A 72,089-nucleotide genomic window follows, 5' to 3' on the forward strand; every position below is an offset into this window, starting at 1 on the left:
AGTAGGGTTTTAAAGGAATTTCACAGAAATTTCTATTTTTAGTAACCATGGCAACACCGTTCATCGAAATCAAAAATCGATGCACTAAATTATGTATTTTAGTGTAGTCTACTTGTGTGACAAGTTATATTGAATCAGACCAAAACTGTAGGAGAAGTAGGGTTTTAAAGGAATTTCACAGAAATTTCTATTTTTAGTAACCATGGCAACACCGTTCATCGAAATCAAACACCGATGCACTAAATTATGTATCTTAGTGTAGTCAACTTGTGTACCAAGTTATATTGAAATCAGACCAAAACTGTAGGAGGAGTAGCATTTTGAAAAATTGTTTACGGACGGACGGACGCCGAACACCTTACTATCGCATAAGCTCTTCTGGTCTCTGACAAGTAGAGCTAAAAATGTGACTATTGGGTGCATAACACCTGCACTGGATACTCATTCAAAACAAAGGAAATCCTTAAACCAGTTTCGTTTTTGTCCTAAACTCAATACATGAAGAAGAATTGCATTATTATATATTTTACTTTTATTTTATTACCTTTTCTAATCCATCTAGATTGGAGCATGTCTGTTTCCAGTGTTTTTCCTTCGGAGACCGGGAGGAAGCCATCTCTTAATCATTCTTAAATTCTAGAATAAAATCCCACCCTCCTTCTTCACTTGGGCGGCCTCACTGGCTTGACTCTGTAATTAAGAACGTGGTCGTGTATGACATGTACACAGACACATTAATTATAATTTATATAATATACGCTGATTTCTTCTATTAGTATAAAACATGGTCACGTATGGAAATTTCACTTACGAGAAAGTGATTCATTGTTTTGTAAGAAACATTTTACTTCCTCTGGCGCACTGAAACGCATGATGAGGTCATACATCTCCTGAGATAGTTTTTAAACCATAAAACATGGGAGAGAACTTAAGGCGTCCACAAAAGATGGCATCAGAGTTGTTTCGCCTTATTCCACATCGGAAATATAAGTAAATATTACTTCTTGAAGAAACTTGCAGTAAAATATGCATTATTTAATAGTAAATTAGCATTTATTTTTACCAGAGAAATTTTATTGAAAAATTTATTTCATGTTTTAAATAACTTGATTATTGACAAACAAGTTGATGAAACAAGAATATCAGCTGTCTCGTTTAAAGTCATCATTTCGTAAGTTCTATGGTCGGTACAATGACCTTGTCAGCATATACAATTTATCATTGAGTCAAATGCTGACTGACGTTTTTCATACTAATTGTTAGGCCATTATTTACACACTGAATTGTCGACGGATTTTTCCGTTATTTACCGATCATGACAAGGAGCACACGGCGGGTGTGACCGGTCGGCAGGGGATGCTTACTTCTCCATGGCACCTGATCCCACCTGTAATGTTCGGAGGTCCGTGTTTTCTCTGCTCCTTATTTTGTATTGGACTTTTGAGCTTGAATACTGTTAGTTATCTCCATATATTTCATTGTAGTTGCAATCTGTCGCACACGATGCTCATTTAAAATAATCCCTGGCAGATGACTCCGTTTCGTTCTTGAAACATTCTATGATATATAGATACATCAATAGATATCAACTCTTCAGCTGTATAAACACAGAAAAATTAAAATGTATTGGTTTAATATAGTTTCTATAAAGGTAAGAAAGTTTATAAATTGAAGTAAATTGTTTGAAGAGGAATTGTAATCATTAGCTTTTTAAATGAAAATATGGATTTTATGTAACCTGTTCCAAACAGAAGAATTTCACAAAATTCTAGTGATGGGATATCGGGATTTTTTTCCATAATCGATTATCGGAATAGTCGGATGCGCTATAATCGATTAAAAATCGATCAATTTCAAATATTATATTTGTTCATTTTTGAATAAAGAGTAAATTGATTAGAAATTCTGGAGTGATTTCTAGAATACATTTTTTAAATATTTTGTATCATTGGGTTTATTTATTACATTATTATTTAGGATTTAGTTAAATTCAGAGAAGAATGGATCAAAAATCAAAGGAATAATTTGATTTTAACTCATATTTTGAGTAATCGATTATCAAAATTATAATCGATTATCTATAATTGGGGACCATTTCGATTAGATAATTGATTAATCGGTACAACACTACAAAATTCGTCGATTTTTTATTTATTCTCAGCATATGACTGTGTCAACAAAGATTGTTCTGCATAATTTGCACACCCAGTACACGAAGTGATTGCTCACACAAATAATCTGCTGCCTGTAGTGCTTCCAGGACACATTTTTATACATTTCACTCGATATTTTGTAAACTTTGTTCATTTTTAGTAATTTCATTGTGTTTTTTACAGCTACACACTGGTAGCATTTTCTTCAATAAAAGTAGGTAATTTGTGGTATGTCTTATTATTATTAATTTTTTTCTTCAACTCGGCATTTTTAAATAGGTGTTTCTTATCACAATTACATTATGTCGAAATATACAACCAATTTAATAATAATTTTAAGACTTATTGTTCCTGACTGAGGAGTTGCCACCCTTTTTATGACAACTGTTTTTTTAAATGTAGTTATACTATGTAAATTTTCAACTGGAAGGTGCTCCCACCTCTTTTTTGTGTACGGATGAACACAGACAAATTGCAGGATCTGAAACAAAAAATACAGAAAAGAGAGTTGCCCCCCCCCCCCCCTTCAGAAAATCAAAAAGGTTGCTACCGACCTGGAATGCAAATCACAAAACTTCGTATATTGTATCAATCATAACACTGTATGACATAAATCACTTGATTTGCATAATAATGCAACATTATATACGCCCTAATGTATTAATGATTTTTATTTCTATTCATCTTATAAGAATATACATCATGATTCTAAAATTATCCATACTTCAGTAACGTTTTTATCTACTCATTTCAATTGTTAGTATATTGCACTAACGTTCCGCCGTACATATCATCCAAAGACGGGTATCTCTATTTTTATTGCGTCTGCCTCATTAACGCTACTTACCGCAATCTACTTCCGAGCTGCACAACAACGTTCCCTATGGTCCAAACTCAGAATCTCCACAAATTTATCTTCATTATTACCATAAACAACACATAACACTCAAAGAATCACCATGTAGGTGCTTGTTATTCCCGAAGTTAGCTTACTTTACTCTCAACTGAATGACAACGCATTGTTATTTTCGTGAATTCACTACATTTTCCTGCCAGCATTGACAACAAGTTTTCTTTGTGAGATTATTTTATTTTGATTTTTATGTGAACTAATGACACTTGGTAGGTAAATCAAGTTATGTTCTTATTCGTTTCACTCAAACGAACATAAAACATTTATGAAATAAACACAAACTCGTGAGGTAGGATGTGAGGCGCTCTGAAAGTGCAGTTAAATTATCAACACACATAACATTCAATTTTTCTTTTTCTACACTATGTCCGCATGCATGCATCTCCAAATTCTACAAAATAGAGAATAAAAAATTTACTACAAAGTATAAATCTACAATATTCAAAACGTAGCAATGGGCGGGTGGGTGGGGCTTATAAGACTGCACGAAACAGAGCCTTCGAATGGCTTTCTCTATACAAAATTTCTTTCATGGTCACTAATAGCCTGTGCTATGAATATTTATGTCACCTGACTAGGTGACAATATTAACAGCCAATAGATGACGAGAATAAACAAACACAAACACGTGTTTGAGTAACATTAATAAATACGTCTATTTTTGGTAGGTTTGAATACCTATGTATGTATTTTTAGCTACGTATCTAAATATAGTGATTGCACTGGACCTGTATAGTACAAATGCATTTATTTCTTCGAAAATCTTTGCCTCTGCTTCTGGGTATAAGGCAAACAAAGGGCGTAGTTATGGCGAGCAGTAGTTTCTCTTAAAATTGTAAATAACATGGCTCTTGCGTCAAGGCTTCTGGTATTAGGGCGGGGCTATACTGAATTACAGAGTTAAAATGCATCAAATCTTTAAAATCTTCTCTTCTTCCGGATATTTAGCAGATAAACTAAGTGCAGGATTATGATGAGCAAGGATGCGCCTTCCACAACCTTAAAGTTTCTTGGCCCTAGATCTGGCATTAGAGCGTGAATTTATGGACCAGATGGTGATAGTGCATGAATTCTTTCACTTTCTTTTCTGTTTAGAGAACAAAATAACTGCATGGTTATGATGAGCATCGATGCCTTATTCTAAAACATGAAATTCATAGCCTCTAGGTCAGGGATTTTGGTGCAAGGGCGGGGCTCCGTTAAATGTATAGTGCAAATTTATTTTGAAAATCTTCTCTTCTCCTGTGTATGAAGCAAACAAACTTTGTGCATCATCATGATAAAACTTTTATATTTGGAATTTTAAAATTGACTAAGTCTCTGGATCCTTTCTGACTCTTAAATTGGTTTTGAAGAACTGGGGATGGAAATTTAAAAACAAAAACATATTACATGTATTTCGTTGTAAAATAGGTTAAATATTAATGTTTTTAAAAATTTTAGTAGACACCAGAACGTGTTAATTTGCATAGTTCACAAAATTCTTCAAAACAGAGTTGGCCATCAGAATGAACAAACATCGGATATATTTTTACACCTTTATCGGCCCATTTTTCTTAAATACAGTATGTATACAATATGTATACAATTATAAGCGACTTTAATACAACCCGATTGACATACATAAAAAACAACGGCCCATGGGCCTTAACTATCACCTGAATATCATAGGTTTTTCAGGCTGTGATCACTTTGGCTTAGACATATTTTGTACATTTTACAGTTTGATGAGAACTCTTTAATCGTCAACAAATTCCTGCCGCTTGTTCCCAATAAATTTGTGAATAAATGAAATATGAAACAATGTATAATAAATTCAACATATGATCCCCCTTCGCGAAGAATTGTTTTGATTTTTTCCTAATCCAACATAAAAATTTAACCAAAAATTGTGACCCAACCCTCCTCCAAGACCATGACTAGAACAGACTTGAAACTGCATAAGGAGTTTTAGATTTCCATGTAAAACTTTGATCGCCCATTGTGGCCCCATCCTGAACCTGGAGGTCATGGTTGAACAAAGATAAACCTACACTACTTCAGAATTCTATATTAATATTACTGTTCATGGCTTTGCTGTTCTTGAAAAAGAGATTTTTAAAGATTTTAATTTTTGGAGTTTAAAAACGGCGCCGATCGGGTGGGACGCATAGTGAGCTTGGTCGTGTTTGGGGCCTTAAACGAGTTATATTTATCGCCATATGGACGTCTAGTGCGACCTTCCCTGTCTTCTGTATCTGAAATGTGTGACTTTTGATGTTTTTTTGGAGATATAGGAGGTATAGGACACACGATATATTTGACATTGACTTTATCGTGAGTAGTGGTTACTTTCTATTTATAGAATACGTAACAGAACACCTCAAGTGAAACACGAGATCGTGAATGTTCTTGTGTGTCCAGTGTGTGTTTATTTGTGTGTTTTTGTTTAGTTGTTAACCATTTTGCTGCCATTATGTCGGAAAGAGCCACTTGGGCATCTGCCTCTACGAAAACTGAGTCTAGTCCCCAAAGTTTGCAGACTTCAAATAAAGCTATCGTGGAAGAGATACGCCGTTTAAAGACAGAAATTGTTACTAAAAAAGACCTAGAAAGTATCGTTACAAAAATGTTTGAAGAGAAGACAAGTTCTATACTTGAATCCATTAAAGATAATTCGCATGCCCTGCAAACATTACATCAGAAAGTGGACGAACAAAATCAAACTATTGAAAATTTGAAAAAAGAGAGTGGTGGAGTTATAGGCGGATCTAGAGGACGCAAAACGACTCGCAACGACTGCATATGTGGCGGCAAATAGAAACGAGCAATATTCAAGAAAAAATACCTTTAAGATAAACGGAATAAAACAAGACACAAAAGAAAATATAACAGAGGTTGCCAAGAAGTTCCTTTAAATGGAGGGAGGAGTCAAACTAGATGAAAACATCATCGCTATCCACCGAATTCCTGGAAAAGTCGGAGAGCCGAAACCTATTTTAGTCAAAATGAAAAACGTCGCAAAAGCTACCATAATGCGAAAAAGGTCTATCATCAAGAAAAACCCCAATGGACATTGTTTTTTGACAGATGATGTTACCAAACTGAATGCCCTTCTGTTAAAACGACTTATGGATCATCCGGAAATTGAAAATGCCTGGTACTTTAACGACAGTTTATATGGCGAAAAAGATGGTACAAGAATGAAGTTCGAACTCTTTGACAATATTGATGAAAAGATCGAGAAGATTGAAAAAGGTGATTAACAATCCGGAATTTTCTGTATTGTACATTCCACATTCGGAAGTTAGCGTTTACTAACGATTTCCGATGATGCACCCGGCGAAATTGCAGGTGTCGTAACAGTATTTCACTTGAGGTTCACGTCAAATCATGGCTGACGCAAAATAATTCCTGAATCTTCCCTTCCGATTCGGGCATTTTAACACGAGACTGGAGCTGAATTTTTTTATGAGATGAAAAACAATATGTAAACTTCCTATATTGACTAGATTCATTAAAATTTAGGGCGTGCTGAATTTTCTATATACTGTATTTGAGTGGGGAGTGATTAGGTCCTGGACTTGATTTTCAAGCACCTGCTCGACTTCGAGCGAGACAAACTTGCGTGCCTTGCTGGATGGCTATGTATTTTTTGGTACTAAAATCTTTATAAAGAATTGTTTTACAAGATCTGAAAAGGAAACTTCTCAAAAGTTTGTTTTCATTTAATACCATCTACTCAAAGTTGCGCATTTTTGGTAAGAATATATAGCAAAATTTAATACTGTTGTGCAACCAGTAACCAATCTCCTTTGCAGAGTTGTCGTTCGTTTCTCTCTCGGACACCTCTGCGATGGGCTCACGTCAAGACTTTTGACATAACGTAATAAAACATGATATTACAAGGATTATTTCAAATTAAACTAATAGTTTTAGATATACATAGTAAATATCTACCTTAAAAGAGGAACTTTAGTGCAGGCATTTAATTATAATGAATTTAAACTAACGCACTATTTCTCGTGCTTATCACTGTGATATACGCGAGCCAACGACAGAGGTGAATGTATGAGCCGATGGTAGAGAGTGATGAGTAACAAGGTTAGCTTTTTTTTAAAAAAAAAAGCTCACAGTCAACCACTCGAATACAGAAAGTTTCTTTCTTGGTTTGTGATGGTATATGATTTGTTTTATCCATCATGTTGTGTTCATTAAAAGTCATTGTCGTCTAAGTTAAAATTCGCCCAGTCGTTTTCTTATTTGTAACATAATGCTGTACATAATAGATAATATTTACATTTCCAATGTCTTTGTCCGAGATAAAATTACAAATTGTAAAAATACTTTATTTCTACATAAATCTACTGGTTCATCGATAGGCGCGGTTAAAAAAAAATCACGTGCGGGGCGTGACAAATAGAGACAGAAGCGGGACTATTAGCACGGGAATTTGCAGAATCAGGAGCATGTAAACATAAGTAATAACTGTCAGATTTTTGGATTCATGACGATGATCAATCGATTGGCTTGCGTGATAATTTTATGCATAAACGCCTTCGGCGTTTATGCAAATTATCACGCAAGCCACTCGATTGATCACATCATGAATCCAAAAAAATTAGACGGTTATTCCTTAAATAAAGCATAGAATAAATTTTAGTTAGACTACATTGTGATCTTTATGATGACCTCCAATTAATTTCTCTTGGACGCGGACATCAGATACAGGCCCGTAGGAAGCAATTTCAGTTGGGGGGGGGGGGGGACAACCATACATTTTCAGTTGGAGGGGCACTATTAACTACCAAAAATTCCTAGACAAGCAAAAAAATAAATAAAAAATAAATAAATAATAATAAAAAAAGAGTCATCAGACGTTTTTATTGAGGGGGCACAAGCATATAGTAGCTATGTTTTCTATAGTAGTCTATATATCGGAACAATTATTGGGGGGAGGGGGCACGCGCCCCCCCCCCCCCCCCCGTGCCCCCCTCCCCGGTTCCTACGGCCATGAGATAAAGTTCGTCTCAGAAATGAACAAAGCCACTATAATGATCCCAATCATTGAACGTTGAAGAATGTATACATTTTCAATTTTACTGTTAAATTCTATAAATGATATAGATTATTATGCTTAAAAGGAAGGTAGACCTTGGGTTAGATTGTGTTAATTATTATTAGATAAAAGTTTTTAATCGTGCAGGTTCGAGGCAATGCATGATAGGGGAAGGGGGAGGGGTGCATACTGTATGTATATTTAATTCAATTTCTAAATTTAAGCATTCATTTTAGTGTTATTAGGAAAGAAAAGAATTACTTCCAAAATAAAGTAATAAACTGGAAATTCAAAATATTTTATACATACAGTACGTATACCCTAAAATGATACTGGATTTCATCTCGCTCACTCTCTCTAATTGGGGGGGGGGGGGGGCTGTCTATAAATCCGCGCAGTTTCTCTCAACTCTCAAGTTCTACTGTGGTCAGTTTCTCACCTGTGGGTGCGGTTCAAGTGCACAAGCGGCACTTATGTCTACCATCGTGTAAATTATAAGACTTTACACATCTTAATTGATCTTCTGACGTTTTCATAACTTTCATGATTAAAGTGAAAAGAGATTCTTTTTTTCACTGTTTTGGGACCTTTGTGCAAGTGGAATATTGTGTGAATTCCGACCCGTACATGTCTTATGCAAGGTATTGATCGAGGGAGTCTTGCATCAATCATTCAGAGGAATACACACAAATCCGTGAACTTGCAACGGCGATTGAGGGTATATATATCAAGTGTTAAATGTACTCTGCATATAAACTTCTCATCTTCTATAAGAAGCACTGAAATATTTTCATAGTATCATATTTCCCACTTAGAACAATCTCTTCTTTAATTTTTCGCCGAGAACGACGAAGAACAATGCAGTCTATAAATAGATCGAGGTCGCTTCTTTGTTCAGAGGGTGTTTGTGAAGAATCACGCCCTTTCGTGGAGTAAATAGAACGAGTTTCTTTAGAACAAGTCGTGTACATCTTTTTCCCAGAATTCCAAATTACGCAAGCGCACTTGCAGTTTCATCCCACCGTAACTAGTCAGCCCGCTGGCTGACAAAACATTGGCCTCGGACAGCAATTCGAACAAAGACGCTCGCATATTTTTGAACTGTTTTGTTGTATGCCTTTTATTTCTTTTTCTACGCTTTTTTCTTCTGTCTTTCTATCCCTTTCTTTGCTTTCTCCTCTCTTTTCCATCTTTGGTTCAATTTCTACAGAGAGAAGAATTTATTTATTTGAATCAGTTTCTCTCTCTCTTTCCCTCTCTCTCATGTTTTTCTTTGTAAAACAATGAAAAATACAATAAATTATTTCTAAAAAAAGACTTTAATTTTTCTATATATTCCTATGTACAACTTTGATCTCCCATTGTGGCTCCACCCTTCCCCTGGGAGTCATGATATGAACAAACTTTAATCTAGACTATCTGAGGATCATTTCATATTAATATGACCAATCATGGCTTTTCTGTTCTTAAAAGAATATTTTACAAAATCTGTTCCTATATATTTCCATGTAAAATTTGATCGTCTTGTGTCCGCACCTTACATTTTAACAAGCTTGAATCTATACTATATTTGGAATATCTTAAAAGTTTCATTTCCTCTGGCCCAGTGGTTATTGAGAAGATTTTTAAATGCCCCATCCTATGTTCGTCTTTTCTTGATAACCCCTTTGAAGGGGGCACTGCCATTCATTTGAAAACCCGAATCCCCTTCACCCAGGGATACTTTGTGGCAAGTTTGATTGAAATTGGTCCAGTGATTCTTGAGAAGTTGAAAATGTGAAAAGTTTACACATGACGCACATGGCACAACGATGGACAAAAACAGATAACAATAGATCACCTGAGTGACTCCAGTGACCAAATGAAGGTGTGGAACTACCCAGTTCGGGTACAAACGTTTGTCGATGTCAGAAATACTAATGAACTACAAGTAAATAATGAAATTTGAAAATTATAAAGAAAAGTAATCTTGCTCAAAAGTCCAAAAAATACTACAAATTGTGAGCAGAGAAAACACGGACCTCTGACAACAGAGGTGAGATCAGGTATCATGGTAGAGTGAGCATTCCCTGTCGACCAGTCACAGCCACCGTGTGCTCTGTCATTATCGGGTAATCGAAGAAATCAGCAGAAAATTCAGTGTGAAAATAACAGCCTAATAATTTGTATGAAAGACGTCAGACAACATTTGACTTAACGATAGATATTTTTATGCCCCTGCCATGAAATGGCCGGGGCATATAGTATTACCCTGTTCCGTCATCATTCACTTTCCGTTCATTATCTCTGCAACAATTGCACACATTCAACTCAAATTTGACTTATGGATACGTCATAGGAATATGCAAGTCAAGTTCGAATTTGGTCACAGTCCAACTATTTAGGTCTCAATCAGAACCCCTTGTATCAATATCGTTTGCTGAATCATCGAGTACGTTTAATTTTGAGTCAGTTTCGCAAGCTGTAGGTCAAGGTTGGCGCCAACATCGAAATGTTGCATCATTTACACATTAATCGGAGTCTACCTCCACCTGCTAACGTATCTGACTTCAATCGATTTACATGATCGATGAAACAACTCAGACACGTGACTAGGTGCTAAATTCACACATTTGCTCAATCTTGCAAGAAGGTAACAATGGATGAGTTTGAAATTAATCAAAAAATTATTACGAGTGATGCATGTTTGTAATTAATATATATGTATCTGATTAAGGTTGCACCTATATTTGTTGCATTTCTTTATGCATAAGATCCCTGGAAAGCAGAGCGGACAAAAAACCTTGACTTGATTTGGAAAGATTTCTGATAAACATCCCAGATGATGTATTATCCAATCCTCGCAAGAAAGTTTATAAATTTGTATAGTTAAAAAGATTTTTTAAGATCTTCAGTGTTCGTAATCTTCGCCTTTTTATTTTAATAGGTTGAATACATATGTTGACTTCTTCTGGGGTAGATCAGGCTTGAACTGTGCTTAAAAAACAGCCAAAATAACACAAAGTCGCCGTATAAAAACCATTATACCGATAAGTAAAATTCAAATATAGCTACTAGATCCTCTAGACATGGGAATTTTCAAGTTTAACAACTATCTCTAAAGAATGTAAAACGGGTTTAATGTCGGAAAATTAATCCGCAAAAGGATGAGTGTTTGCTACACAGGGCACCGCTTGACTTGAAGAGACCGTATGGATTACTCCCCAAATGTCTACCATGGCTACGTGTCCGAGTGAATAACATCCAATCTGGGTTCAAGCGTAAGTGAAAATGACTTTAATACCGTACAATATTTCATTCAGTCCAAGAAATTCCGGAATGAATTTTTAAAAATCGTTTCCTAGATGTTTTTAAATAGTTTCGAGTCGGGCCTTTTAAATTATTGTATTGTGGATTATTGTATATTATGTTTAGTGTTGTTATGTAAAACAATAATTTTTGTAGTTTCAAAGGACGGGAAGAACCCCCCCCCCCCCGTCACATATGAGGGCGTTGTTGATTCCGCAGAAAGATGCTCGTTAAGAAAGAAGCTTTAGTTTATTATATTCTATTAATACCTTTTTCATAGTTCAGAATAGTTTACATTCTGAAATTTTCTAAAATTTGATTTGTACCAGACTTAAAGTAAACACTGAGAAAACAATGAACTTATAAACCACCTACATGACGATCGAAGATAGGATACTCTCGTTAATTTCTTTTTTAAAATGAACTACAGTTTATACATTTTGTAATCCATTTGTATATATAGTGTTCATTTTTTCGTGATTTTCTACATTACGTCATCGAAAATGCGTTGGTGTAATAGAAAAAAACCACAAAATTGCAAAGTTAATAAGTTTATTGACATCTAGTACTTCCGGTACTGCTGACCGGAGAGTATAACTGATGGTGACAATTCATAGCTAAGAGCAAAGATTTACGAAAATTTTTACTACAGCATGCAAACAATATGAATTTGATAGAAAAGTTTGTGTAGTAAACAAATTGTAAAACAGCATGAATTAAAACGATTTGCTCTGAAACCTTCAGAGAATCTGGTCCAAATGAGATGTATGTTCGCAGAGCATGACTAGGCACACTTAAAATCACGAAGGTCAGAGAGAGAATATACAGCATTTTGGCCACACGTACTTGCGGTATAGACTTGGCTCTGTTATTGTTAGTATTTTTCTGATTAAGACTTCGTTTCTTTTTCAGTTGTACAGACTTGATGACGGAGAGAGAAATAGCTATGAGCATGAACATGATTAAAACCAAGGGTATTATAAATGTTATGGCAGTATCTGCATTGACAAAAAGGACCACTAGTTTGGTGAACTTGCTGCCAATTTCACACATTTTGACCAATCTCGCACCAAAATTGTGAACATTGACGGTCGTTGTCACAATAAATACGGAATAGAAACTCAAAGCAAAGCCAAGCAATGACACTGTTGTAATCACAGCACGCCGAACTGTGCACATCGAAGTAATCCGGGTTGGATGGCAAATAGTGATGTAGTTTTCGACCGTTATGCAAACCACAAACCAGATTGACAAAAAGGTACAAATGTAACTCCAATAAACTTGAAACTGACACATCCCTTCCTCGTGATTGAATCGAAAACCAAGAACCTCCAGCCAGACAAACAAAAGAGAAATCAAAACTCCATTATCGGCTGTGAGGACGGCAATTACGTAAACTGTTGACGATATACGTCGAAGTTCTTTGACGAGAAATGCACATGCTGACAAAGTGTTCCCGATAAGACCGGAGAAAACGATCACAGGGAGAATATAGACTTGGAGAAAGCGATAAATAGACTGAGTATCGTTCATGGTCCCTCTAAGGAAGCAGTTGGAGGAATTGCAGCTCGGCCCCGTTTCATTCTCTAAAAATGTGTAATTGTCCATTGCTGTGTTCCACTCCATCTGAAAAAAAATGGGTTAAATAATATTTAAGTTTCATGTCTGTTAATATTCTTTAATCAAGATAAGGTCTTTACGTGTAATACAAAAAACAAATCGACAAAGAATGTAAGAATGAGAAGAAGCCGGTGTATTAAAACAACAATATGTACGTCGTTTCGACGAGCTGTGATCGCTGCCACGTCACCTAACATCAGAACAGCTTACTAATTGAAGTTGATCCCGGATATTATATCGTGGAACCGATATTTATCTTTGATTTTAATCAGGTTTTCATGCATATATATTTCTCGAACTGATTACTTAATCCCACAACTGTTTTTTAATGTTTGTGACATGATTGATTAAAATAAGTATGCAAGCTGGTACTTGCTTATTAAGAGTTTTATCTGTTTTTAAACAAGCGGATTTTTTAGCACACTTTTCCCCCTTGAAGTTAAATTCAAAGTATAATGTCACAAAGTGTTAGCTCTGCAGCGGAACGCAGTAACTTAACAAGAAAGATTTTTTCAACATCATATTATACCAGTATTTTACTTAAAGAAGCTAGAAACTCGTATGTTTCTAACAATTTATTTTTTATTTAATTTAGAGTCTTTTTTTCGTACACGTATTAAAGTAGTCAAAGTGAAGATGTTTATTGATAAATAGAAAATATGTCTGGAAAACACTCGGACAGCTTTTTTTTTTACTTGTATAAATTATGTCTCCTATTAAAATATAATGCACAAAAATTCTTTTATCAACCCCTTTACATGTATTACTTTTAAAGATAAACGCATAATATCATATTTTATTACAATTAATATCATGGTAGCCCCCATATATCAACATAATACTTCAGATTAAAACAACAGTATCAAAAACCAGGAGAAACATCTTTACACAACAGACGCAAAAAAAAAAAAATGAAAATAAGAAGTATGTTTTTATGTCTACGTGTTTTTTCTTCTATGAACAACACGTCTTGTGTTAGGCAATCTTATAAACAATAGATTACATGATTTGATATATTGATTGCATTTAGAAATAAGAATACAATTTATTTAATAAATGTTAGTCAATGTATCTCGACTGCTTTGTAACTCGTATTATTAGAGATCTGATAAAAACTTGAGATATTAGTATTTAAGACTATATGATTTCCTATATGTATCCAAGAAAAATAAATTAAAAATGAATATGAAATAGGCAAAGATAACGAAAAGTGATCAATCTCAAACAAAAAAAATACAAACAACACAAATCTGTGAACAGTTCGCAAAACAAATGAATATTTATAGTCTAAAGTTTCTACCAATATTTTCTTCCAAAAAAAAAAAACTATCTTTCAAACCTTCAAATGAAGAAATAAATCTCCGAGTATTGAATTATATATTATTTATAAAATCAACTTCAGATTTTTTGCTTTTTTAAAAAGGCAAATAACTTAATGCATACGTAGGAACAAGATATTATTTATAATGTTACAAAATTAAATTTGAAAATAAAATAGAGTACGTAGTAACTAGATGATAGGCTTATTTATATATATATATATTAAAAAATACATTAAAAAATGATTATAGTTATCATATCTTGCAAGACCAAGAAATAATTGAAGAACAAGGACCTACCATCAGCTCAGATCGCAGACATACCTCGGAATGAGTATGAGTGGGGATCGATCGATTTATATATTCCGTGAAATTAACAGCTGTACACTGATTAGTTATTATCACTGCAATAACGAACTGCTAATGTAGACCTCGCTCAGTTACCTCAAATATGCCAAGGGTCACATCATTGGTCCTACATATTAAGATATAAATAGATATATCGGTTACATTTTTAGTTTTTATTTAAGTGTAAAATAGACAAAATATATATTTTTATGTACGTATATTCATAACCAAGGAAAACTTATCTTCAATCTAAGTAAAGTCTGTGATAAACCTTCTACAAAAGCAATGTTGAGTTGGAACTTAATTTTGCATGGCTGTTTACATTAAATATATTCAAGAGAACTATATTTTGTGTAGCTGGGCTCATTGTAGAGCAATAACGGAAACTGGCCAGCTTTTAAAACCGAATGTTGACTGCAGGGCCGTCAAATGAAATTCAGGTTCTGAGACATGCATCACACATTTTTTAAATCGGGCTATAACTGCGGATGTGATGAACTCTCGCAAAGATTTTGGCTCAAATCAGATACTGACTTTCTTATTTACATTTCTTACATGAACTAACAAATGTAGTTATATTAAATTGATTCAGCAATGGCTGCTGGAGGAGAGATCTGTTTTATTTAACCTTGTGTTCGTGTAAAAGTGTTAGGTTGTTGATCATAAATAAATAATCATCTCCTAAGGAAGTTAACGATCTATTTTGTCTGAAGTTGAACGTGATAAAAATAAGTTTAAGCACCATTACTAACGGGTTGTCAGATTAATTAGGACAATATTTAATTTGAACCTTGATAACAACAACTTTTATATTTTGTTTATACTTTTTTTTACATTGAATATGTTAAGAATTTTTTTTCATTCTAGATGCCACTGAAGCCTTTTATTTTTATTATTTTGTTTGATGACACTGTCTTGCAAAACTGTCAATTTGTACGAGTACTTTGCTTGATTTATCTAATAAAGAAGACAGCCAACTTTTTTATCTGTTGGTTATGGCTTTCTTTCTGCAATCAACTATAAGGTAAAAATGAGCCTTAATATGCTATTTCATATATGTACATGTGTGGAGGATACTTGCCCAGTAAGTTGATCGTTTTAGTAAAACATTTAGGAGCTTGGTGACCATTTATTTACATGTACATATGTATGTCTTTATTAGTCCTTTCCGCAGTGGATATGGGTCATATCCACGGTTGTGACGTCACAATGGTTTTTGCGTAGAATTGATCAAGTAATATATTGTGGATATATATATATATATATATATATATATATATATATATATATATATATATATATATATATATATATATATATATATTGCATGTAGTTGAGTGTAACATTGGAAATTTTCACTCCAAGAAAACCATTGTCAACCGAGGCGTAGCCGAGGTTGACAGTGGTTTTCGAGGGGTGAAAATTTTCAATGTTACACTCACTACATGCAATATTTATTATATTATACTGAATGTTTTATACAAATACATATAACAGTGAACTTTGCGCGCATAAATATGCGCAGTCACTATTTTTTGGAATATCACCCGTCGTCAAGCAATGTTGACTGTTGCTACGCTTGAGGGCGTGGCTTTATCATTTAGCAGGTACATGTAATAGTGTTTTTAACAAATGTTTCTCGACGAATCAGATTCAACAAATTTACATGAAAGTATAATATATATATATACTGTACAGGGGATTAATTTCACGGGTTGTAATTTTCACGTTTTTCTCTCCTCGGACACGATCGCGGTTTGTTGAATTCACGGAATCGGTATATAATAAAAGTTACCTCCCGTCTTTATCCGTGTAATCCATGGTATAGCTAGAAATGACATTTTATCAGCGTTATGTATTCACTTCACGATCAACAAGGTAGGTTTATATAAAGTGATAAGATTTAGTAGTTAATTAATTAATTAATACTTAATCAAAACAAGTGCCGTTATTAATTTTTTTTACTATAAACGTCAAAAGACTTTCCTATATGCTTAAATTACGATGAGTCATGTGTACACATCTTTCCGAATGTATAACGCATCGCAGCGAGAGAAAAAAACTGGACGCTAATAAATATATTAATGTAGGTAGACGTAATAATATCCTTCCATATCTTCAGCAAGTTCGATAGTTATTCGAATGATATTTTTTTAATCCAAAATTTCCTTTAAAACTTGTACGCATAATGCTAATGCAGGTAACAAACACGTGTGGTAACGTTACGCACGGGTAATCAAAACTCATGACCCAAGTGTTTTGATTGATGAAACAAGTATCTATTAAAACAGTTTTTTTTAATTATAAGCACAAGTTAATAGTTGCTTATTTGAATTAAAGTAAAGGGTGATAATTAAGATAATTGACAACTACTACTCATAATTACTGAAGACCATGTATTGTACCAGGTACATAATTATATATACCAATCATAGTCTATTCTCAAGTAAAACATTGAGGTTTAATATTTAAATCTTATTCATTGTTTCTTGAATTCACGGATTTATTAACACCGTGAATATAGCGAATATTAACACCGAAAGTTATTTTCCCCCTATACAGTATATATATATATATATATATATATATATATATATATATATATATATATATATATATATATATATATATATATATATATATCAGTTAACCTCGTGGCAAATATTTGAGGGTGTGTTGCAGCATTTAAAACATAGTTGCTATAGCAAAATTATTCCGATAGCCCTTTTTGTAAGGCATATTTTTGTAATTGTGGAAACTGTGCATTTAACGTTACGGTAATTAATGTAAACCTCTGAAATTTTGTGTTCAAGAGGGTTGTCACATTCAATACATTGAAGTGACACTCCTGAAATATGAATTCTTTTAAATAAAATTAATACTGAAATTTTTTTTTTTACTTTTTATATTGCGGACTGTATGTTTGTTAGTCTTAAGTATGTGAATCTGAGATTTGTGTAGTTTATTTCGGTGGCTCAGTCGCTAGAGTGCTCGCTCCGTGATTTGAATCTATGGTTAACATATTTTTCGTCATTTTGGAATTTTGTCATTTCTGGATTTGAGGTCTGGAGGAAAAGAGTTAAGAACTATCTAATGTATTAATGTACTATAAAGGAATTTTAATTTGGGAGGTCTATATTTTCGCTTTAACAAGTTTTTGGATTTGCGAAAATATTAAATAGTATTCAATCTCTCTATAATAAATAACAACATATAGATTATTCATTGAGTGTGCGATTATTGAGAGTGCAAATACACCAATTATTAACATCAGGGGTTATTTTCCGCCTTGTTAATTTTCAACAATTTTTTTTTCTCAGGACCAAAGAAAACGGACTTGCTAACAACATTCTAGAAGCACACAGTTGTAAAGATTAAAATGACATTGTTATTCAGATGTGACAAGTAATATATATTACAAAAAAGTCGATTCATCACACAAGAAAATCTAATTGATTAAATAACATTTCATTTTTGCTCGTAAAAGGTTGCAATAAATTGGAAACAAATTCAATATCAAACCCTTCAATTCAGAAAAATTCAAATGTGTATCCCTTTACTCCGGGGAAATCATGATAAATTGGAAGTGGTATAATCATAAAATTATATACATAACAAAGCATCCACCTCTGTTTAAAAATGATGATACATAAAGTCCGACTAATGGCATTACACGAGCTAAGATCTTGTCGTGTATGGAATTATCCTTATTATGTAGATTAGTAGTGATTGTAGAGATAACCGGTCTTGTCCCTCACCAAACACTTACTTGAGCTTGTATATGCACGATGTAATGTATAGAAAGGAGCAATCTTATCTAGACTTTAACCAAAGTCAGCAGAAAAAAGTTATGATCAACAAACAAACAAATAGATAAATAAAAATTAACGTGTTTCGGACTAACTTTATAAACGTTATTAGATACATTTTCCTATTTAAAACTTATTCACTCGTAAACTTTTCCTGATGCATGTAAAAGCCAACACTAATGATACTCATTTCATGGAAATTTCATAATTTGAACAATTTACAATCGTTAAGGAGGATGCAATTACAGAAAGACCATGTTACACGCCTTTTTGTCAATAGCAAGATGAAAAAATATAAATAAATAAATCATAGGAAAATCAACAAAAAATATTGTGTTCCGATTGAACCATTTGCAAAGGGAAACGGCACGTTTATAACAAGATCCATCGCGCAATAAACCTTCACACAATACGCCGTCGCAATAACGCATCTTTAAACAATACGCCTTCACGCTAATGCAATTTTACACAACACCACGTCGCGCTAACACAATAAGCTAGTTGCGTTAGCATGACGGCGTGTTTTGTGTAAGCACGACTATAAGTTTTGTTTAAAGTTGCGTCAGCAGAATGCTGTGCACAGTTGCCTTTGTGTGATGACTGTTGTGTAAAGTTGCGTTTGCATGAAGGCGGGTTGTGAGCATCACGCCGTCGTCGCCTTGTTGCGCAAATGCAATTTTTTAATTTCATATTTCCAGTGCTGCTATATGTTTCACAACTCCATCACAACTATTAGTCTCCTACAGTGAAACCGGAGGAGGCTACATGTACAGATTTCACGTCTGTCAATTAATGTATCGGTTTTCCTGACTTCTTAAATAGACGCTTGCAATTAAGTTTATCTTAAGGATTTTCAGATCTACTTAGCATTTCATTTCGCTTCCATAAATTCTTCACGAAATTACGCCCATATCGATAGTGGCTCAGTATTGCTTAGGCAATACTGTGAATACTGTAAAAATGATTTTTCTATAATTTCTGAGGGAACCCCCTGTCACTCATTTGATTGCTATGATCAACGCAGTATTTTATATTTTGTTTGTTTAACGTCCCTCTTGAGAATTTTTCACTCGTGGAGACGCCACCACTTGCCGGTGGAGAGCTGCAAATTTTGACATACACTAGGCACTTAGGGCCATTGAGCAGTGAGGGATCTGTTTCGTGCTAACATCTACTGCAACACGAGACGTTCTCATCCGAAGGACCGGTCTCCACGTCCCCACAGTAGGATTCGAACCCGCGACGTAAGGATTAACTCCTTACTCCGCGACTCTAGGGCAGACGCTCTTCCACTGTGCCACGCAGGCGACTTTTATATTTTGTCTTCGCAAAGTAATGAATAAAGAACTTTAACTTTGAAGAAAACAGTTTTTGCAACACAAGAAGGTTTCAATATGTGATCTTTAACTTTCTTCTTCACTTTTACTTTCGTTCCTTATTTTTTATTATCTTTTGACAATTGAATAAGTAAAGAAACTCGAATTGAAGAAAGAACAAGAGGAACAAGTGTATTTCTTTGCTAACAAACATACATCAAAAGTAATTAATTAATTGGGAAAAACTTCTAGATAAAAGCAGCCTTCGTAAACCATACCTACAGTAAACTATAAATAAATGAACATAACGTGTTACAATTCCGAGATCATTTTGCCGATCTTAGAAACTACATTATTCATGATTATTCAATAGGTGGCTGATTGGAAGTATATGTATCTCTCTTTCTCGTTTAGTATAAATCAACACACGTAGTCGTAGATCAAAAAAACAAAAAACACAACACCGAAATAAACTCTAACGGTTTCATTTTCAATCTTCAGTTTCCTCTCTCTCTCTCTCTCTCTATAACGGTATAATGGAAATTAGCTTTCGCTGGTAACAAAGTTGCCCTTCAGCCAGTACAATGGAATTCTCTTCATACCAAGGTTTTATTCCCAAACATCTGCTACGGTGAGTACAAATGAGTTTTAAAATAAATTAATCAACCAAGAGCAAAGTGTGACATACATTCAGCACTTGTTCTGACATGATTTCAGTGTCATCGTTAGAGCGTGGGTGACTACTAGTTTTACTGGCCTATAGTCGAGCGTCATTTGAAACATAAATTTGAGTAGGTTTAGTCGACAATAAAAAATTAATGTGTGGCTTTAGGGCCGGTACACACAATAAGGCTTGTCTTATAGGTCAAAACTTAAGTTTTGCAATCCATATGGCTCTCGTGTACACACAAGGCAAGCCTCGCAAGATTATAACAAATATTACCATAAAGTCCACGTGTTTTTATTCCAAGGCAATGTATTCGGTTCTCAACATGGAAGACGAAGTAACTAGAACAGATACTTTCCTCTTTCTTCCACTAACTAATGAGTTTCTCTACTGATTCTTTTGTTTAGACGGCAATTACCTCTTTCGAATTCTCCAATCTACACAAATAGGTTGACATTTGGGTGATAAATTTTCATTGTCTAAAAAGAAAAGGCTGGCTAAGTTCCCTACTAAGAAAGAGAGCAGTGCTCTATTCGTAAGTTAGACTTATAAGATTCGGAAAAAAAAAACGTGTATTTAAAAAAGGCAAGCCTCATCATATGTACCGGCCCTTAATATAAGGTTTATTCTTTGGTAAAAATAAAATTGTAAGAAATGGATACTTTTTTACGGACTTAAGTCTGCCCACAGTTAATGCCAGACATTGGCCCTTGTTTGGTGGATAATTCTGCCTTTCAAAGCTTTTTTGTTTCAAAGAAATTAATAATACTGAGTGTTACTAAAATGCTTAATATCAAAACTATTGTTTCAATTAATTATAAGTGTGTTATAATAATGACGTATAACTAAGTGTAGTTTCATACCCATAGATCCAGAGTCAATATTTCTCATAGTTATATATGGTCAGCAAAAGAAATGCAGTGCAGTTGAACTACTGGACAATAATTTGTGCATATACATAGTTTCAGTTTATGTATCGTCTCATATTACACTACGTAGAATGTTACTCTTTTTGTGACAGCACCCTACCCACAGGGGCCATGATTTATTTAAATTAGAATCTACATTACCTCAGAAAGTTTTCTTAGTAGTCTCATTTCTTCTGCACAAGTGGTTCTTCAGAAAAAAGATTTTAGTTTTTTAAAATATATATGTTTCATTGAAAAACTTTGATCTTCTATAATTGTGGTCCCACCCTCTTCCCGGGGGGAAGGGGGGCATGAATTAAACAATTTAGAATCTACATTACCTCAGAAAACTTTCGTGTAAGTTTTATCTCTTCTAGCCCAGTTGTTCTTCAGAAGATTTTTAACGATTTTTTTCAAATGTATTTCAACGTAAAAATATTTTGGCCCACCCTGCCCCGGGGGTCATGATGTGTATAATTTATAATTAAAAGTACCTTAGGAAGTTTGCATTTAAGTTTCACCTTTTTGGTCCAGTGGTTCTTAAGATTTTTAAAGAATGTGTCCTACATATTTCAGTGCAAAACTTTGATCCCCTATTGTGGCTCCACCTAAACCCCCATGGGTCATGATTTGAACAATTTAGAATCTACACTATTTAAGGAAGCGTCTTTATGTTTCACCTCTTCTGATTCAGTAGTTCTTGAGAAGAAAACTTTTAAAAGAATTTTTCCTACATATATCAATGTAAAACTTTGATCCTTTTGATTTATTTAAAATTTACACTACCTCTGGAAGCTTTTATTTATATTTCATCTCTTCTGGCCCAGTGGTTCTTGAGAAGAAGATTTTTAAAGACTTTTTCTCATATATTTCAATGTACAAATTGATCCCCTGTTGTCCCCCCCCCCCCCAAAGGTCATGATTTGAACAATTTAGAATCTACACTACCTCATGAAACATTCACTCTCTTTGGCCCAGTCGTTCTTGAGAAGATTTTTTAAAGATTTTTTCCCCCTATTTATTTCAATATAAAACTCTGATCCCCTGTCGTGGTCCCATCCGATTAGGAGCATGATTTGAATAATTTTGTGTTTACACTACCCCAGGGAGCGTTTATGTATGTCTCATCTCTTCTGGCCCCGTATTCACACGTTTCACCTCTTTTGGCCCTGTGGTTCTTGAGGAGATTTTCGAAGTTTTTTTTCTTGTATATTTCAATGTAAAACTTTCATCCCCTATTGTGCCCCACCCAACCCGCGGGGCCATGATTTGAACAATTTAGAATCTTCGTTTACCTCATAAAGCTTTCACTCAGGTTTCAACTCTTCTGACCGAGTGGTTCTTGAGAAATTTTAATGTCCCCAACATGTTGCCTTTTCTTGATTATCTCTTCTTGGAATAGGACTTAGCTCTTCATTTGAACAATTCAGAATTCCCTTAACTCAAGAATGCTTTCTGTCAGCTTTGATTAAATTTGGCCCAGTGGTTTTTGAGAAGAAGTCGAAAATGTGGAAAAATTAAACGGACATACAGACAGACGGGCGGGTGCCGGAAAACGGTTGATCAGAAAAGCTCACTTGATATTTCAGTTCAGGTGAGCTAATAAAAGTATGGCCCAACCGGAGTTCGTATTTGCATGCAAGATTATTACAGGTAAAGGAATGTCCCTGCCCCGATAAAAGTCAAATTTTGAAGAAAAAAAAAGAATATTTGTGCACAATTGTATACTACTAGTATATTTTATAAAATATATCTGAATTAATAAAACACATTATTTATTGAGAAAAAAGGACATTTTTGTCTCTTTGACAACACAAAGTATTGCGATTCCCCCTTTTAAAAGAGAATGCATAAATTTTGACTTTAGTTTTTATAGAGCGCAAACTTGCTCAGGATTTATTACCACAAATTTCATTGATACCATTCTACACATTATTTCAAAAGATGGAGTCTAAGCAGACCTGCACTCGGTATTTACCAGTCAAATAATCGATTTCTTTTTAAATCATTCAAATGTTGAATCAATGTCATTCTCTGACGTCATATCTAACTTAGACCTCAACTAATGAAAGGTTTAATGCTTTGTAGTCTTCATACATGTATATCCTCCTGGCTTGCTTTAAGATTTCCTCATCAGTTTAAATTTTTCTGGCAGATATTGGCCATTACCAAATTCGGTCCTTTGCGAAATACAGGCTTTAAACGAAATGATTGAAAACCCTTTAAAATCAACGTATTTTTTAGTAGCTTGCTTCTATTTAAAAATTGATCGTATTCAGAAGATGCTCTTATATATCGAATCAGTTTGGAGATATTAAAACCACATGAAGGTGATTGTGAAATACTTTTACAAATATAGGGAAAGTTGAAGATTATTTCATTTTGTTACAAAGTTTTGTTGTTAGTCGGCCAATGACATTTATAGTCAGTAAGATGTCCAAGTATGAAGCAGATGTGGCAGAGTCTGTGAAGTCGGTCATTTCGAGTTCACGGGAATATAGCGAGTTGACAAAAGAAAGAAAATATCAATTCTTAATTGATGAAACGTCGTCGATATTTCGTATATTGAATTGTTGAATTAAATGCCAAAACAAGAGAATTCTACTCAAGTAGAAGTTCTTGAATAAATACCCCAAAATATAAGAGTATGTCCGCTACTAAAAAGCCCATCGTATTAAATCAACAGTCTCGTTTGAAGTCATCATTTCGCCTGTTTTAAGATCGATATAATGACCTTGTTCATACTAATTGTTAGGCCATTATTAATACACTGAACTGTCTACGGATTTTTCTGGGTTTTTTTTCCGATCAAGACAAGGAGCACACGGCGGGTGTGACTTTTCGGCAGGGAATGCTCACTCCTCCATGGCACCTGATTCCACCTCTAAATTTTGAGGTCCGTGTTTGCTCTGTTCCAAATTTGTATTGTTTCATTGAATTTTCGAGATTAATTACTGTTCGTTATCTTCATATTCATTCCAAATTTTTGAAACATCTGTTCTACATAAAAATTGTCAATGTGGAACTCCAGCATCTTTTTATTATCAACTTTAGAGTACTTGTGTAGAATCAGACAGAATTAAAAAAAACAGAAGTCCCTGACGAGACTGTAGCTCTACTTATTGTACTTATAAAGTAGCACTTAGACGTGAAACTTTGCAACAGCAATAAATAGAATAATGATCCTTGGTTCAGTCTCTTTTTGTGGCAAGATTGCAATCAGACTAAAACTGTAGGAGGAGTAGCCTTTTAAAACAATTTTACAGAAACTTCAATTTAAGTAACCATAGCAACATCATTCAACAAAATCAAAAAACAAAAATAACAATTATGTATCTCAGTGCAATCTCCTTGTCTACTTATATGCCGAGTTATACTGAAATCAGACGAAAAGTGTAGCAGGAGTAGCGTTTTGAGAGTATTTCAAGACAATTTCTATTTTTGGTAACCATGGCAACACTGTTCATTGAAATCCAAAAGTGGTTGAGAGAATTATGTATCTTAGTGTAGTCTACTTGTGTGCCATGTTATACTGAAATCAGACGAAAACTGTAGGAGGAGTTGCATTTTCAAAGTATTTCAAGGAAATTTCTATTTTTAGTACTATAGCAACATCGTTCATCAAAATCAAAAACCCATTAAAAGAAATATGTAGTCTACTTGTGTGCCAAGTTATATTGAAATCAGACCAAAAGTGTAGGAGAAGTAGCGTTTTGAAAGTATCTCACAGAAATTTCTACTTTAGAAATCATGGCAACACCATTGAAATCAACGATACACAGAATTATGTATCATAGTATAGTCTACTTGTGTGCCAAGATATATTGAAATCAGATCAAAGCTGTAGGAGGAGTAGCGTTTTGAAAGTTTTTCACAGAAATTTGAATTTTTAGTAACCATGGCAACATCGTTTATTGAAATCAAAAACCGATACACAGAATTATGTATCTTAGTGTAGACTACTTATATGCCAAGTTATATTGAAATCAGACCAAAACTGTAGGTGGAGTAGCGTTTTGAAAAATTGTTTACAGACGGACAAACAGACAGACAGACACCTTACTATCGCATAAGCTCTTCTGGTCTCTGACAAATTTTTAATTTTGAGGAATGGTTGTATAAAGCGTTGAAAAAGCATGTGCTTTGAATCTATTGATTTTTGAAATGTTTTGCGGTGTAAATTTTTTTCCAAAAATTCTGGGGAGTTTTTAAGTATCCACATTTGGTGTACTCCGCTTAAAGAGCATATTTTTACGGATAATTTTCCGTTGTTTAAAACATCTCAATACTTAATCTTTAATTTCAAAATAAAAAAAAGATTTTTACGGTCATTATGTTAATGGTAATCTAACATCAAAGCTTTATGATAAACGTGATGACTAACTTCTCAACCGTCAACTTCCCTTACTTATGCAGCAGTATACTCTTATCACCTGCATAAGTAAGGGGTTTATATCACTCAATTGATTCGATATGCAAGAGCATGCTCTACCTATGATCAATTTCTAAAACGAGGTAAGTTATTGACAAACAAGTTGATGAAACAAGAATATCAACAGTCTCGTTTAAAGTCATCATTTCGCAAGTTCTATGGTCGATACAATGACGCTGTCAGCAAATAAAATCTATCATTAAGTCATATGCTGACTGACGTTTTTCATACTGATTGTTATGCCATTATTTTCACACTGAATTGTCGACGGATTTTTCCGTTATACTACTAATTCAGAAACGCACTGACATTCCCATCTTTTACTGACAAACTTAGACAATTACTGACAATGTGCTGACAATCACTGACCATTTTACTGCTGGTGCTGATTAACTTAGAAAAGTGCTGACAATCTTGGTCGGTGCCGATAAAGTTAACAATTACTGACCCCTTTTAATGTCCCTGCTGAAAAACGTAGATAAGTACTGACATTTACTGATAAGTACTGTCGATATTGTTCTCACTCTCGGGGAGACCGCAGAGGTGTGAAAGTGTTTTTGTTTTATTCAAAGGAAGGTCTAATTTAATATTTACCGATCATGACAAGGAGCACACGGCGGGTGTGACCGGCCGGCAGGGGATGCTTACTCCTCCATGGCACCTGATCCCACCTTTTGGAGGTCCGTGTTTGCTCTGCTCCCAATTTGTATTGTTTTAATGGACTTTGAGCTTGAATATTGTTCGTTATCTCCATATTTTAGCATATTAAATACATACATGTATCTTTTTTTTCTCAGCTAAATGTAGAAAACATGTTACAATGTATGGCTATTTAAACCGATTCAAAATTCAACAAAGTTCACAATTAATTGAGATACGTGTCTTTTAAGCCGCATTGTCAATATTTTTTTTACATCCATAAAGTTTTCATCTTTCAACATAATTATGTTCTCTATTCCCCCGTTCAATTCGATGAAAAACAAATTAAAGCTTATATATGAAAACATTGAGCGCCATTAATTCTACAAGTGAATCTTAGTTATTAATTGTCAGATATCAACAGTTTTTATCTTTTTAAAGAAGATTCCCTCAAAAGCGCCCAGTTGCTGCAAAATAATTTAGATGTTATTCATCATTAGAAAAAAAAAAAACATTCAAGAAAATCTCATGTCAAAAACAGACAAGAGGTAATGGAGAGCCGAAAAGAAATGCCTTCATGATTGAGATCGGTCACTGTTCGTTATCTTCAACTTTTTCATAAGCAATGTCATTTATATATTATTTACTTCGTAGGATAAAAGTATATTATATGCTAAAAATCTGTAAAATTGTAATCGTTTAAACGCGTCTAATATACAGATACATGTATTGATAGATACATGTATAAATAAATAAATTCTTAAAACTTTTTTCTTTAATATATCTTTTTCATTCATAAATTTTCATGAATTTCGATTAAAAACATAATTATCTTCTTTAAAGTGTCTATCGGTATTTTTTTTTGTCAGACGAGTGTGGGATGGGATGATATTTATTAATAAATTTAACACAGCCTGGCAATAAATACCTACATGTAAAGATGAATTTTATATTGAGTGTCCTCCAACAGAGAAGCCTGGCAATAAATACCTTAGTGTAAAGATGAATTTTATATTGAGTGTCCTCCAACAAAGAAGCCTGGCAATAAATACTTTCTTGTACAGATGAATTTTATATTTAGTGTCCTCCAACAAAGCATCATCTCCAGCCACGGTTCAGAGTCCGCATGGGAAAGGATCGTAGGTTTTCGCCGTGGTTTGCGACGAAGCCAACAAAGAAGCTTGCAATAAATATGATTGATTGATTGATTGATTGTATGTTGTTAACGCCCATTCGAGAATTTTTAACTCATATAGAGACGCCACCATATACTGGTGAAGGGCTTCAAATTTTGACCTTTACTCGGCACTCTGGGCCATTGAGCAGTGAGGGATCTTTATCGTGCCAACGCCTACCGTGACACGGGGCTTCGGTTTTTAAGGTCTCATCCGAAGGACCCGCAACTTTCACTTCAAAGTGCCGAGCTCAAGGCGAAGGAACAGTTGCTACCCATTTTTTATCGACTTAGGTCAGTTGCGGCCGATATTCGAACTCACACGACCTCCCGATCACAGAGCGAGCGCTCTACCGACTGAGCTACCGTAAACGGTTTGCAATAAATACCTACTTGTAAAGGTGAATTTTATATGTAGTGTCCTCCAACAGAAAGCCTGGCAATAAATACCTACGTTGTAAAGATGATTGATTGTATGTTGTTTTACGTCCCGTTCGAGAATTTTTCACTCATATAAAAACGTCACCATATCCCGGTGAAGGGCTTCAAATTTAGACCTTTACTCGACACTCAGGGCCACTGAGCAGTGAGGGTTCCTAATCGTGCCAACGCCTACCGTGACACGGAGCCTCGGTTTTTACGGTCTCATCCGAAGGACCCGCAACTCTCACTTCAAAATACCGAGCGCTTGGCGAAAGAACAGTTACTACCTAATTTTTTTTATCGACTTAGGTCAGTCGCGGCCGTGATTCGAACACACGACCTTCCGATCACGGAACGAGCGCTCTACTGACTGAGCTACCGTGACGGCTACTGACAAAGAAATTGATGATACAGGGATTTTAATAACTTCATTTAAAGTCAACATTTTGCAAATTCTATGGTCAATATAATGGCATTGTTTGCAAATTCATCTTATTTTTTTTAAATTGTTGATTGACGTGTTTCATGCATTGTTACGCACTTATCACACTGGACTGTCTATATATTTTCCCGTTTTTGCGATCATGAAAAGGGGCACATGGCGGGTGTGTCCGGTGGTGGTGACACCGGACCCAAACTGATTTTAGAGGTTCATGTTGCTCCGCTCATAATTTGTATTGTTTAATTGGACTTTTTAGCATGAAAATTGTTCTTTATCTTCACATTATCTTACTTTTTAAGTAGAAATTATTGTATTTTTACCAGATTAAGTACATGGCAAAAATGATATTTGATGAAAAATTGTATTTGTAGTCAATAAATAGGAATTTTTATATAAAATGCTTTACTGGAAGGACTATCGATTTATTTTCTCCAAATATAATGCATGTAAAAGACACGTGAATAGGGATATTCAAGTATCTGAACTTTAATGTTTGTTATTCATATACATGTACTAGTACAATAATCATGTGTATTTGATTTGCTGAATTTTGTATCAGGCAGTTGCTGACTAACAGTATTCAAAGAACACTTGTTGACCATGATAAAATGAAGATAACATCTGTAAAAACTAGAACTGTCGAAAAGGGACAAATACCCACCGCTGGGTTTTTCAGAGAAGGTACCAAATCACTAATGTTTTCTAGATGTGAGAGGTGTTCACAATTTGCTTAAACATTTAGAGTGAAAATTTAATTACTCATTATATTTTTTTAATGAATGAAACTAAGGTGCAGCCTAATACATGTAAAACATCAATACTAGTAATTACAGTGTTTTTTATTACATTGAAAAAATAGTTTGCAACTATCTGTCATCTTTGTGAGACATGACACTCTGCAAATTGATTGTTGAAAAAAAAATCATAATTAATTATACAAAATCAAATTGATCTTAATACCTTTATATCAAACTCATTTTAAAAATAAAAGGCTGGTTCCAGTAACTATGTATTTTGACAGACATAAATTACAATTAAGAGACTTAGACAACAGAGATCTTTATTTCCCTGGAGATATAGATAAGACCTGCTTGATCAGAGTTGCCCTAACAGCTTCCCACACTGAACTCATGAATTAATCTTTAACTGGATGCATGTCCACTCATTACTCCCAAGGGACAAATGGATTTACACTATCTGCTGTGTAATGTAAAAACTGTTTTTAATACTTTGTGATCTTTTTTTTAGTTCTAATGAGAGTTTTAAGCTGTAGTTCACATTTTTGTACAGATGTTGTAGATTCTATGTCTCAAACCTTAGACATGAACCTGAAATGAGCAAGTCAATAAAAATGAAAAAAAACCTGTAAAATGCAGAAAAATTATCAAATAATGTTGAAAATATCAGGTGCACATCTTCATACAGTAAATAATAAGTGTACAAATTTTCATACAAATCTATGCAATAGTCTCTGGGAATAGATCCGGACAAAACCACATAATAAAAATTAAAAAACACACCTGTAAAATGCAAAAAAATTATCCAATCATGATGAAAATACCAGGTGCACACCTTCATATGGCGAAGAATAAGTGTACAAATTTTCAGACAAATCCTTGCAACAGTTTCCAAGAAATGGTCCGGACAAAATCTCGTCTACAGACAGACGGACAGACAGACGGACAAGCTGATTCCAATACCCCCCCCCCAAACTTCGTTTTAGGGGGTATAATAATTGATCTCTATAAATTGAGAAGTATAAACACTACAAATCTCTGCATGTCTTTTCCAAGTTAAGAGGAAGGCATTACTCTTATAAAATCATATTTTTTAATTCGTTCACTTATATTTGAACTCAAAGGATATAACATTACAGAAGAAAATTTGTAGGAATTGGAATTGCATTTTTGTGATTTCCATCTGCGAATTGATTTTTTAACACATATACATGCATTTTCTGAGAAGAATTTAGAAATGCAATTTTATCCTCCCTGTAAAGACGACCTTCTCATTTGACTGTTATAGCCACCGTGGCCAGAAAACAGTTGAAAGAGCATCTATTTAGAGTTTCGACTCTTGGACTGGTCCGTCGCATTTTCTTGTTGTTTTAATCAGATATGATCAATATTTCAGACCTTAATACCTATTTGTGCAATTTGCTTTGGAGGAACGTGTTACTGTATTCCTACTTTATACTTGGTCAAACTTGTCAATACCGAGAACAATCGGATCCACCAATAGCTGTTCGATTTATAATGATTAAAAGTCTACAGTGTATTTACTAAAAGAAAGTGTGGAATGAAAGTACATAACTTAGATACTTAGCTTACATCCTCTGTATTCTATTCTTCTATAAATGCGTGCAGAACAAATTATTTTTTTAATTAAATATTTAATGTTTTAAGTGCATGTTTTGAAATCTTAGAAACCTAAAACGTGTTATTTTAAGATAATTAGAAGATATTTAATGTTTTGTATTTTGGATATTAAATCTATTTCTGGGACCGGATTTTAAAAAAAAAAAAAATAAAATAAAATATATTTTCACGAAAGCGAAGCGCGAGTGAAAAAAAGAAAGAAAAATATTCTGTCTCCTGAGTGAAATAAATTCCATATTCAACTGCAGAAAACATTGAATTTCTGTTTCTTTAATTTTCTTTGAATTTTTCGTTTCCTTTGTCCTTTCGTAATGTTCAGAGTGTCATACTGAGACTGTGACGTCATAGTTGAGCGGTTGTGATTGTGTATTCATGGATTTCAACAACTTTTGCACTTAATCTCTTTTAGGATGGCTTATTTACTCTCTCCATTTTATAACATCTAAGGGAGTTTTTTTCCCTGGAAAATCGGGTTTTGCCACCTTTCCGATATTCTAAATCACTTTTATTCAATAAATAAATTACGGTTTTTCACTGTTAAAAATGTAAATAAATTAATTAAAAATTATATTATCTATGGAGCTATTCTATTTTAAATCTGAATGCCATCTTTCTCTGAACGGAGCTTTAGTATAAAAAAAAAAGATTAGCAATTTCTCTTTCACTTACGCTTCTATTAGAGCAATATTGTCAGAAGTGCGTGTTATTAGCAGTTTGTAATAATTTTGCTTTGCATCATAATTATTTTCATTATCTCCCCATTGTCACTGTTCATACATAATATGTTATTTCGTTCCTCATTCCAAATGGAAGACTTCTCAATAGAAGAACACTGAATCATCTGAAATAATCTATTTCAAAACGGTGTATCATGTGGATAATTGAAATTTAAAAAAATTACTCCAATGATTGCTTTCAAGAAATGTAGTAAGTATAGATTTTCAAAAATGGTGTATCGTGTGGATTATTGAAATTAAAAACAAAATTCATTCATTTGATAGCTTTCATTTGACAACCTTGTTTTTAATTTCATTAAATCAAATTAGGATAGATTTTCAAACAAGATGTATCTTGTGGATAATATGATTGAAAAAATAAATGTTTAATAGCTTTCATTTTAATTTATTCACTTTAATACATATAATTTTATGAATGAAAAGATCAATACTATAAGAAGAAAATACTTAATATACAGATATACATGTAGCAGGTTATCGTAAACAATTTGTGCCTTTAGAACTAATTTCTGACTAAAATACATGTGCAATTTTTAATTCATTTCCACTCTGATGTACGGTAATTTATCCAATGAATCAAACTGATACTTTTGCAAGTGTCTATTTCGCAGTTTGTTAAAAAAAGTAAAAGTGTGAAATAAGTTTGCGGCAAAACTCCCCATCTTCCGTCCCTTCCAAAAAGTGCTTAAAAAATATCCCCTGTTCATTGCAGTGAAATAAATCATCCTGACATTGATTGGTAATCTGGGATACTGAGATTCACCGAATTGTTTTGTTAAAATCCACTTTAAACTTCATGATGGTAAAACTCACAGCCACTTTTCTAATAGCTCAAAGCTCACGTCTCTGCCTTGTAAAGACACGGCTTTAAAAGGTGATAGAGGCAAATAAAAAAAATATAATATACATGTGAATATATAATTTTTTACATTTTCAACAGTGAAATGCTGTAATTCATTTACTGAATAAAAGTGATATTCTGACACAGTGTGAAAGGGTATCGCGTGGCGCAGTGGTTAGAGCGTTCGCTCTAGAGTGGCGGAGTAAGGATTTGATCCTTACGTCACGGGTTCGAATCCCACTGTGGGTCGTGGAGACCAGTCCTTCGGATGAGACAGTATAAACCGAGGTCCCGTGTCGCAGTAGGTGCTGGCACGAAAAAGATCCCTCAATGGCCCTGAGTGCCGAAAATTTGTAGCTCTCCACCGGCAAGTGGTGGCGTCTCCATATGAGTGAAAAATTCTCGAGAGGGACGTTAAACAATAAACAATCAAACAAAAAGGTGTGAAAGGGTATTAAAATGGTATTCTCACAGTGTGAGAATATCAGAAGAGCAGCAAAACTTACGATTTTCCGTCCCTTCACGAAGAGTGTTTTTTACAAAAAAATCAATGGCCTGTTATAAGATAATAAGCCATCCTGACAAGATTAATAGTCATACTGCGTTAAAATCCATGTTTACAACTTTTTTCAATCTTGCAATCGCTTATAGCTATGACGTCTCAACCGCTGAGCTATGACGTCACAGCCTATGACAGTGCGTTACAAACTCTAAGAAAATATAATTAACAGAAAATTCAATGTTTTGTAGATGAATATGGAATTTAATTAACTCGTGGGACAGGATTTTTGATATTTTTACTCGTGTTGCGCACTCGTGAAAATATCAAAAAAATCCTGTCCCACTCGTGAAATAAATTCCTTATTAATCTACAAAACATTGAATATCCTCTATTTACTTCACTCTTGAAACACCCGTTTGAATAGTTATAATAATTGTTCTATAAAATATTTTACAGACAAATGAGACAATATTGACATCTAAAACATCAGGAAAAATATGCATGCATTGTGACGTTACTTTTTGTGACGCACTTGTTTAATGACATAAAATGACGTCATTATATCGCGTGTTCAGTATGATGACCCTACTATTAATTCATCGAAGAAGAGGATGGTTAACTATAAATGCTAAGAGCACATAATTATACCGGTGTTATAATTCCAGGACACTCCATTGTACTAAGCCAGTTATATTCTGATTGTTTCGTGCGCTTTGATGGAACGCCATTAATAGATCTTGAGAGATCGTCGACCAATATCACAGGAATAAAAATTATCAATGACAACTAAATTTTCCGGCCATAAATTTGTGTTTTGCTAACCAACCACTACAAGGAATCTGAAACTGCTTTTTACCACATCATGCGAATTTACCTAGGTCTATGCAAATGTTTGATGAAAAGTCTTTAGAAGGTTTTTTTTCAACCCTAATACCGAAGTCATGTGATCAAACTATTCTCATTCGATGTTATTTCATGGTCAGTATACTGAACAGATGGTATTATGACGTTTTGGGAACAAAATACATTTCAAAATATATTATGACGTCACATTAGTTGATTACACTTCAGAAATAAGGTATCATTTTTAAACATCTATCGGGATATAAATATGAGTTGGTCACGAGATCAAATTCCATATAGCCCGAAGGGCTTTATGGTAAATTTGATCTCGTACCAACCCGTTTTAATATCCCGATAGATGTTTTAAAATGGTACCTTATTACTTATATTCACATTTTTGACTTGTTCATATTTCATATTTTCCTGATTATAATATTTGACACGTGAAATGTTTTATTTTTCAAACTCAACGGCACGTTTTTGATCTGTTGATTGCGCGTCAACCCTTTATGACGTCACTGAGAAATAACGTCGAACATTTATGACGTTAGGAACCCGTTGCTTTCAACGTTACATAAAAGAAAACATTTGCATATATATATATATATATATATATATATATATATATATATATATATATATATATATATATATATATATATATATATATATTTAAGAAATAAGGTATCATTTTAAAACATCTATCGGGATATAAATACGGGTTGGTCACAAGATCAAATTCCATAAAGCCCGAAGGGCTTTATGGTAATTTTTATTTCGTACCAACCCGTATTTATAGCCCGATGGATGTTTTAAAATGATACTTTATTACTTATATTTACATTTGTGACCTATCTATATTTTATACTTGCCTGTTTATAATCTTTAACGTGTGGAATGTTTTTATTTTTCAAACTGAACGGCGCGTTTTTAATCCATTGATTGCGCGTCGACCCTTTATGACGTCACTGAGAAATTACGTCGTGCGTTTATGACGCGAGGAACCTGTATTTATACGGATATAGATACGCATTGCCTTTAGTAGTGTTATTTAAAGGAAAACATTTGCAGATGTATATATATATATATATATATATATATATATATATATATATATATATATATATATATATATATATATATATATAAGGGATCTCAATTTTACTCGGACAGCATAGTCGAATAGTCGGAGGCTTTAGTCGAACGATAGTCGAGTACTCGTTGAAATTTAAATTAATTTTTCATGTCGTATTTCCTTATTGTCTTTAACAGACTGTTAGCATGTACAATATTTAATTTACGCTATCACCATTATACAACAAATTATTGAACCGTTAACATTTTCGTAGTAATAAATATATGTATCCAATGTATTTGATTTCAAATATAATATTTACTGCACATTTTATCTATATACAGAAAATCAAGCTCTCACATTTATCCCTTGTTTTCATGCTGCTAGTACATGTACCCGTTGTTGATTTGTTACCTGAAGCCATTTGAATGTGTCTTGACAGTGAACCGTGATTGTTAAACAATTAAAGCGTAACTCTTATAAAAACAAAGAGAGCTTGCGATAAATTATAAGTACGAGATTTTTTGCAAACAATCAATACAATTTTGAAATGATAGATATTAATATCAGAGAAAGACACGCCCCCCCCCCCCCCCAATTTGCTTGTTTACAAATATGTAACAGCTGTTTAATTATTATTCATTAATTGACAGTTGCATTATAGGAGATCATACAGAATTGCAGGTTGAAATTTTACAATTTGGATCTGACAGTTTTTAAAGTATGCCAATGCATGTTTGCCAAACAAAAAAATCCTTTGAACATTAACAAAGACCAGTTAAGCCTTTCTCTGAGGTTTATTCACGAAAGCACTGAGCAATGAAACTTTAATAAATGAAATGAGCAAATCCAATTTTTTTACCTTGAACTTAAGATTTCTATTAAGTAGCAAATTTTTAACGAATAACCGACTAAAAAAATTTTAGTCGATAGTCGGTATGATCGAACGATAGTCGAGTACTCGAATATTCGTTGACATCCCTAAATTATATATATATATATATATATATATATATATATATATATATATATATATATATATATATATATATATATATATATATATATATATATATAAACAACTGACAAACAGACGCATCCAGATTCTTTGACTTTTGACCTGAATAAATTTGAAGGGGGAATTTAATAGTATGTATGTATGACAAATTTGAAATGTTTTCTTACTAGAAAAAAGGGATAAAGAACAAAAAGAATAATCTATAATGGCTAACTTAAGAAATAATGTGTGTAAACATACATTACTTTGTGAATTCAGAGATATTTTTGTGAGCACTTTCAATTAACTTCTGACCATATGAACCTCAGGATCGGACTATCTTAAATGTCAAAATTATGCTTAATATCGGCACTATAAACTGTCTTAAAAAGGTCAAGTTCAAAGGTAACAAGGTCGGTGACCAAGGTATTTTGCAAAAGCCATATTACCAAGCAATATAAGTGCAAAATCCATACCTCTTTCAGTTCTGAAGATATAAGATGTGACAGACGGAAGACAGACGCCAGATAAAGTGATCCCTAAGTGTGGCTCTGCTAGCGACACAATATTTTAATTTCCAGACAGTTTGGAAATATTAAGGAAGATAAAGTACAGTTTTTTTCACTCAAGGCTAAGACTAAATTGTTTTTAAAAAAGAGAAAACTGATTTGAGGTTTATTTCAAAGGTTATAAATTACTAATCATAAAAAAACTTTGAAGTGTTCTCTCACTTTCATAAAATGCAGTTATATAAAAATATTCAAAAATCAATATTACATGCAGGCTCTATAGGAAGGTACTTGTATACTACTTTTATGATTTGCTAATTTACTTAGTGTTACTTTTTGTTTCATACAGCTTTATAGAGGAAAAATATGAATTTTCTATCTACATGTGCATTACTGTTGTACACTCTATTTGAATACCCTAACAGGTATACCTGTCCCATCATATCTTAACAAGTACCTGTTCCATCATTCTTTGTAATTGTCATACCTGGTCCCTAAAAATTCAGAAACGCAACAAGCATATGATGATCTGAAACCAAACAAGTTAGTTATCAAAACCTTTTTATAATTGTTTATGTTTCCCTAATGTGATATAGCGTTCATATTTATTTTTGTCTTAAGCTGACAGGAAAACAAGACAGACGTTTTCAATAAACGTCAAAATTATAAGAAATACAATCATTTCTTTTTATTAAGCATTAAGATAAAGATGTTGATAAAATGTTAAATGATGTTATTTATATATATTTTACAGAGTCCTAGGTATTTCTGCAATTGCAATCATCTGTTTACGAGATAATGATTCAAGATTAGAAATTGCAAAACAAACAGTGTACCTTTCAGTATATATGTAAGAACAAATAGAATCCCCATTGCAGATTTTTTTCTTTTGCATATTTGAAATACCTGAAATCACTGCATTATGTACAAATAATTTAATCCTGTTTGTAAAATTATAAGAAAAAAAAAATGGTCGAAGAAGGCGTTGTAATGCCTGTTGCTTCAAGTATATAAAAATCAAATTCTATTTGTGAACTACGTTTAGTTAGAAGAAAGTTCTTCTTGAGAGACACGAAAGTACGACGAATGAAATTACCTTCTCGCGAAAAATTCCTTCTGCAAATAGTATTCTATGGCAAAAACATTGCAGTTTTCTTCGGATCTCAATAAAAGCGATAAAAATCCTAAATATTTTTTCTAAGAGAAAACCCAACTCACAACTGGCCTTGCATTTTTTCTTATATGACCTTTGAATAATTGGACTTCATCAGATTTAACAAAAATTACGAATGTTGTGTCATTAAAGTGTATTTTTAAGGTTTAGTGGGTCCTAGCTGCATATTTTTTTTGTCAACCGAAAATTGTATATTTTTACGCATACTTTTGACGTAATAGAACGATCGAAGACCCACTAGTATGGAAAATAGGCATAGCAGGAAGAAATGATCATTTTTGCCATCTTTTGATTTAAGCATGCTATTTCATAGGCGACTTTATTCCACATTTGTGCGAGTGAGAGATTTAACCTACGAGTACATTATACTGGTCGAATCATGGTCATTTTCCTCGGACTACTTCTTTGAAAAAAAAGTTTGGCCAGTTTTAGCCAGTCGGTCGAGAGAGGGCAACCTTTTTTTTTCAACAATGGCCTTGTTTATACTTTTTATGAGAATGATCACTGTTCGCTATCATCACCCTTTCTCATTGCATAATCTGTTGTTGTTCGCGTCAAAATTGAACAAATCCTCGTTAACTTCCCAAACCCAGGTTTTACAGTTTAAATCTGGTAGCTTTTAAATTCAATCCTTAAATCTTCATTTGAAACTGAGTAAATTAGATTTTCAAAAACAAGTAAATAAATAAATAAATAACACCTCCTATACAGCTGAGAATAGTCCATCCTCAACATCTCTCTTATAAGATATTTTCGATTTTGAATACTTGTTACATGTATCAACATGGATTTATTTTGCCTCCTAACAGAAAAGTGTTGACAAAAATTTAACAAAAGTATTTTTTTAGAAATAGAAAAAAATGTACAATATTTCGGCTATAAATGTGTTCAGCTACAAATATGTTCTAATCAACAGTCTGTCTTTTTCGTATTTCCTAGTGTTTCACTTTCATTTGACTCTTTACGCTGGAAAATAAATTCCTCCCTTGATTAAAAAAAACACATTATGTTAAGAATATCTATATTCCAATCATTCAAGCAACCTTAAGCTCTACTCACAAGTCTTTCAAGTGTATTTTTTCTCGGGTTCGATATTCATTTTATTTCACGAGACGAGTTCATCAAATGTTTTATTAATTAAGGTAGTATGGGATACCTCCACGTTATGACGTATTTCCGTTTGAAGTATTGTTTTGATTTGCATGAGTGCTTATTATCGGGTCAAAATTTGTAGATACACCGTTGAAAAGAACACTCTGAAGCCTATTTCAATGCAAGTTCTCACAAGTCGGCATTTTAAGTAAAAACAGACAAAAAAATCGCAAGTATATAAATTTACTTATAATTGTACAACGGACATTTAAAAAAGCAAACCCCTGTAAAAGGTAGTTTCAACATTGCTGCTTTTGAACACTTTTAAGCAAAAGCAATTCTTTGAGTAACTGTACAGCACCTTGTGTGCGGTGAGGCATGGATAAGTGCGATTACTTCACATTGTGCTGAATTATCACCAATCAATTATCACGTTAACCAGAGCTGGACTTTTTTGTTATTTAATTCAAGAAGTAACTGTTTGGTCACAAATCAGCTGGCTGTTGTATATAGTCCCAAAACGTTCAGATGAATGCAATTGCTCTGAACAAGACACGTCCTGGAAAGCGATTGTCCATGCATTGTTTTCAAAACCGCTCAAAGTTGAAAACTACAAAGTGCGATTTTTTATGGTTGGGAAAAAATGCTCATCATTTCTAAAATAGCACCCAGGTTTTTTCAACCCTTGGAAAATAAAGAAGGAAAACTCTTCCGCTCGGATCTTTTAATTCAAAAATTTTAAATGCATTTTATATTTTCCATATATATATTTTTTTTCAATTTGTTTATTTCACTTTGCTAACATATTAAGATACATTCTTATTGTAGACTTTCATGAAATGTTATCCGTCTGTTTTCAAGAAATAAAGTTTTCCCAGTTTTTTACGCTTATTTTTTGTTGAAAATTAAAAAAATACTAAGACATATTTCTTGTCATTTTTGTTTTTATAAACACTTTATATTAGCAAACGCCTGTCTATAATATTAAGCTTATGAAAAAAGAATTATGCAAGAAAAAATATTGTTTTTGTATTTCTCATTAAAATAATAAAAAAATTATTAAAATTACACTTTAATATACTGAAAGATGGGGGTATTTCAAATCCTTCTAATTTGGGTACATAAATATGTAGGAGAAGTTTCGTTTGGTATCCCATACCACCTTAATTAAATGGACATGTATCTGAGGTTTACTTTCCTGATCACCAATATCTCTATTAGGGGATCCATTTCTTCAGTAATGAAATACCTGAGTCATTTTATGAAAAATGTATATCTGTGTTTGGTGAAATCAATACAAATATTGGATATTTGAAAACAGTTAATCTGCAGAAAAGGGTAGGTAATTATTGAGATTTTCATTAATCTAGGTTTATCCTGTGATTGTTTGTAAAAAATTTTATCATTATTTGGGTTGGCACCTGTAAAAATACTCTGGCCCTCAATCTAAAAAAACAAACAATAAATGACATGTATTATATCTACCTATAGTAAACTATAGAAAACTATTAAAAGTAAATTTTTGTTAAGGTGGGGCCAGGAGTTCTTGTGGTAGGACAGGGCTCTTTTACCTTAGAATGATTATTGATTTACTCTTTGAAAATCCTTCTCTGCTCCTGGATTTATAGCGGAATATTGAGCAAGTTTATTTTAACCAGATTTGTGAAATTTTTAACCGTTTGAGCCAGGGTTATGGTGTTGGGTTTCTATTAATCATTAATTGTTTCTACTAATCATGTAGGAAAATTTAGAATCGATTTTGAGAGAAGTTATTTCCCGCCTTTTTTTACTCACTTATGATAATCACTGTACATAATGTAGTCGATAAGTCAATCAAATAAAAGAATCAAACGAGAATTTTTAATGTAAAATATAAGGAGTACGTATACCTGTGTGTGTGTGTGTGGTTTTTTTTTTTTGGGGGGGGGGGGGGTTTGGTTTTTTTTTTTTTTTGGTTTTGTTTTTTGGGTCAGGTAGATTTGTAAATAATAGCTAAATAAAAATGAGACAAAAAAATCCCTATCTAACATAATACATTTATTGACTGGGTTCAATGGCAACATGCGTTTTTTTTTCTTTTTTATTTGTAAATTACAGTGAAACTTGTCTAATGCGGACTTATATTAGCATTCTGGATTAGACATTTAAATCAATTGAATTTACTGAATGGTACTTTAATATCTTCTGTATATGGCATGGAAATATTAAAACATCCGAATTAAACAATTTTTACGGCGCTAGGTCTAATTATACATGTAACCTAATTTTAGCCAATGAGGATGAACTCAGAATTAAATTAGATATTTCTTGCTTCGCAATGAAGTTGATCCTTAAAGCACAGCTACGTGGCACCTATCATCAAGGAACGTTGACAACATGGTAATTTCTGAAACAAAAGTTTCAATTCAGTGTTCAGATCTATTAAATTTACTAAACAGTGCTTAGATACATTGTGTTCTCGTTTTTCCTCGTATTTCAACTATACTTTTGCTGGAAACAATAACGGATGATGTAAATATTCTTTTTCGATATATTTGAAGAAAATGTAATAGTTCCAGCTGACAAACGTGTAAGAACGAAGCTTTTGTAAGACTCATTATTACAACTGCAATTCATTAGAACATGGCTGTAATTCCAGACTCGTATACATGTAATCTAACTAATAAACAAAATTATATATATTTTAAACGCTATAACCGCAAAATCACGTTACAGTTTTCAATACATTTTTGTATCCCTGTCAACTGATATGAATTTTAGTTATCGTACCTATACTCGTCATTACTAATTAAAAAATTTCCCACAAAATCCTTAAAAACAATTATACATTGCAGGATCGAGTAAGTATTCTACCAATGCAAACCCCCTATATATCTTTATCCCGTACAAAAATATTAACAGCTGTCAAGGAGACATGCACTTCAGACGCACTGTGCTACAACATACTTAAAAAATTCAATCAAAAGTAGATTCTCAAAAAATTCCAAAGAACTTTTAAGTAATTTGAAGTCACTCTTTTTTTTGAATCAACAGTATCTTTTCAACACTCGATGCAACCATTCCTAACAATCAATTAAAGACCAGGTATATTGACAATGCTACATAGACAACGCTCCGTCCTCAAAATGAAACTCTGACACTTCTATTTTTTGTGTGTTTGGTCATCTACAGAATTACCTTCTTTAAAATCATTCTGGTTCTAAGTACACGTAATATGAAGTTTAGCTGACAAATTAGTGCTTATAATGAATTCTAAAAGATTGATAGAAGACCTGGACTACAAAAGACGTGTAAACAAAGAATTTATAAAGGAAGAAATCATGTATCTCTAAAACATCCAACTTCAGATTACATAAGTACTCGTAGTTGGGAGACTTAAATACCATATGCGGGTAATAACGATATTCCATTCGACTTTAAGATATATCAACTAAAATAAATGTCGACGCGCTACATGCATATCCCATAGAACGCGATATTCTTGAAGAAACCGCAACATCCACGTTTACACCGAGACTTTAAAGGCAAACTAACAACTAAGCTACATGTAAAACGGAATGACCCCAGCTTTTTCCCTGTCAGTCCGGCCAATTAATGAAGTGACATTCCATTATCACCTGCATATGGTGTTTATGTCCCCCAGAGGAATCGGTACGCAAAAGAGCGTGGTGTGTGTACAACGAAGCAGGTTATTTACAAATGCTATAGGGCTTTCAACAGTCTCGTCTTAAGTAAGCATTTAGGAAATCTATGGTCGTTATATCGACATTGTTTGCAAAACCAAACTATCTTCATAATAATTTTGACAACAGATTACTCCGTTACCTGATCAATACATAGGGCGACAGGGAATGAGGCACCTGATCAAAATCTCGTGTTTTCTGAAGATTCCCCCCCCCCTTTTTTGGTGATATCTCTTGCTTGAAAATGGGGCGTATATAGTGTTAATGAGACGTTCAAATAATGTCGCCTTTCCTAAATTCCTTGACAAGAAAAAAAAAATTATCAGAGGTTATTATTGAGGGGGGGAGGGGGGGGACAAGCATATAGTAGCTATACTTTCTATAGTATACTATATATCGGCAAAATTATATTGCCCCCCCCCCCGGTTCCTACGGCCAAGTAAGCGAGTATGAAAGATGGCTTCCAAAAATAAAACTACTCATGGGAATTGAACATGTTTACAAGGAAAAGGGGGGGGGTCTAGTGATAACACGTTAGCGTGCTTTTAGATAGAAATCAATAAGATATTTGATAGATTGTATCTTGTTTTACGTCCCGTTCGAGAATTTTTCACTCGTATAGAGACGCCACCATGTACCGGTGAAGGGCTTCAAATTTAGACTTTACTCGGCACTCAGTGCCATTGAGCAGTGAGAGTTCTTTATCGTGCGAACGCCTACCGTGACACGGGGTCTCCCCAAGGACCCGCAATTTTCACTTCAAAGTGCCGAGCAGATATTTGAAAGAAATACAACACCAAACATAAGAAATGATTTCAAAAGCATTTGAATAACGAGGCTCATGAGCTACTCATCCTCATCACCTGATTAACTTTAGTAACATTAACTCTACCGTTTCTTATTCGGATTTTCACACACACCCCTTGATATTCCTATGAAAAAAATGTGTCAGCATAAATTAATATGGCAATATCTTAAATCTGAGGGGTCTCTAAACATGGTGGTGCTTTAAAATCAAAATGATTAACAATGCCTTGCAGTTATGAAGTATTTTTTTCTGTTCACATAAATTCAACCTTAATCCCAGTTGTAGCCAATTCTAACCTAGGATCCTTTATTTGAAAAACAAACTGAGTCCACACAACTTCGAAATGTTTGCATACTAATGGTTCTATTGTAGTAAGTTTAGTGAAAACAAAAGTAAATCATTTGGAAGTAAGTATGAATGGGTTTAAAATTGACTAACATGCTGATACAGCTCATCCCCATTTCTTAAAATAAAATTTATATCCCCTTGGGCTCAAATCTTTAACTTCCTTTACATTGATATTCTTGTACAAAGCACTAATGAGAGCATTTGATACACAATGCCTTCCTCTTCTACCTTCTTAATTTGTAAAATTGGCGCAAACTACCAAACAGGCACTTTTTAATTTCTGTGTTTTCATCACCAGACCCATTTTTCAACTTCAGTGTTATACGCGTGCATGACCCACTGAAACCTGAAATTTAATCAAGAAAAACATTAAAACCCCTAGTTTCATCTGAAATCATCCTTTTGCTTCTTTCTTAAATAAATCATCTCTGCAGAGTTGTCAAAAACACTCAGTCCTGTAGGCAAGGTCAGTAAAAAGCTCTCTGGACCGATATCTTACAAGAAAACATCAGTCCAACAAACCGTTTGAAAAGTTGAGCTTGTTGCAAGTTTTAAAAAAAATCGGGAAAAGTTGTACCAAGGTGAAGGTCACAAAAACAAACAGTAGTAAGCTTAGTAAAAACAAAAGTAAATCATTTGGAAGTAAATATGAATGGGTTCAAAATTGACTAACATGCTGATACAGTTCATCCCCATTTCTTAAAAATTATATCCCCTGGGCTCAAATCTTTAACTTCCTTTACATTGATATTCTTGTACAAAGTACTAATGAGAGCATTTGATACACAATACCTTCCTCTTCTCCCTTCTTAAATTGTAAAATTGGCGCAAACTACCAAACACCCACTTTTAATTTCTGTGTTACAAGGTGTTTCGACGAACATGTCCCGACTTTGCAGTTTTATAAAAAAAAAAAAAAAAAGTTATGTAGCATTTATGAAAGGAAAGTTTTCGGAAAAATAAAGAACAAAGTTATACAATTTAATCAATTCAAGAGTTTTAAACAAGATGGATCATTTATTTTAAAGACAGACATTTTAAGAAGATGGTCACTACAGGCAGGTTTTGATCTGACGTCATTTTATAACGTGTTCCAAATGTCCACCGTTTTTTTCCATCACCAATTTCATTCTGTCTCTAAAGTTTCTGATAACATTTCTGCAAGAGTCCAAGGATATGCGTCTAACTTCTCTTCTGATAGCCATTTTCAGAGCACTTGTATCTTGTGAGGGTGGTGAATAAACACGATCATTTAAATATCCCCATAAAAATAATCTAAAGGGTTAAGATCGGGTGAATGTGGTGGCCACTCAATGTTTGAGTGAAGGGATATAAACTTTCTCCAAACCTGTGAGAAAGCCATTCAAGCACAATATTTGCGGTGTGAGGAGTAGCACCATCTTGCTGAAACCATACTTCGTTAATTTCTTTTCCTCTTCTCATTAGCTCAGGCAGAAATTTGGTTCTCAGAATAATCAGGTAGCGTTGAGATGTTACCGTTGTGGTTTCACCATCCTCTTCATAGAAAAAAGGGCCTATGATACCGGTACTGCTCATTGCCGCCCAGACTGTTACCTTCTGGCTATGTAGTGGTCTCTCTTCATAGAAGTCAGGCTTTGCAGTTCCCCAAAACGCATGTTTTGCTTGTTTACATGTCCATCAAGTGTAAAATGTGCTTCATCTGAGAACCATATGACGTCGGTTAAAAAATGTTTTTCAACATCCACTTAGCAAAACAAAGACGGGAGGAAATATCGGTATCTTTCAGATGGTGCATTATTGAAATTTTATAAGGTGATAATTTTAAGTCGTATTTGCATATCGGCCATATTGGAGCTGTAATGGCGGCCGATTCCATAAAGGTTTATATAGAGGAAATACAAAAAATCGCAATTTTTATATATTAACTATTTCGGATAAAGTTCTTCCGCCGAATGTTTGATTCTTCTTAATATCGTCTACCGGAAATGACAAGATTGTTGATACCAAAGTGAAAGTTGCGACCGCCTTTTCGATTTGAAAATTCGAAGCGAGAGTATATTGTTTTATTGAAGGAAAGAGCACAGAAGTGGTGTTTTTATCATTTTTGATTATGATATGTAAGTGTTTATTGCAAGTTGACAGAGTTCTTCCGCCGATTAATAGGTGCAGGAGAGTGCCTATTTTTACAAAATACAGATCATTTACCATTTCATGAAGAGTTACGACCGCCTTTTTAATTTGAAAACGGCAATTTCTTGCATCAGTGTGACCTACTTATTATCAGAAAACGGTATCATGAGTCGTCAGCTGTTAATCACACAAAATTCTACCCATACAACTATGTAGGAGGCTTGAAGAAAAAACAAAACGAAACGGGCTTGCAGGTTTTAATATAAAACTTTAAAGAAATGGAATTTCGAGTTTACGCAGGATCTTATGAATATTAATGAGAAATAAATCACGTGGAAGCAATCTCATGAATAAACTGCACACCATTTCTCCATATGCCCTGTATCATCATCAGACAAAAGATTGTCTTTCTCTCTCTCTCTCTCTCTCTCTCTCTGATTGGAATAAGAAGTTGATAAAATTTTTCAGGCATTGTTGTCAGACACATAATTGTTGATAGAGTTTTGTACTTCATTTCATTCTTGAACATATCTTTTTTTTATCTTCACAACTTAATTGGTGCTTTATATCACACGATTTTAATTTCCATCTCCAAATACTTTCATCTCTTAAGTAAATTGTGTAAATGGATGCACAGCTTCATTTTTTTCATTAAAAATTCCCCAGTCCAAATTTGAAATTATCATCTGCTGAGTCATCCATCTGTTGATAAAATGCTTTTAATTCAGTATCATTTTCTACATCATTTGAAGAAGAAAGCCTAGTGACATGTAGGTGCAAGAATGATTGAATACGATAATATATGATTTACATTTTCTTTCTTTGTTTAATATCCTTTCAAGAATTTTTAACTCATATTGAGATGCCTCTACTTGCATGTGGAGGACTGCAAATTTAGACCTGTGCTTTGGAGCAGTAAGAGATATTTTTCGTGCCAGCACCTACTGCGTCTGCGAAGAGGGACCTCGGTTTATACGGTCTCCACACCCACAGTGGGATTCAAACCCACGACGTAAAGATCAGCTCCTTACTCCGCAACTCTAGAGCAAACGCTTTAAACACTGCGCCACGCAGGCTATATTAACCTCTTGTGATAATGATTTGATACGAATTTCAATGTGACTGAATGTCAGGAATACTAAATAACTGAGTTTGACAAATGTATCAATTAATTAAAAAAATAGATTTTATTTTCATTTGAATTTTAAAAAATCAGACACAGTTTAAGGAACTATAATAAAAAATATAAATGTTGAGTTGAGGATCTTTCTTAAAGATCGATCCTTGGTAATTTAATAAACCATTGAATTTATTTTTTAAATGAAATAAAACGATTTAATGATAACGTACTAATTCAACTCATTTTTATGGAGACATATTGAGATGCATTTAAAAAATGCCACACCCATTTTTCAACTTTAGTGTTATACGCGTGCATGACCCACTGAATGCTGAAATTTAATCATAAAAAATATTAAAACCTAATTTCATCTGAAATCACCCTTTTGCTTCTTTCTTAAATAAATCATCTCTGCAGAGTTGTCAAAAACACTCAGTCCTGTAGGCAAGGTCAGTAAAAAGCTCTCTGGACCGATATCTTACAAGAAAACATCAGTCCAACTAACCGTCTGAAAAGTTGAGCTTGTTGCAAGTTTTTAAAAAAAATCGAGAAAAGCTGTACCAAGGTGAAAGTAACAAAAACAGCAGAGATGTCCACAGGGTGACGATGATCGATTAGAAGACACTCCCTATCCTTAGAAAAGATACTAGTTCTTGTGAGATCAAAGACTGTTGAAAATAATAAAGGACATTTTGGTGCTGTCATTTATCTTCCTTTATCAGTGTAAAAAATTAGGTATCTGTATCTGGTCTGACAAAACTTGACACTTAGCTTCAAAGTTTAGAGAAAAACAATAAAACTGTAAAGCACCTTCAGCTTGTTACATGGCCGTAGAGACCGGGGGGGGGGGGGGGGGGGAGGCGTGCCTCCCACTAATTTTGCCGATATATAGATTACTATAGTAAGCATAGATACTAATATGCTTGTGCCCCCTCAATAAAAACGTCTGATGACCTTGTTTGTTTGTTTGTTTATTTATTTATTTATTTATTTATTTTTTTGCTTGTCAGGAAATTTTTGGTAGTACCCCCTCATGTCAACTGAAAATGTATGGCTGTGCCCCCCCCCCCCCCAACTGAAATTGCTACCTAGTCATTTTTTATTGCTTAATTATAAACCTTTAATAACACTGCAAATTCCAGAAAGGGTCCGGACCCACCCAACTCCCTCTACATCACCGAATGAAAAAAACAGCTGGGTAGTGTCAATCAGGAACGCATGTGAAATAGCATCATTGAATACATAAAGGCGAGAATGGTCCTTTAAGTTGCATACTGGCATTTTATTTCAAACAAAGAAAAAAAGTATATTTAGGTGACCTGAGCCGAAGGCTTAAGTGAGTTTTTCTGACCAAAATGTGTCCGTTGTCTGTCGTTGTTGTCGGCGTCGAACACTTTTACAATTTATCTTCTCCAGAACCACTCGGCTAATTTCAAGAAAACGTGGAACAGAGTATCCTAGGGTACAGGGGATTCAAGTTTGCTCAAATAAAGGGGTAGGGTGGCCCACTTTAGGTGAAAAAAAGTTATATATATATATATATATATATATATATATATATATATATATATATATATATATATATATATATAAAACTTGAATAATTTAATCTTCTTCTTAAGAACAGCAAAGCCATGTTCAGTCATTTTATATTTTATATGGAAACATTCTCAGGGAGTGTAGCTTCAAGTTTTTTCAAATCATGACCCCGAGAGTTGGGTGGGTCAGAAGTTTTACACATCAATTCATATTAAAAAAAAACAAATTATAATAATCTTTTTAAAAAAATTCTCTTGAACAGTAAAGTCATGATAAATCATCATATGGAAGCATTCTCAGGTAGTGCTGATTCAAGTTTGTTCAAATCATGACCCTCGGGGTAGACTGTAAGGCGAGTCCACAATGGACAATAGGAATACATCCGAAAAATCTTTTCAAGAACAGGAAAGCCCTGTTTAGTCATATTAATATGAAACCATTCATCAGGTAGTGTAGATTCAAGTTTGTTCAAATCCTGACCCCGGGGGTAGGTTGGGGCTACAATGAGGAATCAAAGTTTTACGTAGGGATGTATAGGAAAAAGAATCTGCTGATGAAGAAAAGGAAAGACTATATTTACTCAGGTGAACGTTGTGGCCCATGGGGCCTCTTTTTTTTTTTAAATAAATGATGGGGGTGTGTGAATTTCTCGCCTTTTTTAAAGGTGTTGCAAGACTTCGCTTAGAAAAATTAAATTACTCATGTCTGCAACATCATGAGTTTTATTTTAATGGAAACAATTATCATTTTTTTAAAAATAAATTTCGGTAACATTGGTTTTCTAGCCTTGATTTCAGTCGCTATCGCGAGAAAAAGCAAGTAAAATGTTTTGAAAGTTCTCTCTGAGACACCTTCATCGGTTTTCCAGATCACTTAACGATGCCAAGGATAAACACTCTTGCGCACATTAAACTTAAAATCAAATTAGAGAATCAAAACATTTTAACTATAAGGTATACTGCAGTACACTATCATTAGTTTACTTGAGTAAACCAATAGTTTGATAATTTCAACTTGCTCATAAACCCAACAGTGTTGAAAAATAGAAATGTTTAACCATTTTGTATATTCACATATGCATGTAAAATTTCTCGGTGTAACCTCCAGGATCGACTTTAAAGATATTCGTTTCGTACAGCAAGAAACATATAGATCACACAATGTTTTGAGAAAAAAATCTTCCTACTGATTTAAAAAAAAATTGAATGATATGAAAGAATTACAGAAACCTCTTATATAGCAGACAAAGTCAGTTATCTACGACGCGCAAATGGTCACATTTGCCAGATGCTTCTTATAAGTTTTATCATAAGAATAACGCCGGTATATCGAACCCGATTTAATTCCAGACAACTAACTGAACAAACGGTCTTTCGTGTAGATAAATATACATCAATGGAACATCAATAGGCCTTTTTCATCACGTCGAGAACATCAAGCGTTTCCGTTAAGGCGAGAAAATTTCTTTCTGTTATGATTAATGATGAAAGCCCTTTATCACAAAATTCAGGACACAAATTAATGGTTCGGAACATTCTTTAAAAGTAGGTCAAAGGTCAAGCGGACAGTAACTTAATTTCATTCAACACCCTGGGCACTTAACAAATAATGTATATAGACTTACTTTCTAGGTAAAAAAAATCTGGAAATGTCATAGGTCAAGTTCAAAGGTCGTGAGGATGGTCATCTTGGCAATTGTTCCAATCAAGTCATGATCAAAATCCCTACCTCTACCACGTCTTGAAATACAAGGTGTGACAGTTGGAAGGAAACAACCCCCGCGCAAAGTGATCTCTTAGTGTTACTCTGCTCTGCAAACGACACAAAAATAGGTAGCAAAAGTTCCTTCAATTGATTTAAAGTGAAAGCTGTGGTTCTTCGAACGACACCTTAAAATGAATGCAAGGCCCCGTGTCACGGTTGGTGTTAGCAAGCTTAAGAACCCCACTGCTCAATGACCCTAAGTGACGAATAAATGTTATAATATTGAAGCCCTTTTCTATCTGGTGATGTCTCGTATTAGTGAAATAATCCTACAAGGAGATAACACTACAATAATCAATTATTGTCATTTTCTGTTAAATTATAGAATAACGATCTTTTATTTTATAATTGCGCATACAGTGTAGTGGCAGTTAACGCATGTGAAATCGGTGGAAAAGGGGGTGGGAAGGTAAACCTTACTTCCTAAGGAAGTAAAATTTAATTTACTGCAGAAAATGAGAAATGCTTAATATTCCTGCCATACTAAACATGAAAAGTATGCTAAAGCTTTCTTCTTTATCGAAAAGTGGTCCGGAGGAAGGGATGCTTTGAGGTTCAATCTTTTATAATAACATCAATGGACAATTTAATTAAGCTGGAAACAATGTATTACACAGAAACTATCCCGTCGACTGTGTATAAGATTATCGATGTGCAGATAAGCTTGACATCCTGTTTGAATTGTTCTGATTTATACTGATTTGAAAAAGATAAAAACAATCAATGACTTGCATGTTGTAATATTTTATATACAAGCTGTGTAATACGGTTTCGTTAATTTCTAACCTTGACAGAATTCGAATTAAATCGATCGGTTGCAGTGTTTATTGCTTAATTAATTAATCATTATTATTATAGTGTAGGATTTGTTTCAAATAAGACAGATATCTGCTTTGCACCTTAAAACTTAAAAAGGACATATAAATTAACTTTAACAAAGTATTAGACAAAATTTGGACGGTTTTTTCAATTTGAAATATTTTTCAAATAATGATTTTTTTTTTTTTTTTGTTATTCACATATACTTTATTTCACTTTTTCTAAATTAGTAAGTTGTATACATATTCAACAGATACAAATAAAATTCTCTTCACTATGCAAGAATGATGACGAAGAAAATAAAACACCAATTTTTCCTGTAAATGTAGTCCCCAAAATACCTCTGACTGAATAGAAGAAGGTTAAAAACTTCTAAAGCAAGAAATGCATAATTTATTTTATGCACGTGTATCAGTTTTGGTTTTAAATAGAAAATCTTGCTTACCCGTACGTCTTTATATAGTAGCAGTTCCGGAAGATTTTACTTAGAGTGGGATGAATAGCGGGCAAAACTAAATTCCATGTACTTGTTGTGATGGAACGTTAGAACTCAAGTGATTCTGTACCACGCTATCCTTAAGAAGCAGGCGCAATCGCTTTACAATAACGAGATATGTTCGTCGGATTTAGATCAATTAGAGTAGCTTAGTAATGTAGAAATGACAGATTTCTTGTGAAACTGATGATGATGAAGTATATTCCCGGTCATAAAATTGCAGTGATATTCTGACTGAATACAGTTATGTTTTGTTGCAAAATATTAGGTTATTCTGTTCATAATTTTTCCTAGAGATGAAATCAAGATAACACAAAGAAAATATGTGTCAAGTAATTTCCATATAGTTGGAAAATTTTTTCCTGCACTCTCTCATAGTATTATAACGTTGAGGATGTATTTCTGATGTAAAATTATATCGGTATGCTTTTCTGTGAAATTGATATACAGCAACATCAAAAAAATTATAATTGTTATTCAAAGAAAAGAGTAGTTTTTTTTCTATCCTCGGGCCTTCCTTACCGGATTGAAATCTAACGATAAATTTGGATTCTCTTTCTCACAGTCTGCGAGTTAAAGTTTTGTTGATTATCTCATTCGGAAGTTCAGTTGTATTTTAGAGCTATCTATCAAGAGGTCCACCTGCTACCAATGAAATCTACTGCGAAAAATAAAACGCAAATGAAATTATCGAAGTTATTTGATAAAACAATATCAAATACCTAATGTATTACACTTCAATCTTTGTGTTTATTGGTGCATCTGCGGTAAATTATAAGGACAGCGCCACCAGTCCATGATGTATTTCAGACCTAAAAACCATAACCTGACAATAAACAGAATTCATGACACGTATCAAATTTTGATACAAATTCAATTTTCTTTGTTATCCTCAGATGACAAAAAAGTTCCGTCTACACCGACTAACAGAGACTGAAAACTGTATCAATCAGAATATAACTAAAGCTGTCTCGTTGCGTTTGCGTATTGCTTTCCTTCCAAGCTTTTAAGAACTTGTTAAAGTTTGAGGAATTGTAAATGATGTTTGTAATTGAAATTTGTCACATTAACACTTTGATTCAGTAGCAGTAGTAAATATCTTCTCGCCATCGAGAAAAACTCATTAATAACTGAAGAAAGATCGATTTTAAAAATTATTTTATTTCATGTTTGCTAGTAAATTACTCTCGACTTTAAGCCATATTAAATATACTTCATGTAAAATACTACTTGTTTTCAATTTGGATAAGAATGGATATTTTGAAGGATACCGGGAGTTTATATTTTACTACATGTAAAAGGTAAAGATAAGGAACAGTGATCGATCTCAAAAAATCTATTAACAATACAAATATGTGAAGAGGGCATAAAACACAGACCCCTGAAAATTCCAGAGGGGGGATCAGGTACCTAGGAGGAGTGAGCATTCCCTGTTGACATTATATGTAAACATATATGTGAAGTGAAATTCCCTAGATCCAATTAATAGTATGCGAATTAAGTTTCAGTCTTTCTCCATCAAATGTTTTCCTTAGTGTTTGAACAACGTTTCAAACATCTGAATCTAATTTAATTTTAGCGAGAGTATAAAAAAACGGCCTCATTTAAATTAGAACAATCAGCAGGGGGAAGCTGGGTAAGGTAGTTGGGGTTCGTTTACAGGGTCTTAATCATTGCTGACGGACAATTTGAGCCTCTATCAAAAAAATTCCATCATTATTTGTACTTATATCTCACATAACATACATCAAATGTTGGTGACAGGCCAATGGCATAATCTAAACCCAATACCCTGATATTCAAAACAAAGAACAAAAACAAACCAACCAACCAATCAAAATAAGGGGCATGGGTCACAACACTAACCCAAGTCACAATTGCACTTCTGTTTAAAGAATTTTTTGTTTCCTGAACATTTTTTGACTCCATAGATTCTACCCTACGACTCGGGATCTTCAGTCTGAACTACCTGAGAACGTCTGAATGTTAACATTACAAACCATTGCCGTGTTGTTCAAAAGATTTTTAATATTTTCTGAATAAAGCGTATCTTCTAATGCAAAACTTTGATCTCCCATTGTGGTCCCTCCCAACTCCAGAGGTTGTTGATTTGACCTTTGAATCTGCTTTACCTGAGAATGCTTCCACATTAATAAGAGTGATCGTGGCCTTCCTGTACTTCATTAGGAGCTTTTTCAAAGTTTTCTATTACATATTTTTAATTAAAAGTTTGATCCCCATTGTGGCCAACCTTTCCGCGGTGGTCATGATTTGAACAAATGTGAATTCCACGGTGTCTGAGGGTGTTCGCATAATATTTTGACTAATCATACCCCTGCGTTCGTGATAAAAGATTCCAACTAAATCTGATGAAACTCCGATTCCTTACTGTGGCCCAACCCTATCACAGATGGTCAAGTTAAAACCATTCACATCAGCCCAATTTAGGATTTTGTTTAAATATACCAGTAATTGTCGCTACATGTAATTCATATTTTGAATTTATGATTGAAAATAACAAGCCTAGCCCACTTACACCTTAAGCTATGACGTATTAACCTTGCAGTTAGACTACAACGCTCATTTCAAAATGCTTGCAACGGCTGCGACTGACCTAAGTCGATAAAAAAAATAGGTAGCAACTGTTCCTTCGCCAAACGCTCGGCTTTTGAAGTGAAAGTTGTGGGTCTTTCTGATGAGACCTTAAAATTCGAGATTGGCAAGATAAAGAACCCTCACTGCTCAATGGCCCTGCGTGCCGAGTAAAGGTCTAACTTTGAAGCCCTTCACCGGTATATGGTTAAATCTCTTTATGAGTAAAAGATTGAAATTAAATGAAATAATTCTAACCATCAATGAATGAAATTATTCGTATGCAAGTAATACATTCACAAGAAAACGCGAAATGCTAATGAATACGGCTGACAGTCACTACTTTTCAAAGATAAAAATTCTAAATAAAATAATTATAAATTCTATAGACAAAAGAAGAGGAAAATGAATGCTGGGAAAATATCGGATCACATCAGCGGAACTGAATTTTATTCACGAGACTCTTAAAATCATCCCTGTCAGTTGTATTTTTTATATCTGCGTTTCTACCTCGCTATCTCGAGGAAAGGGAGGGGGGGAGTGATCTTGAAAATAGACCTGTTAATTAGCCATCATTTTGTAGAATTATTAAGCCTTAGCATTTTGAGAACTTTGTGATGAAGGGTTGCTTATGAAGGTGACGGTCATTTTATTTAGAATCCAAGACATAAAGCAAAACTTGCAATTAGAAAAAGATATATATGTATATATAGAGAGAGAAGGGGGGTGGGGTGAAAACTGTGATTTGGTCTTCTAAATTTGAAATGAAGGAAATAAAAATGCTCCCGCCTAATATATACTATATACTAGTATTTTTATTCAATAAAAATTCATTTCTGCGGCAAAACGAAGTCTCCGTCACCAGAGAACTTTTTTTCTGTACACTTCGTACTATGTGTATTAATCCAGTGCAGTCCCCGTAAACTACATACATGAAAATAAAATGAATAATTTTTAGTGTTTAAGAAACGTTGGTTCTACGTTTTGGGGAAATGATATTGTATTTCTTCTTAATCATATCAAAAAACTAGTAATATATAAAAGCTTCATAGATGTACCTTTATGTACTCTAGGAATATTACAGGAAAAAGAAATTAGGAAGACAAAGAAATTGAATAATTAATGGATTTAAAAAGATCAAACATAAACATATATACAATGTTTTTGGCCACTCGTACGAAGAAAATGCAGTTATGATTTTTTTTCCCAGTTTTTAAAATAGACATCGACATATAGAAATATCCGCACAACTATAGGTATTGACCTTTATTTCTGTCAAGTTTAATAAAGATTTTCTAAGCCTTCTACGAGAACTCTCCAATTTGAAAACAGAACTAGGGTGACTAAAAAACAATTAGTCGTCCCGGCTTCCTTCAGCTGACCATCAATTCCATTTTATGCAGAAACCACTTTGATACATTGAAAGGATTAAACCAATAAAGTTTTGAAAAGTTTGCTTTGTAAGTTACCGAGAAAAATGAAAATTTAAAAAAAAAATACCTTTTTCCTGTTTCCATGGCAACAATGGGCATTTAGGAATTTTTGAATGTTGACTGAACAAATATAGTGTCTAATCATAATTTCTGTAAATTTTCATCACAGTTGTCCGAGCCACCTGGGAAAAAGTCTGTGTGTATATTCACCTTTTTCTGTTTATTTCATTCCTATGGCAACTGTTTGCAAAAGATTCTAATTTTTAAAATAGAAATTATTTTGACAGAATGTAAGGAACAATCCCTACAAGTTTCAAAATAATTGCCTGAGCAGTTTGTGAGAAAATCAAAGTGTAGCAATTTTTACTTTTCTTCTGTTTCCATGGCAACGATGGGTTATCATTTCTATGAAGATTCATTACGATTGTCTAAGATATCAGTGAGAACACTTCTGGACAAAATTCTTCACTTTTCGTACGTTTCCATGGCAACGGTAGCCATGTTGAAACTGAAAAATATTTTCCGCATAAATACAGTTGGTCATCATCTTTTTATGGAAAGTTTCAGCAACATTGCCCCAGCCATCTGCGAGAAAGTCCGTGAACAATGTTTTCATGCGTACAATAGCAGTATGTCCCCCGACTTCGTTCGGGGTGACATAATAAGATGCATAATTCTGTGTATGGGTTTTTGATTTCAATCAAAGGTGTTGCCATGGTTACTAAATTAAAAACTAAAACTAGAAATTTCTGTGAAATACATTCAAAATCCTACTCCTCCTACAGTTTTGATCTGATCTCAATATAACTTGACACACAAGTAGACTATAATAAGATACACAATTCTGTATATCGGTTTTAGATTTCAATGTAAGGTGTTGTCATGGTTACTAAAAGTAGAAATTTCTTTGAAAAACTTTCAAAACGCTATTCCTCGTACAGTTTTGATCTGATTTCAATATTATTTGGCACGCAAGTAGACTATAATAAGATGCATAATTCTGTTTATCGGTTTTTGATTTCAATCAAAGGTGTTGCCATGGTTACTAAAAATAGAAATTTCTGTGAAATACATTCAAAGCCCTACACCTCCTACAGCTTTTGTCCGATTTCAATATAATCTGGCACACAAGTACACTACACTAAGATACATGATACTCTGTATCGGTTTATGATTTCAATGAAAGGTGTTTCCATGGTTACTAAAAACAGAGATTTCTTGTAAATACTTTCAAAACGCTACTCCTCCAATAGATTTTTTTATCCGTTTTTGATTTCGATGAACGTTGTCGCCATGGTTACTAAAAATAGAAATTTACTTGAAATACATGTACTTTCAAAATGCTACTCCTCCTATAGTTTTGGTCTGATTTTAGTATAACTTAGCACACAAGTAGACTACACTACGATACATAATTCTCTGGATTTCGATGAACAGTGTTGCCATGGTTACTAAAAATAAACATTTTCTTGAAATACTTTCAAAACGCTACTCCTCCTACACTTTTTGTCTGATTTCAGTATTACTTGGTATAGAAGTAGACTACACTGAGATACATAATTGGCGTTATTGTTTTTTGTTAAATGATGTTGCAATGGTTACTTAAATCGAAATATCTGTAAAATTGTTTTCAAAGACTACTCCTCCTACAGTTTTAATCTGATTGCAATAAATCCTGCCACAAAAAGAGACTAAACCAAGGATCGTTATTCTTTTATTGCTGTTGCAAAGTTTCAAGTCCAAGTGCTACTTTTATCTTCCTTCATAAGTTCAACCAGTAGAGCTACAGTCTCGTCAGAGATTTCTGGTTTTAATTTTATACTGAATTTGACTACGGAATGTTCCGTCTGCCTGATCAAAACATAGGGCTCACAGCGGGTGTGGCCGGTTAACAGGGAATGATTACTCCTCCTAGGCACCTGATCCCACCTCTGGAATTTCCATGGGTCCGTGTGTTTTGCCCTCTTCACAGATTTGTATTGTTTATATATTTTTTGAGATCGATCACTGTTCGTTATCTTCACCTTTTTCATTCAAACAAGTCAAGCGAGCGCATTAAATCGCTTCACTAATCGAGGAATTCACATATATAGAATAACTACTGAAGTGTTAAAAAATGATTGTGTGCTTTATGCTCAGCAAATAAAAAATAGGTAGCAACTGTTCCTTTGCCAAGCGCTCGACACTTTGAAGTGAAAGTTGCGGGTCCTTCGGATGAGACCTTAAAATCCGACACCCCGTGTCACGGTAGGCCTCATTGCTTAATGTCACTGAGTGCCAAGAAAAGATCTAAATTTGAAGCCCTTCACCGGTATATTGTGACGTCTCTATATGGGTGAAATATTCATCAATGGGACGTAAGACAACATACAATAAATCAATTATAGAGTAAAAGTAAATGTCTCAATATTTTCCGAATAGCCCACGAGCTCGTAGTCATTAAAAAGAATTAATTACGCTGTCTTTCGATGACTTCAGAGTGTGTGATAGAGGTACTTCGGTTACTGACTGAAAATAGATGTACTACTCCTGCATCAACACCTGCCATCTTAAAGTCAGATGACACGTTCCTCAATAATATACAATTTTCCCCAAGAATTTGTCAAATTACTACTTTAACAAATTTCCTTTAAAAAATTGAGGTACCTTACCAGGCATTTGTGCAAGATACCAGATGATGGTGTTTCTTATATAACTCTATCGGAAATCACTAGCATTGCCAATATCAGTGCTTGGTGTATTTATTTCTTAATATATTTTGAAAACAGTTTAGAAATCGCACGATAATGATAATTATAGTATATTACGATGAGATACAAAACACCGATATTTGAGGAACGTGTCGTCAGACCTTAATACATGTAGGTACTGTCACTGGTGAGGCTTGACAGATGGGTTACTTCTTACCAAAGATGGGATAGCAGCTCTCTGAAGAAAATTTTGCTGATGATTTGGGTTTGTTGCAAGATGGGATGCCTTTGTCGGTGTTCTGGTATTTGGATTTTAAAAGCCTTTGTCACGCCCTGGTTTTATTTGCCCTCTGCGTGGCTCTATCTTAAACGGTGCGCTGGGTCCAATTTTTAAGTAAATTTCTGGCACCTTGCCAAAGAGAGAACATTAATCTTTTTCAGACTGGACGAGGGATCCAAGATCAGTTTTAAAGATTCTGAATTTACATAAACAAAATTTATCATCCAATAAAAGCGTAGTAAACCGTAGCAATAAACACTCGCGAAACAAGACATGCATTCAGCAACTAGTGAGTATGAATACAAATGAGCAAAATATTTTCAGATAAAAAAGCCATAAATGTCAGTTGGCCACTTGCAGCATCGATGAAAAAGCTTCATGTATTCATTTGGTTTATTACTCAGCATTTCACTTCTTGATTTTTTTTAGGCTTATCGTTAACAAAAGATAAAAGAACAGCATGAGCTGTTAAATAGAAAAATCCATACACTTAGGGATAATATCCGCTTTCCAAGAAAATAACATTGTCGAAATAAAATCAATTTTTAGAAAGAAAAACCAAGCCAAATTTTTTTTGTTTTTAGCTTTTGTACATCTGCCGATTGCTTGTGTGTGTGTGTGGAAGGGGGGGGGGGGGTTAGTGATTCGTCTCACACCGTGAAGTGGTATGTGCTAATCTCTGGCGGAGTATGTTCTTGGATTTTGATTGGCTAAAAATATGTTTATAAATTATATAGGAAAAATGTCGTTATGGTTTATTGACTTAAATATTTATACATTAGAGTTTAATTTTTAAACCCACTCTTTTAGAAATTTCTCCCTGCTCGAGATTAGTACATACCTTCTAATGGTGCGAGTCGAATTTTCCAGCCGACGAACAAAGTTTTGACGCGGTTAACGGAGATGAAAGACAAGCAGGCCATATATGGTTGTGTAGATAAATTTTAATAGATAAACAGTTTTAAAGTGCGTTTTCTCTGAAAGTATAATTACTGCGATTTTGTGTAGGTGGGTACTCCATGTAATTCGGAGTTAGTTACCTTGTGTTATTATACTATGGGTTAAAAAAATTATTACAGAAACAAGTGCCTGTGTTTTTGAGCATTAAATAGTACACCTATTTTTTTTTGGGGGGGGGGGGGGGGGGAGGAGTAAGATTAGCAGTTCTACATACACTCGAATTTTGGTCTCTGAATTTACATATTTAAACCCCCGTTCCGAAGTAGAGGGGGTATACTGTTTTACCCTTGTATATCTGTCTGTGTGTCTGTCTGTCCGTAACAAATTTTTCGTCACAGTTTTCTCAGCAACTACTCGTCGCAGATGCTTGAAATTTTAGCACACACTTCGTTGAGTCATGCCATATGATAGGATTAATTTTTGTACGAATCCGATGTCAAATTCCTGTCTATCCTTGCGTCTGTCCGTACCATACATTACAAAATTTGGTCGCAGTTTTCTCAGCAACTACTGATTGTAGATGCTTTAAATTTTAGCACATTCTTTGTTTAGGCATACGCCATATGGTTGTATTAAATTTTGTACGAATCCAATGTCAACTTCGTGTTTATCCGTGCGTTTCTGTACCATACATAACAAATTTTGGTCGCAGTTTTCTCAGCAACTACTGATTGCAGATGCTTGAAATTTTAGCACATTCCTAGTTTAGGCATGCCATATGATGGGATTAATTTTTGTACGAATCCGATGTCAACTACCTGTTTATCCGTGCGTCTGTCTGTACCATACAGAACAAATTTTGGTCGCAGTTTTCTCAGCAACTACTTATTGCAGATGCTTGAAAATTTAGCACACTCTTTGTTTAGGCCTGCAACATGGTGGGATTCATTTTTGTACGAATCTGAAGTCAACTTCTTGTTCATCGTTGTGTCTGTCCATAACTGAACTTGTGTAAATTCACATCAAAGCGGGGGTATTACGAGTGAGCATTGGCTCACAGACTTTTTGTTTCTATAGAAATCGGTGTAATCTGCCATTTTGTTCTTTTGCGGTTGAAACTCTTTAGAATTTTTTTAATACACTGCAACCTTTTTTTACTAGAATGAACAAGGTGAAGATAACGAACAGTGATAAATCTCGAAAAATTCCACAAACAATACAAATATTTGAACAGGACATAAAACAAGGACCCCTGGAAATTCCAAAGGTGGGATCTGGTGCCTAGGAGGAGTAGGCATCCCCTATTGTCAGGTCACACCCGCTGTGAGCCCTAAGTATTGATCAGGAAGACGGAATATTCTGTAAACAAATTTAGTGTAAAAACAAAGGCCTAACAATTGGTATGAAATAAAGACCAAATGATAGGTTATATTTACTAACAAGGTCTTGATAACGACCAAAGAATTTACGAAATGCTGACTTTAAACGAGGTTGTTGAAATCCCTGTAATATCAACTTTTCAACTTATATTTGTCAGTATTCTGTCGCGGTTTCAAAACTGATCGTTATCAGAGGATCCTCTTGAGTATCAAATAAGTTGGAAACATTAACCCCATATGCAGGTGATAGCGGAATACTACATAAATAAGGAGATTTTACGATTAAGTTTAAAAAATACATACATGATCATTATCGATACAAATGATTTTGATTTAATTATTCTTAGTGGAAATTTAATCTATTTGTGATCTAGAAAGAATGAATGAGCATACATGTGTATTTATATTTATATAAATTTTGTTCACTTCATTTCTGTAAGTTTTAATTCCTGTAGGACTTCACAATATAGGAAACATTTGCCTTCGTTCTTATATAGGTTCCTATCTTAAACATTCTCACTTCTTGCATTTTTAAACAGTGGGATTAATATGAACCTTTTAGCTTGTTTCCAATCTCAATTCTCTTTTTAATTACTACCGTTATATTTTTCCTCCATTGTCAAAAATTGTTAATCTAACATTCTTTAACCTGCACAAGAAACAAGTTGTCTAGACATTGATCTTGTGATATTTATAGACTAAGTTTGGAAAACATAATTTGGATAAAGAAAGTAGTATTTTCTAGTAAAGCATTTCTTTCTGTAACTGATTACAAAGCCAGATAAACCATTCAGAAAAACTACTGGAAACTATCTCAGTCATTATATCCTTAAAACATCGCCTTTTAGGTTTTGAAATCTAATGCAAAAATATCGGACAATTCTTATCAAATTAGCGACGCTAGGATCTTTCAGGTTTCCTCCAAGAACTTTTAAAACTTTATTCAACCTATTTTGTTTGGTCTTTTCATGGTCTCTAAAATCAATTACCTACCTCAACATATAGGGAAATGTATGAATTATTTCCTTAAACGTTCTAACATATACCCTTGCGCCAGAATGGAACCATACTAGTATCAGGAAATCTAACAATTTAGCAAACCTAAGTGACAGGGCTTAAATTGTTACAATTCTTCTCAGGAACAGGAATGGCACATATTTTCAAATTGATGAGTAGGGGTTACAAGGAATTCACAAGTGTAATATGAAAGCCCTTGCTCCAACCTTTCAATAGTTATGGCTAAGGTTAAAGTTTAAAAAAAAAAAAACAGACAGAGGGACATACAAAAAATTATTTGCCCTCGAATCTCCGATAACGGCGGTATAAAAAAGAATATGTGACATAAAATTAATATTAAACAACAATACAAGCTACCTATTTGGGACAAAGAAGTGGTAGCTGCTAAAATAACATCAGGCAAAGAACACAGCTAATGAAGTTTCTAACCCCTCGTGAGAAAAGTCTTCAACAATTTCTAAGAAAAAGTCTTACAAAAAATTATCGTAAAAAAATCTCCAAGGCAGATGGTGATAAACCGAGAAAAGTCTTTAACAACACTTAGAGAAGATCTTAAATTAAGCAGGACAAGATAGTACGCAAGCACATCTGGCTAGAAATATCGTCTGGAGAGCCTGGGATAAAAGGCCCTAGAGAGCCTGGGATAAAAGGCCACTTATTGAGGATAGTCTTCCAGAATGTGTGGTATGAGATCTTGACGAACATCTAGCTAAACCGTAAATGAAATCTTATGAACGCCTTGCTAAAAAATTTAATTCCCTTTGAACACCTTGCAAAACATTATTTAGAATAGCTGGAGGAATGGTTGCTTATCATGCCCCTGTCAGATATTCTTGTTTCCCTTTCCCTGTCCCTTTCGAGATTTTTTTCACTCACATAAAGACGCAACCACTTCACGGTGGAGGGCCCCAAATTTAGACCTATACTCGGCACCCAAGGCCATAGACGACTTTCATATTTACAAAAGTTATTTCCCTTTGCGGGGTCATTCTGGGGTCAATCGGCGTAAGGCACTGTTTTCTCTCTATAATATTACCAACTTTACGGGGCAATGTTTTACAAATGAAATCTGTTTGAAAATGTTCATTATGATTTTTATGTTGCCCCATACTATGGCAATACAGGTATGAATCAAAATTGTCAGATGGCGTTTGAAGGTTGAAAATATTTACAGGTAAGTTACAAAGGATATAGTGAGAATAACTCTTAAGAATGTGAAATTCGTCTATTGAGCAGTGAGGGATCTTTTTCGTGCCAGCACCTACTGCGACACGGGACTTTGGTTTGTACGGTCTCCACGTTCCGCAATGGGATTCGAACCTGCGACGTAAGGATCAACTCCTTACACCGCGACTCTACAGCAAACGCTCAATCTACTGCGCCACGCGGGCGACGATGTTCTACTTAAGAAGATTTTAATGATTTTTTCTTACATATTCCCGTATTTCAGCCCCAACTTCCACCTGGGGGCCATCTTATGAACAATTCGGTATTTACAGTATGTCAGGAAGCTTGAATATGTTTCATCTTTTCTGGTCTAGTGGTTCTTAGACTGTTTACTATATATTGTAAGTGAAACTTTCATCTCCAATTGAAGCCATATCCTTTCTATATTGCTATATTGTAAAACAATCTTGTATCTACTCTTTGTCAGTAAGCTTTCACATACGTTTGATCTTTCCGTACTCAGTGGTGCATGACATTTCTTAAAGTTAATACTGTAAAATCTCTTATTTTCGTGGGGTCAAATTTTCGTGGATTGAGGAGAAATGACTGCATGATTCAAGGGGATTTGATTTCGTGGATAAGGGAGAAACATCATACTGAAGTAAGGGATTTTAACATGCCTTGGGAGATATGAATTCGTGGGTATCTTCAACCCAACGAAAATTAACCCCCACGAAAATTAGTGATTTCACAGTATTTAATAACCACTCCCTATTTCCACCTTCATGATTATCTACCCCTTGAGAAAGGCTCAACCCTTTAACTGAACTGAATTCCCTCTACTCATGATACTTTGGATCATTTTGGTTAAAATTAGCCCAAAGGTTTTTGAGTATATGTGAAAAATTTGCTGTCGGGAGGACGCCGGACAACGGGTAATCAACATACAGCTGAGGTGAGCTAAAACACCTTGCATGATTTGGTTGAAAAGGTTTTTTGTTTGTTTTACGTCCCTTTGTGAATTTTCACTTATATTGAGACGCCAACAATTGCCAGTGGAAGGCTGCAAATTAAGAACTATATTCGGCATAAGCAGTGAGAGATCATTTTACGTGTAAGCTTCTAAGGTGTAATAAGCCTTAAAAGCATATTGTGGTAACATTAGATTTGAATACATGTGAATCAAATGGAAAATGTCAGCAACGCTTTATTCTTTATGGTGTTAGCATTCTATTTAATTAATAATATGAATTTCATGGAATTAGCTTTTTTTAAAGAGAAAAATAATTATTCATGTTATTTTGCAGACGAATGGACAACATTTATGATAGTCTAATTTTTCTGCAAAAGTCATCCTAATGTCAACATACAATCCTGACATAGAGAAACATCCAACCTAGTACCATATTATGCTCGAGTCAATACAATCCATTATAATTTTTTTCTCATGAAGTAATCTCATCGATTTCTACATGAAATCTATGATTAATGTAGAGCATTCCTGGCCCAAATTATTTTTGCAAATATTTAATATACATGCCACAATTAATCAAGAGGCACGTTTAAACATTGCGGATGATTTAGGATGAAGGGAGTAAAGATACGCAATCTCAGCTGTTTGTTGGGTTCCATTAAAGCGCATTAACTTCATTCAATACAAAACAATCCGTGGTTGACTTACATCTTGGAAGCAGATGATGGGTCATCTATTTATCTAGGACCCTCATACGATATTTTTTCTAATTATTTGAACCACAGTTTACAAAGTTCAGGTCCGTGGTAATGGTTTCCAAAAAAAAGGGGGGGGGGCAAATTCCCAAAATAATCTGACAAGCAAAACAAAACCTAATTAAATGTCCACATCCTTCAATTTGCCAGTGCTCGGCCTAACAGCAAGCAACAAAAAGGATGCGGGGCAGCATTTAAGGAATATTTACAGAAGCAAAATACTACACTTCGAAAACGTGCCCCCACCCCACCCCCGCGTTCTACCTGCCTGAAACTATTTGAATGAAAAGCTTTTGTTTAAAGATATATTTCTTAAATCAAATTTATTGAATAAAGAGCATCAAATCCTTATTAATGTGCTGACCCCGAAGTGATCGTTTTGATTTCAAAAAGTGTATGTCCAGATCACGATATGCTTTTATCCATGGTTACACATTTTCGTCACGGATACATTCGTGTAAACAGACCACGGCATGTACGTGTGATTGAAATGTTACGTCGACTCACCGGAGACAATAATTAAAGTTTCTATATTTGGTGTCTAAGAGGAGATTGCCAATCTGGGAGTCCCTGATAAATCCCATTAGTGACAATGCAATAATTAAGAAATAAATGTATTATTTGACCTATATGAAGTGATAGCCAAGGTTGTGGTATCATGTCACGCGCTCACGTGGTTTGCTATCATTCCCATAATGTCAATTAAGGTGAACAATATACATTGGCCCCGAAGAAAATTAAGCAACTTTTAAAAACAATACTTTCACAAGGGTGAATATTTTATTATTTAAGGTTGTCTTCATGAAAAGAAACAAGAGGCCCAAGGGCCTTGAATCGCTCTTCTGATTAATTGTACAACCTATCACTTCTATTTGAAGTCTCTAAGTATCCTGTAGATTTAGATAAAGCCTTGAAATTCCAAAAGTAGGTCATCATGACCCACATTTTGGTTAAAAGACTCTGAGAACTCAAGATGAATAAATCAACTGACAATGTTTAATGATTCTATGCCCCTTATTATCTTAAATATTCAGATATAGCTATGAGATTCCAAAAGTAGGCCATGGTTAACACACTCCGAGACCCAAAAATGCCTCAAATGACAAAGTTTGCCATTTAAGTCTTTTATTATTTTAAATATTTATGCCCCCCCCCTTTTGAAGAAGGGAGGACATAATGCTTTGCTGCTGTCTGAATGTCTGTCGGTCGGTCTGTCTGTCGGTCCACAAACAGTTTCCGTTCATTTTCTTCGCAGAGGTTGCATATACTGAAATGAAATTTGGCATACAGATTTATCATAAGAATATCTAAGTCAAATTCTGTTTTGGGTACGATGGAGCAATTTTTGACAGTTATGCTTCTTGGACTTAGAAAAATTCCAATTTTTTGCTTTCCGTTAATTATCTCGGCAAAGATTAAACAAATTAATTACTGATACGTGTATATCATGAGAAACGTGTTTTTGCCAAAGATGTGATGTAGAAGACTATTTCTGGTTGATGCATCTAAGATAGTACCGGTAGATGACCCTATTGATTTTATGTTCGAAAGGTCAATTTTATTTCCATGTACACTGCCTATGATGTATACTGTCCTTAATAAAGGCTTGGGCACCCTTTAATGTATGAGCGGGGGGGGGGGGATAAGTGTTTCACAAACATTTCGTTAGTATTTGCCTTGAAATTCAGAAAGTAAGTCACTGTGACCTACTTTTCAGTTGACCTACTTTGAGGAGCCAAGATGCATCAACTGACAAAGTTTGATGATTCTAAGTCTGTTAGGACCTGAAATATTTAAACATGGCCATAGAATTTTAAAAGTAGGTCACGGTGACCTACTTTTCAATTGACCTACTTTGAAGACTTAACATGCATCAACTGACAATGATGATTCTAAGCCAATTAGTACCTAAAATATTTATATATAGCATAAAATTTTAAAAGTAGGTCACGTTAACCAACTTTTCATTTGATGTACTCAAAGGACCCAAGATGCATCAACTGACAATGTTTGATTATTCCAAGCCAATTAGTACCTGAAATATTTAAATATAGCCATAGAATTTCACACATTTTATGGCTAGATATATTATATGACCAACCTGTATATTTCATCCACCTCTTGACCCTTAAAATCGTTTTTACGGACCAATGAACTCTCTTGTTTTGAATTTTTTGTCGGATGACAGAAAATTGAAAATAAGCGAGTTTACTGGTCTGTAGATACTACTATAAAGGGAAAGGAGGTGGCATGGATAAAATATACAGGTTGATCATGGAATATGTCTAGGATTAAGGAATGAATGGTAGTTGATAGTTCAGTGCTCGAAAATGGGAGATTTACAACCCCAACCGTGCGCAGAAGATCTTGCGCCGTAAATTGCACCATATTTGCGTTACAGGATCTGTAGCGTTGTGATCGAAGACTAAAATATAAAACCATAACGCTACAGTTCTGGAGCTAATCTTATACATTCCCATGATGGGGAGTTCCTATTGTAAACCCTTTGATATAATCATATTTAAGATAATCTAACTGTGTCTCGAAACAGGCCTTGGCCACAGTTAGAATGCCTCCCTTATACCCACAATGTAGCAGGGAATTGCAGAATCGCTCCAAAACAATGTTGGAAAAAATAAACATTGCAATACACAGAACGCATTCTTTCGTTAAACCGGGTATTACATCTATCGTTTTATCGATTAGAACAGTCCATCTTATATAAGCATAGACTAATAGTTAGTGTAGTTTTTGGAGATTAAGTCTTCCAATAATCTGTCGGAATTCCTCTGGTTCCAATTGGACCCCGTTATTAGCAGACCTATTTTTGTATTTATATGATGCAGAATTTATTCAAAAACTTAAACACGAGAAGTAGAAAACACTTGCTGTGGCCTTCGAATCGACATTTAAATGTATCGACGACGTATAACAAACTAACAGTAGTTACTTCTATTCATATGTCGACTGGTTATATCCCAGTGAACTTGAGATAAAAGATACTACATAGTCTGACACATCTGATTCATTTTTGGATATTTTACTAGAAATGACATTGATGGTAACCTAACAACAATACTTTATGATAAACGTGATGACATCGTAATAGTAAGATCAAATCAAGAATGGCCAGGTTCTTCATGACGAATATTTCTCTTAATATGATCTTACTGACAGAACAGAACCCCACCCAATCAAATCAATGATTTAAAAATGAACTCTCCCCATGATTGTGTCATAATAGTGTCATGCCTGAATTGGCCGCTCATTTTATATATACATACATATCGAACACACACACAATATCGAACACGTGCAATTTCAAATGGAGCTCCAAACTATTCAGGTTAGCATGAATTTAAATGAAGTTGTTCTTGATTTACTGGGAGACTGGCCTTGTCAGTGAATACAATCTATCATAAATTCGATTGTTTGGCCAATATTTACACGCTGAATTCTCTACTGATTTTTCTGTTTGCCCGATCATGACAAGGAACACTCTGCGGTTTTGACCGGTCGTCAGAGGATGCTTTCTCCTCCATGGCACCTGATCCCGCTTTTAGAGGTCGGTGTTTGCCCGTTCCTGATTTGTATTGTTTCAATGGACTTTTGAGCTTGATTACTGTTCGTTAACTCCATATTCCGTTTAAGAAATCACTGTCTAATGACAATTCGAAAAGTGGGATAATTTGTATAACGGGCGGATATGATTTGAATTAGCTGCAATAGTGTACAGAGCAATCCGTATATCGGTTATTTTTCGTGTATGTCAACATCACAACTTAAATTTATCCGCCATTTTTACTGACCTTGATCAATTTTATTTTGGGACAACCAATGAGAATTCGGGATCTAGGGGAGAGGATCGTTTAGGATTTCCCTTATTTTAAGCATAAATATCAATGTTTATGAAAAAATACCCCATGGAATGGTTTTATTTATCGAGTGATATCATACAACACAAACATTTATCAACACCGACATTTACTTTATCAAGTGCTTCTAAATTTAAAGCGCACTTCTCAGTACATCACGCGAGAACTATCATGGCTGCTGAAGAGAACGACTGGTAAACACGCAGATTTATTTTACTTGGTTTTCGCGTATAAAGGGCTATGATGTTGATAGTGAATAAAAATTCCGTCTTATTGGAAGTAAGTTGAATGCAAAAACAATTTATTTTGCCTGTCGTCGCCTGTATCTAAAAAACATATTTGCACCATTACGCAGTGGAATTGTAGCCCTCTCTTGAAAATATCAGATTAAAAAAAAATCGGAGAGGGCTACATTATTTGCAGCTAGATTTGAATTAGCTGCATAACATTCAATAACATTAAAAGTTTCAATATATCAGGGGAAAAAATAACTTTGCAAATCGTTTCCATGGTAAGATTGGCTAGCAACATATTTGGAGTAGTTTATGAAGTAGTCTACTCCAGCCACATTTGAAAGAAATCGGTGACTATGAAGGCCAAAAAAGTTGAAGTAGTTACAGAGAATGGTTAGTAAATACAGATTTGTCCTCTTATTGATGCTTGTAAGAAGTAAGAGTAGATTTGAATTTGGTAAGTTCTCATAAAGTTGTGTCTGTAACCACTATAGCATTTCATTATACGTACGTTTCAATTTTCACTGGCCAAAGTTTAGTTTTCAGGGTTTCTTTACGAGAACATCAGATATTTAGATTGAATTTCCTCTGCCTTAATTTCCGTTTCTTAATTTTAAGAAGTATTATGGGCAGTGTGGATTCTAGCAGTGCCACATAATCATAGACAAATTGTGTAAAAGAAAGACACCCAATATTTTTCCTTTTTGGCAAAAAACATTTATTAACCATAAAGAAAATAATTAAAATTTTGGTTGAATATACATGTATATTCATACTTGCATAATATTGATCGTTGAAGAATTAACTAAGCTCTTTGTGAAACTTTAGACTTAACATGAATCTTGAACATAAATCTCTCCGGGTGTGAGAGAAGCAATGTCTAGGAATCCAGCTGGGAAATCAGTGATACTGAATTGCCCCAACTCTCTCAAACTGCTATGCCAATCGCTCCACTTGATTTTTGTCACAGTTGAATGGGAACTTAATCAGAAAAGAGAATAAATGGTAATATGAAAGCAAACAGATGGTTAGATACCATTATAAAATAAAGAATATAAATTATTGGTTTCGTATTTTAAAATAAATATTACGGAAAACTGAAATAGGTTACAAGAAAATAGTACTCTTTAACGGACAACAGTCTCAAAGGTTTATTTTCCTTATTTTATCCGAGTTATTGATAATTCATTGGCATTTTTTACAATAATTTATTATTAGGCCGAGGATATGGCACAAGGTGCATTGATTCCTAAACAATTAGATTCCCTTCTGTGAAACTTCATGCTCTTTTACCCTTTTCAGCTCTACTGGTCGAGACCAGGGGGGCTTCCGTGATAGCAAGGTGTCGTCGTCTGTCCGTCTTTCTCTAAACATTTTTTTTTTCCAGAATGCTACTCCTCCTACAGTTTTAGTCTGATTTCAGTATAACTTGGCACACAAGTAGACTACAGTACGATGCATAATTCTCTGCATCGGTTTTTGATTTTGGTGACCGTTATTGCTATGGTTACTAGGAATAGAAATTTTTGTTTAAAACCTTAAAATGCTACTTCTCCTACAGTTTAGTCTGATTTCAATATAACTTGGCATCCAAGTAGACTACACTAAGATATTTAAATCTATTTATCGGTTTTGGATTTGGTGAGCGGTGTTGCCATGATTACTAAAAATAGAAATTTCTGCGAAGTACTTTCAAAACACTACTCCTCCAATTAGTTTTGGTCTGGTTTCAACATAACTTGGCACGCAATTGCAAGGAGATTTTAAACTCGGATAAATAATTATTGTGTATGTTTTGTTTTTTTTTTATTTTGGTGAGCGGTGTTGCACTTGTTGGTAAAAATAAAAAATTCTGTAAAATACTTTCAAAATGCAACTCCTCCAAGAGTTTTAGTTTGATTGCAATAATTCTTGCCACGAACAGAGACTAATAGAAAGTCCATTACTCTGTTTATTGTTGTTGCGTAGATTTAAGTGCATATGCTACTTTTTTTTATTCCTTTGTTATAAGTATAAATCAGAAAAGCTTCAGTCTCGTCAGAGACAAATTTCCTACCAAAGCAGTAATCAGCTTTCCGGGAAAGGCTATAAACCTAAACTCCTCAGATTCTGAGTTTTGTAGGCATATCCAAATTCACTATCTTATTAACTTATCTTAAAAATCTTATTCTCCTTGAGAATACGTTTAACATTGGGATCATATCAAAAACTTTTCATCTTTTAGGTCACCTGAGTCATTCAGCTGACCTATTGTTATCTGTTTCCGCCCGTCGTCGTGTGTCGGTCGAACACTTTTGGACATTTCTAGCTTCTCTTGAAGCACTGAACTAATTTCAACTAATTGTGGCATATAGCATAAAGGGGTACAAAAATTGTGAATTTCATGGTCCCTGCCCCCTAAGGCCAAAGGAGTGGATCTAAAATTATCAAAATTAGTGTTATCTTTAAGAATCTTCTTTACTCCTGGAAATCAAGCAGTCAAACTGTTGGCGTGATTGTAATAAACATTAAGCTCTCAAAATTATAAAATTTATGGCCTCAGGGTCAGGAGTTCTGGAGTTAGGGTGTGGCTCTATGAATCATATAGTGAAAATGAACAAATTATTTATAAATCTTCTTCTCTCCTCCAGTGTACATGTATAAAGCAAATTAACTAATTACATGATAATGATGATCAATAGTGCCTCTCCAAAATTTTGAAAATTGTGGCACAAGGGTCAGGGGTTCTGCGAAAAGAAAAAAGGGGGGGGGGTATTGATTATAAATAGCAATGAAAGTACATTTATTTATTTATCGGAAAATCTTCTCTGATCCTGAGTATTATTACATGTAAGCAAACAAACTAATTGCATGGTTGTGATGAACAAGGCTGTCTCCTCCTATTTTGTGAATTCATGGCCCCTGGTTCAGGGGTTCTGGTGTTAGGGGGTTCTCCATTGATAATATAGGTAGAGATCCTATATTTCTTTGAAAATCATTAAATCTGCTCCTGAGTATCAAGCAGATAAACTAGGTGCATATTTATAGTGCAAAAGTGTGCCTCTTCCAAAATTGTGAAAATTGTTTTCACAGGGTCTGGGGTTTTGGTGTAGGAGGAGAGGCTCCATTAATTAATAAAATTGCATTATTTCTTTAGATAATTTTCTTCCTTTTTTTCTTGGTATTAAGCAAACGATCTACATGCATGATTAAGAGGAGCAAGTGTTAGCATGAGCTTCTTTCGGTATTGTGAATTTAATGGTTTCTGGGTTGTGGCTCTGGTGTAAGGCAGGGCTTCATAGATAAGATAGTGAATATGCATAAATTCTTGAAATATCTTCTTCTTTAAAAGGAAAACTAAATGCATAGTGATCATGAGTAAGGATGTATTTCTGAATCTCCTGGGTCAGGGGTTTTGGTGCTAGGGCGGGACTCTTTTGATTATTTAGCGAAAATGCTTTCTATGTATGAAAACCTTCTCTGCTCCTGA

The 72,089-nt window shown here is 34.2% G+C and overlaps 1 protein-coding gene across 2 annotated transcripts; it reads right to left on the reverse strand.

Moving 5' to 3' along the window:
- Positions 1–11,927: 11,927 nt before the first annotated feature.
- On the reverse strand, positions 11,928–51,322 carry LOC133181238 (thyrotropin-releasing hormone receptor-like). 2 transcript variants are annotated; one of them, XM_061315774.1, is made up of 2 exons: positions 51,276–51,322; positions 11,928–13,018 (listed from the first exon to the last, which is right to left on the reverse strand). In XM_061315774.1, the coding sequence occupies exon 2, from the start codon at positions 13,016–13,018 to the stop codon at positions 11,945–11,947; it is 1,074 nt and encodes a 357-aa protein (XP_061171758.1). In that variant the 5' UTR covers positions 51,276–51,322; the 3' UTR covers positions 11,928–11,944. The 2 variants fall into 2 exon arrangements, with proteins under 2 accessions (XP_061171758.1, XP_061171757.1); XM_061315773.1 differs by lacking the exon at positions 51,276–51,322 and adding an exon at positions 14,632–14,666.
- Positions 51,323–72,089: the final 20,767 nt, after the last annotated feature.

The sequence above is a fragment of the Saccostrea echinata genome, unplaced genomic scaffold (assembly GCF_033153115.1).
Source record: "Saccostrea echinata isolate AGI-Se365-2 ecotype Australia unplaced genomic scaffold, CSIRO_AGI_Sech_v1 ptg000008l, whole genome shotgun sequence".
NCBI classification, from domain to species: Eukaryota; Metazoa; Mollusca; class Bivalvia; order Ostreida; family Ostreidae; genus Saccostrea; species Saccostrea echinata.